This window comes from Bubalus bubalis, chromosome 20, assembly GCF_019923935.1.
Source record: "Bubalus bubalis isolate 160015118507 breed Murrah chromosome 20, NDDB_SH_1, whole genome shotgun sequence".
Taxonomy (NCBI): domain Eukaryota; kingdom Metazoa; phylum Chordata; class Mammalia; order Artiodactyla; family Bovidae; genus Bubalus; species Bubalus bubalis.
Genome location: NC_059176.1, coordinates 13,770,629 through 13,842,717, shown reverse-complemented (window position 1 = coordinate 13,842,717; position 72,089 = coordinate 13,770,629). Strand labels below are relative to the sequence as shown.

The window sequence follows — 72,089 nt, the reverse complement described above, 5'->3', positions numbered from 1 at the left end:
CCCCATGGACTGTAGCCTGCCAGGCTCCTCTGTCCATGGAAGTTTCAAGGCAAGAATACTGGAGTGGGTTGCCATTTCCTATTCCAGGGGATCTTCCCAGCCCAGCGATCGAACCCATGTCTATTATGTGGGTATCCTACATTGGCAGGTGGATTCTTTACCATTGCACCACCTGGGAAGCCCCACATATTGCTTTGATGACCAGGCAAAAGCTGTTACAGCTTAGCTGGAAGTTCTGATTAATCTGCTGTATTCTCCAGACAGTGCACCACTGGATTTCCATTTATTTCAGACTTTACAAAATTCTCTTAATGGAAAAAACTGCAATTCCCTGGAAGAATATAAAAGGCACCTGGAACAGTTCTTTGCTCAAAAAGATAAAAAGTTTGGGGAAGCCAGAATTATGACATTGCCTGAAAATGGCAGAAGGTAGTGGAACAAAACATACGTTGTTCAATAAAACTCTTGGTGAAAATGAAAAATGTCTTTTATTTTTACTTAAAATCAAAGGAACTTTCTGGTCAACCCAATGTTAATGAGGAACAAACACTTGAGAAATTCAAAAGGATAAATTACATTTTAATGTGTGACTTGCTTTAAGATGAAACTACATAGCCTAGGATTTGGCATTGTTTCTTGGGTATGACAACAAAGGCACAGGCAACAAAAGTAAAAATAGGCAAAATGGACCTCGTAAAAATTACTTAATTTTGTGCATCAAAAGACAATATCAACAGAGTGAAAAGACAGCCAACAGAGTGGGAGGATATATTTACAAATCATATATCCAATCCTGGTATTGATATCCGGAATATATGGAGAACTCCTAAAACTCAACAAAAACAAAAAAACCCAACTCAAACAAGGACAAAGGATTTGAATAGACATATCTTCAAAAGTATACGAATAGCCAATAAGGACATGAAAAGGTGCTCAACATTACTAATCATTACAAATCAAACCTGAGTTTCCTGCATTGCAGACAGACTCTTTCTTAACCATCTGAGCTACCAGGGAAGTTCTACTAATCATTAGGGAAATGCAAATGAACAATAGAATGAGAGACTATCTCACACTGATTAGGATGGCTATCATCAAAACAAACAAACAAAAAACAAACACACACACATGCAAAACAGAAAAAAAAAAACCCACAATAAAACAGAAAATAACAAGCGAGGATGTGGAGAAATTGGAACACTTGCTGTTTCACCCTGTAGATGGGATGTAAAGTGGTATAGCAGCTACTGGAAAACAGTATGGTAGTTACTCAAAAAATTTAAAACAGAATTACCATATGATACAGTGATTCCAATTCTGAGTATATACAAAAAAGAAAGCTGAGTTTCGAAGAGAATTTGCACACTTATGCTTGTAGCAACATTATCCAAAATAGCTAAAATATAGCTATAGCTATGGACACCCAAGTGTCCATTTTTGGATGAAAAACAAAATATCACATATACATTCAATGAACTATTATTCAGCCTTAATAAGGAAAGAAATTCTGACATATTCTACCACATGGATGAACCTTGAGGGTTAGAAGAAATGGTGTGTGCGTTCTCAGTCATGTCCAACTCTTTACAATCCCATAGACTATAGCCTGCCAGGCTCCTCTGTCCATGGGATTTTCCAGGCAAGAAAACTGGAGTGGGTTGCCATTTCGTCCTCCATAAGTGAAATAAGTCAGTCACAAAAAGACAAAAGTTCTATGATTCCACTTACATGAGAGACCCGAAGCAGTCAAAAATCATAGGAACATAAAGTACAATGGTGGTTTCCAGAGGCTGGGGGAGGAAGGAATGGGGAGTTATGATTTTAATCCATCTTGGATTTTCCAAGATGGAGTTATGGAGATGGATGGTGGTTATGGCTGCAGAACATTATGAATATACTCCTGAAGTATACACTTAAAAATGGTTAAGATGGTAAGTTTTATATCTATTTTACCACAATTATAAAAAATGAAAAAAATCCGCAAACTACATAGCTTAGGTATGTGTATGAATTTCACTAGGATCCACCTACTTCAATAATTCTATAACAGGTATAACAAAATCATCCAGAGTTCCCCAAACACACCTCAAGATTCACAACCTGGATGCAAATTATTGCTGCTATGACTCACTGTTAGTCATGAAGTGTGTCACACACCTCAGGTATTCTGGGGAAGAAAAAAAGTGAAAAACTATTATTTTGTTTCATGTGCCCAGGTAATAGCATTAGGAAAAAAATTTTAACTCTCTCAGCATTCAGAAAGGAACCAGGAATACAAACCCCTAGAGCATTTATTATTTATCATCCACTGCAGAGATAGAATGCTAGACCCAGGGAACTGTACACTCTAAGCCAAAAAAACAATGACATTATTCCAAACATTTTCCTGTTTTGTTGTTTCTGCAACTTACTTTCTTCTGGACTAGGAAAGAGGAAGACTTTTCCCCTTTATTATTTCTTAAGCTTAGTGTTTTTCTGGATTGGGAAAAGAAATAAACTTGATTGTGATCAAATCTGTCATAATGTTTCCATCATTCTTCCATCTCTGTTGGAATCATTTATTCCCCTTTCAAGAAAACAGATGTCATTTTTCTAATTCTGCAAGATAAAGGACATGTGTGTTGCATGCATGGACACATGCACATGCACATACACACGTGCGTGCGCGCGCGCGCACACACACACACACATTAAAACAAATCCTACCACTTATTGTGACTTTCTTGACACTTGATACCACCATTTTCCTGAAAAACCCCACTAACTTAAGCCCACTCTTCCTTTTGCCTTGCCCATATGCTTCAAAAGAGTAAAAAGGCATAAGGATAAAGAAAATGTTTTTAGAAAAGACTCAACTACTTTTTCAATGTTCCAAAGAAACTGTGCTTAGTTAATAAATAATCTAGTTTTAACATTTTAAGAAAATATTTCTGATGCTTTTTTCCTTTCCTTCATCTTCCATTCTTAAAAGACAAAAAATAATCAACCTATGTGACTACATCAGGGAGAGTGTAAGTACATTCACATACACATACAGAAAGAGAAAGGAAATGCAGAAAACTGAAATACTTTCTCTTTGGCCTTCCTAGACACTATAATTTCTTACAGTACAAAGATGTCCGTTGTACTTTTTGGCTAAAGTCAAAGTAGTTCAAGGAAAATAATACTTTCAAAATATACCTCTTTTGAGAAAAACTCTTAGAATATCAATATATTATGAACATGAGTATTTGAAGTAACCTAAAACAGAAGGAAATTAAATAAGGACAATCAGTATTTGAAAGACTCATAAGAAAGGAAGATCAGGAACAGATTTTCTGATCTTGTATTTGCTCATTCATTCATTGAAATTCATCAATTTTACTCAGAAATATTCTGTGTGTTCTGATATATTCACTATAAATTTTATGAGAGCAGTTTTTATTTATTAGGTATATTCCCAGCATATAAAAATGAATGGCACAAGGCAGTTACCCAACAGTGGGCATTTACTCTAGAGGACCCTTCAGGTCTTATCTAGACACAACAGTCAATGATTTTATTATCACTGACCAAACCAGTTTTCATATTTTCTATGAAGAAAGCAAAAACTGAGCATGAGTTTTGGTAAACAATACAGATGCAGAAGAGAAGAAAGGAAGAAGGAAAGATGAAGGAAAGGAGAAGAGGGAGGGATAGTATAAGAATTTTACATACATTTTTCTGAAGGAAGTCTAAATTATGACAAGGTGTTTTATGTAAAAAGTGTATAGTATTAGGAAGAATACAGTATTAGGCACTTTGCTAAGAGATCACTGTGCAACTACATCATAGTAAGAAAATCTTAGTCACCTTTCTTGTCCCCAGAATGAATATCTGTGAGGATAAGTCCTTTGTTTTGAGATGTATATAGGGTTAGGGTTACTTCTCTTACAGCCTCTTCTCTGAATTCCTTTCTTAAATTCTATCAGAAAATGTCTCCAAACTTCTCGTTCTGTCCTTCCAGTATTAGAACTGTTACCAAAACAATCCTCTACTCATCTTCTTTTCTACTAAAGTTTTATGAATCCTGTTTAGGCTGGCAAATAAATAGGTTATTTACATCTAACAGGAAAATTTCAAAGCTGGACACAATCTAAGTATCCTTCCTATTTTATTCTGGAACCAAACTTAACCACTTCCCTGCAAAGAAAAAAGGTTTTAAATAAACTAGTACAATATTTGTGCTTCATAATGACACACAGTAAGCTGTTAACATGCAACAATAAAGTAAAATCTGATGACTACTCAGCAACCCATGAAATTTAGCATCATTTATGGCATGCTGCAGTCCATGGGGTTGCAAAGAAACAGACATGACTTAGCAATAGAACGATGTTATAAATACTGCTCAGAATTTCAGAAAAACTTTTTCCAGACCTATTTTTCCTAAGCTGTAACTCAGTGTGAAGGTATGTTTCTTTTTTCAATAATTAAGAAATACATCAACAAATTTTAAAGGTAAATGTACTAATAATGTACGATCCAACATTATTTCCTTCAGGAAGAAGATACTGGCCTTCAGCTATCATTTATGAGCAATATAATATGACTCAGTGTGTTCATTCATCTTTTTCTGTTTATTCACTGCTATATCCCTGGAACCCAAAATGCTATCAGCTAAATGAATGAATAAACAATATTTACTATATATATCCATTATGTGCCAGGTACTGCACTAGCCTCAGGAAAGAAACAATAAACAGGACCCTGCTTTCATGGAAATTGCAATGTAGAAGAGATCTTAAACAAAAATTTCACAATTTTTAACCATAACTATGATAAAAGCTATAAAGGAAAATTATATAAGAAAATAGGATCTAACATTGCCTAAGATATAATAAAAGACTTTTCTGAGGAATAGACAATTAAGCTAGCACCTGAAAAACAATAGAATTTGGCAAAGGGAAGAGTAAAGAGTAAAACTATGCCACAGGGATGAGACAACATGTGTAAAGATACTGAGGAAGCTAGGCATGTACTGTCTTCCAGGAACAGAAACGGATCCACGCAAATAATTTAAGATCAGGCTGGAATACAAAGCAGAGCTTGGACTATGCATGACCTTGTAGGATTTGGGGCTTCACATCAAGAGCAATAGGAACTAAGGAGTGACAACCATATTTACATGTTAAAAAATAACACTCTGCCTTCTTAGGGCTTCCCTGGTGGCTTAGTGGTAAAGAATCTGCCTGCCAGTGCAAGAGACAAGGGTTCCATCCCTGGTCCGGGAGGAGTCCATATGCCCCAGAGCAACTACGCCCATATGACACAAATATTGAACATGTGCTCTTGAGCCCGGGAGCCGCAACTACTGAGCCCACGTGCCACAACTACTGAAGCCCGCATGCCCTAGAGCCTGTGCTCCGCAACAACAGAAGCCACCACAATGAGAAGCACGCTCACGGCAACTAGAGAGTAGTTCCTGCTCACCGCAGCTAGAAAAAGCCCAAGCAGCAGTGAAGACCCAGCACAGCCAAAAACAAATAAATAAAATTATATGTATAATATTGAATGTATAATATATAAATAATTTCTTAAAAGAAGGAAATAGGCCACTTCAGACAAGCCTGAAGTGTAGGTGGTCTAACATTCTATGTTGAGAAACGAATGCTTGTACTCATTAACTGCACTTAAGTTCTTAACAATTGCTCAGGAATTTGTTGGGATTGTTTTCCACCAGATACAACACTTGTTAAGCAAGCAGAAATGAAGGTTATGGTTGGAAATGAATAGCCAAGTGAGAGAAGGAAAGTGAAGAAAAATAAAAACTCCTGTGATAATGAAAACTGAGCTTCTGGGAATCGTTATGGGTCCCAAGTAGATTCATTCACAGTAGTATGCCCTGAGGCGAACAAAGGGACCTGGGAAGACAGATCTACACCAGGAGTATGTTGCACTGTCCTTGCCTTATATAATGTCTCCATTGGTTCCTTCATCAGAACAGTAACTTGACTTCCATTGTCAAGCATGCACCAAGGAGCCTGAATGATGATAGGAGTTATCCACTAGAGAGGCTCAAGGAATAGAAGAGTAAAATAGGCATAGTAAAAGAAATGAGATCCCTGAAAAGCAGAGGGTTGGATTCAGAATTCATAAGAAAGAATTGACTTCCTAATATAATGGAGAATAGATATGACTAAAAATAAGTTTGTGGATGTGACAATGGGATAGTGAAGGAATGCCTGACACTTTTGTGAAGTATGAAACAAGATCTTCTACTACTAAGAGTAAAGAAAGGAGTAGGTGAGTTGAAGATTAGAAGAGGGTGGAAGCAAGTATAAACTGTTTTTCTTTTTTTTTTCTCTTTGCAGCTGAAGCTCTCCCTCTTTTTTTTTTTTTTAAATTTTTAAACTTTACATAATTGTATTAGTTTTGCCAAATATCAAAATGAATCCGCCACAGGTATACATGTGTTCCCCACCCTGAACCCTCCTCCCTCCTCCCTCCCCATACCATCCCTCTGGGTCGTCCCAGTGCACCAGCCCCAAGCATCCAGTATCGTGCATCGAACCTGGACTGGCAACTCGTTTCATACATGATATTACACATGTTTCAATGCCATTCTCCCAAATCTTCCCACCCTCTCCCTCTTCCACAGAGTCCATAAGACTCTTCTATACATCAGTGTCTCTTTTGCTGTCTCGTACACAGGGTTATTGTTACCATCTTTCTAAATTCCATATATATGCGTTAGTATACTGTATTTATAAACTGTTTTTCAAAGTGAGTCAGCTGATCAAAAAAATGAACTAAGATTGCTAGTCTGGCAGAGTCAGTGATCATGAATTCACATTGCTGCCAATCTGCCTGGTTTTGTGTGTTTCAGATCAAAGATTTACCAGGCCTTTCCTCATTTCTTCAGCTGTATTTAATTAATTCTTTTTTTAAACTTTAAATATTTTTCTTTTTTTAGGAAAACTGCTTTACAATGTTGTGTTGTTCTGCTGTACAACAATACCAATCAGTCATAACTACATGTATATTCCCTCCCTGTTGAGCCCCCCTCCCACCCCCACTCCATCCCAGTCATTACAGAACGCCAGGCGGGGCTCCCTGTGTTATATAGCAGCTTCCCACTAGGTATCTATTTTACACATGGTATTGTATATATGTCAATGCTACTTTCTCAATTCTTTATTTAAGCCTCTAAACATTTTGTCCATATTTAAATCCTGCTTCTTATTACAATTCTGCGTTATACTGTTTTATTTCCCTAATTAAATATTAAACCCCAGAGTAAAGAGTGATGGACTATTCATTTTTTTTATCCCTGAAAGGACTTAGAACAGTTCTTCGCATGAAATGCCATATAGACATTTTTTGTACTGAATTATGAAATATATAAAATGGCTCATTTTAAAATTTAGTTTTTAATTTTAGTCCATGCATTGTATAATCAAGAAAGATTAACAATCTAGAAATTAAACTAAAAGACAACTTAAAACCACAGTCAACCAAATTTATCTGTTAAAATCAATCTAGTTCTATGATTAAGGACTGCTGCTGCTAAGTCGCTTCAGTCGTGTCCGACTCTGCGTGAACCCATAGATGGCAGTCCACCAGGCTCCCCGATCCCTGGGATTCTCCAGGCAAGAACACTGGAGTGGGTTGCCATTTCCTTCTCCAATGCATGAAAGTGAAAAAATTAAGTGAAGTCGCTCAGTCGTGTCCGACTCCCAGCGACCCCATGGACTGCAGCCCACCAGGCCCCTCCGTCCATGGGATTTTCTAGGCATGAGTACTGGAGTGGGGTGCCATTGCCAAGTTTATTTTATCCTCCTACCTCAGAAACTAAAGAATGGTGACCCAGAAAAAAAATTCCACAGCATGAGAAAATGAAAATCATCATATTCTAAAAGATATATCTCAGTCATAGATTTATCCCAGCATGGAATCAGATATCTTTTTTAACTGTTTGAGAGGACATACAGACTTTTCTTTCCAGACATCTACTGCTATTACCACTTCCCTGATGGCTCAGACGGTAAAGTGTCTGCCTGCAATGTGGGAGACCTGGGTTCAATCCCTGGTTTGGGAAGATCCCCTGGAGAAGGAAATGGAAACCCACTAAAGTACTCTTGCCTGGAAAATTCATGGACTGAGGAGCCTGGTAGGCTACAGTCTATGGGGTTGCAGAGAGTTGGACATGACTGAGGGACTTCACTTTTACTTTCTTTCACTGCTATTATCAAAGTCCTATGTTTTAATATAGTTATATAATTGAAGTTAGTTACCAGTTTTAATAAAATGTCATTATTTTAGATATCAGACTTTTATACATGAAAGTTAAGAAATCTATAAATCCTAAATTAAAATTTTTTACACTAGAAAATCACTGATAATGTAGGCAGCATTCATCTTCAGACAATCTATCACCCGTAAAATATAATCTAATTTTATACAGGACTTAGCAGCTAAAGCTGAAACTCCAGTACTTTGGCCACCTCACGCGAAGAGCTGACTCCTTGGAAAAGACTCTGATGCTGGGAGGGATTGGGGGCAGGAGGAGAAGGGGACGACAGAGGATGAGATGGCTGGATGGCATCACTGACTCGATGGACATGAGTCTCAGTGAACTCCGGGAGTTGGTGATGGACAGGGAGGCCTGGCGTGCTGCAATTCATGGGGTCGCAAAGAGTCGGACACGACTGAGTGACTGATCTGATCTGATCTGATCTAGCAGCTAAACAATAACAAAATTTCACAGGGCTACATTTTGTGTGTGTGTGTATATGTGTGTGCTCAGTTGTGTCTGACTCTGTGATCCCCTGGACTGTAGCCCACCAGGCTGCTCTGTCCATGGGATTTCCCAGGCAAGAATACTGGAGTGGGTTGCTATTTCCTTCTCCAAGGGATCTTCCCAACTCAGGGATCAAACCCATGTCTCTTGCGTGTATCTCCTGCATTGGCAGGCAGATTCTTTACCACTGCATCACCTGGAAAACCCAAGGCTACATTCAGTTCAGTTCAGTTGCTCAGTTGTGTCCGACTCTTTGCAACCCCATGAATTGCAGCACGCCAGGCCTCCCTGTCTATCACTAACTCCTGGAGTTTACTCAAACTCATGTCCATCGAGTCGGTGATGCCATCGAGCCATCTCATCCTCTGACGTCCCCTTCTCCTCCTGCCCCCAATCCCTCCCAGCATCAGGGTCTTTCCCAATGAGTCAACTCTTCACATGAGGTGGCCAAAGTATTGGATTAACTACTACAGGCTATATTAACTCTTGTAAATAAACAAACAGAAACCTCAATAAGATTGATTTGGGAGACCAGAAGGGGGAGCTCCCATGCCCTGCAATGTGACCAAAGCCCAACAGTAAGCAGAGACTCCTCTTCTTTCCTGGCAAGAACTCAACCAATGAAAAGCCATGGACTCTGTTTACTGCAGCCCTCTCAACTTCCTTTTCCTCTCTATAACATAAAGTGTTTTCCTTCACTGGCAGGTGGGACTTAGACTTGAGTCTCCATGGTAGCTGGCCACAAATTGCAATCTTCTGCTGTTCCCAAATAAATCCATCTTTTCTAGAGAAATATTTGACAGTTTTGAATAAAAAATGCTGCCTGTCATATGGGTAAACAAAGGATGTTGCCATCAAGCTGCTCCTGACAGTGAACCCTGAGGGAACTCAGGATGGAGACAAATGGGGCTGCCCCTGCTGGCAAGCCCTCAGTGGCTGCAACCACCCACAACGGTGCACCCTGAGGGAACTCAGGATGGGAAACCAAGGACACTGGCTCTTGATAGCTAAGGTGCACATCAAAGAAATGATTTTCAATGAGCCCTTGTTCTTGCATCTTCCCATATATAGAAAAGTGCTAAATTCCTTAAGATATCCAGTTTTCTTTAATTCATCTTTTGATGTTCCCACTACCTTTGTTGTAAGAACCCCTATATATCCTGGCTCCTCCCTTACATTTTCAGGGCAGAGTGATCTGAGAGGCTATCTTCTAGGCTTGAAGTCCTTGGAAAACAGCTGAATAAAACAGAATTCTCAACTTTCAGGCTGTGTGGGTTTTTTTTGTTTGTTTGTTTTCTTTTCAGTCAGCATAGTGTATTTATTTCAGGTCAACACTCTAACACCTTTTAAAATCTTAAATCTGTATTTAAAAATGGACAGGTACTTCATATATATCCTTTTCATAATTATTTTCTTGATGTTTCAGATAAAATGTCAAACATTTGATATTTATTTTTGAACAAGAATTACAACTAATGCACTAAAAGAACACTAGTAGGTACCTGCCATAGTTAATTTTATGTGTCAGCTTGACTGGCCAGGGTGCCTAGATTAAATATCATTTCTGGGTGTGTCTGTGAGGGTATTTCTGGATGAAATTAGTACTTGTATCACTGTGGGTGGGCATCTTCTAATCTGTTGAGCGCCTGAAAAGAACAAAAGGCAGAGGAAAGATGAATTTGCCTTTTTTTTTCGCCTCACTGAGCTGTTCCTATCTCATCTTCTCTTGACTTCAGACTGAGATTTATATTATTGGTGCCTCTGGTTCTCAAGCTTTTGGACTCAGACCGAATTAGACCATTGGTTTTCCTGGGTCTCCAGCTTGGGGCAGATTGTGGGATTTCTCAGTTTCCATAAACATACGTGAATTCCTCATAATTAAAAGAAAATTTGTATCTCCCTCCTTTCTCATCTATCTCCTACTGATTCCATTTCTCTGGAACCCTAATACAGCTGACTCTTGAACAACACAGGTTTGAACTGCACAAGTCCACTTATATGCAGATTTTTTTCAGTAAGTACATGAGGCAGATAAGCTCTGCCCCAGGCTAGTGGGTGGGCTCAGAGCTTACCAGGTCCACTGAGTCTGGGCTTGAGTAATCCGAGCATGGACCTTGCTGAGATGCACAACCTCTCATCAGAGTATTTTGTACCTTTCCTGGACACAGTGCTAAGGCAGGCAGAGATGTGGCCAGGTTCCAAATGAAGACAGCATCTCTTAACTCCCTATATCCACTGTCCATATCCAAAATGATACTCCACCAAATTTTTAAAAAGATAAACATTGTTCAGTTTCTTTAGACTAAATCTGAAATGAAGAATTCTCTCCCCCTGGACTTGACACTGCTGGGGTTTTCCTGAACCTAAGTCCCAGTTTTGATATTTACTAACCAGATAACTGGGCTTCTCAGGTGGTGCTAGTGGTAAAGAATCTACCTGCTAATGCAGGAGATAAAAGAGACCAGGTTCGATCCCTGGGTCAGGAAGATCCCCTGGAGAAGGGCATGGCAACCCACTTCAGTATTCTTGCCTGGAGAATCCCAAGGACACAGAAGCCTGGCAGACTACAGTCCTTAGGGTCACAAAGAGTCGGACACAACTGAAATGACTCGACACACATGCACAGTACAACATAATGCAAGGTTAGTTGAACCTGTGAATTCAGAACCACAGAGGGACAAATGTAAAGTTATATGCAGATTTTCAACTGCATTGGGATACCCTTAATCCCTGTGTTGTTCAAGGGTCAACTGTAAACATTCTCACAACTAATGTAAATACAGACTTTTATCTGGAACTTTCCTCAATACAACCTACCAAATACCAAAAGTAAATATATATTTTTGAAATATCCATTACTGCCATAATATAAAAAGTTGATATTTATTGTAAATTTCTGAAATCCTTCATAAACAAACCATTATTTGATTAAACAAACAGTGGAAATTTTTGTTGGGAAATATAGTTTTTGTACATTAGTATCAGAGAAATTCACATTACTGTATTCAAACAAAAGATCAGTTTAGGTTACTTTCAGACCATGACTACATAACTTACATTTAAAATCCCACTGGTTCCCTCTGAACTGATATACTTCAGTGGTAAGTTCTCTAGTTAAGCTAAAAAATAATCATAGAAAACCAAACAAAAGCCAAAAAATGAAGTTATATTTCAATATGGACTGCAGCTATTTAATTGTATTAATCTGAAAACTTATAAATAAATACACTGTTAGAGATTAGCACTGTGCAAGCTGTTAGCTATCAATGTGAACCCTCCCTGCTTTTCTCGGTTGCCCAGCATCATTTTAGTTCCCTCTCATTTATAAGTGGGTAAAGGTAAAAAATGCCAAGTAAGTACAAAGAGAAGTGATTTTTTGCATAGTATTTAATTTTTTATTACAAGTTTCTAATGTTTTTTCTCATGAGTAGCTATTAATACAACAGTGTATTTCTTTTTCTATTTCCAGGTAAAGCTTCAAGGAAACAGTAAGAATATCTCCTATTCAGTACTACTTTATTTGAAAAAGGCTTAAGTAAACACTAATTAAAATATTTGGGATCTTAGTTGTGTCAAACACTTTTCTAACTGAAGTCCTTAAAATAAAAAGATTTTCTTTTAATTTTTTTATTTACCTAGGATTGTAAGACACACAAGAAACCAAGAAGTTATATCTTTCCTTCAAATTATACACTACACACATACTTAAAATACTGATAATTAAATAAAATTATCAGAAGTTTCATTAAATACATGACTACTTGTAATACATTTAGGAATTGAAAGCATTACTAGAACACAAAAAAATTGCTAAAATAAAATTCTAGATTTTTTTAAAACAATAAAGTCTGTTACTTATCTAAAAGACAATGATATATTTACTTCTTTCTTAACTATTCAAATGGTTGTATTTGCAGAGAATTTTTAGGGCAGTGACACTACTCTGCGTGAAATTAGAGTGGTGGATACATGTCATTTGTGTATTTGTCAAACTCATAGAATGTACAACATAAAGAGTGAACCCTAATATAAACTATGGACTTTGGGTGATGATACGTCAATGAAGGTTCAGTGATTTTAACAAATATACCACTATAGTGCAAGGTGTTGATAGCAAGGAAAGCTGTGTAAATGTGGGGGTAGAGAGTATATGAGAACTCTCTGTACCTTCCTCTCAATTTTGCTGTGAATCTAAAACTGCTCTAAAAAATAAAGTCTAGTTTTTAAAATTGTTTTAAATGACTGCCATCTGTCTCAAAGACTTAAAACACCTCCACTCAAGGTGATTTCTCTTGAAAGTCCACGAGTACTCACCAATATGCCATTCTTCACAAATCTAAAAAAAAATTATTTCAAAATGCAGAATGTCAGAGTACCTGTCAACACCTCCAGTATACTGTAACTCTAGAAGCAGAAGCAAAGGGCATGTCAACTATGCATGTTTTGTAGCTTGAGGATGTGGTACTCAGGAAAAGGGGAATTAGGGTTTATTTGGGAAATTTTAACTGATGCTGGGAAAGATTGAAGGTGGAAGGAGAAGGGGACGACAGAGGATGAGATGGTTGGATGGTATCACCTATTTAATGGACATGAGTGGTTCGTGTCCCACCCGGGGTAAAAAAAAAAAAAAAGAGTTGTATAATGGACATGAGTTTGGGTAAACTCAATGGACATGAGTTTGGGAGTTGGTGATGGACAGGGAGGCCTGGCGTGTTGCAGTCCAGGGGGTCACAAAGAGTCGAACACAACTGAGCAACTGAACTGAACTGAACTGAATGAGATACACAGAACAAGAATTAGGAAAAAAAAAAAAAGGGCATGCTTAAGTTACAGCAAAGTATACTTCTGACCTAAAATATCACTATTTATCTGTTGGCACATGTGGGACAAGGTAAGAGAGAAAAAAATAGAAGATGAATCACTTAGACTACCCATTAGCAAAAATAAAGTCATATTTTCCAAGATCAGGAATGCTGTCACTGATTTCTCCAAATGTGTTTTTTTGATCACAGCTTGTCTGACCAACTAAACTGAAATTATTCCTACATATTGAGTTGTAGTGAGTACTGGAGAAAAACTGTAAGAGAAAATATGTATTCGCTACATAATGTTATCATGTATGGTCAGTTTTAAAACATAGGAAAATATTCTAATATTGTGGATTATAGAACAAGTAATTTATATTTAAAAAACTTAAAAAAATAAGTATTATCATAAAATATTGAATTTGTTATTTAAGTTCAATTAATTCTGCTAATTAGGATGGGCTATATGGATGATAACCTTACAGAAAAATGTATGTACACTGAATTTCCAATTAAACTTCAACCTTCTGGTGTTTTCATTTATTCTATTCTTGCCAAAATGTAGTTTTCTATGTCTGAGATTTCTTAGAGATAAATAGCTTATAAAGTGGCAATGTGACAACTTATGGGTAAATAATGATAAACATAGGCCACAAACTTTCCCCAAATAAGAAGAGTTGAAGTGGTTCAATTCATTTTTGCTTTCTGAGGGAAAATATGTAGCAAGGAGTTAAAACAGTAGAGTTAAGATATAATCAATAATGACTAGGACTGAAACAGTGGCAGTCTTCTATATGTCCACTTGTACTAACAGAGACTTGATATATTGGATTTTTAATATCTATGTAAAGCTTTAAAAATACTCATAACCATTATACAGCAGTAACTATCTATGACTGATATTCCTACTGACTTTATAATTTATTTAGTTGCCCTACTGTCTTTAAACATTTCCTTTACTTTGGGTATCTGATATAATTCATCCCATTTTTTACCAAGTTTAATTTTCTATTAGATCCATTATATTACTGTAATATGGCCTCCATAAATAAATGTACTGATTTCTTTAAATTGGTAGCAAATTAAAATCATAAGTCCTCGAAAAGAATGTCAAGTTCGTCACCAAATTAATGTGCAGCGTCTTCAAGATGGATTTAATTTGTGCCACTTAATAACAACCTTTTCTGGATGTGTGACTGTCTCTTTCCACTGGCTCACTGCTTCAGTGTTATTACTGTCTTCACTTATCCAAATCTGTAAAGGAATAGTACAGTTATTTAACTTAACACAATAATGGTAACTGAGTTCATACAACTGATTACTCTCACTAACGAAAGACAATTGGAAGTTTGGGTTACCTATTTTCAACTAAACATATTTCCATTTTTCCAAAAGTTTGTCTCTTTGAAACTTAAATTTTAAAACACTTAATTTAGTCACTGTAGACTATTTTATATCATTCAATTCAATTTAAAAATTCAATGTGAGATATTACAGAATCATTTCCTCCAAAACAGTTTTTAGTATCCTTTCTTAGGCAATTAACCTACAAGCTCAACTTAAGACTGATCCCAACCACTTAAAAACATTTTTGTAAATACTAATTGAGACTAATTATAATTTAAATTGATTGGTGTGTGCTAAGTCGCTTCAGTCATATCCAACTCTTTGCGACCCTATGGATTGTAGCCCACCAGGCTCTTCTGTCCATGGGATTCTCCAGGCAAGAACACTGGAGTGGGTTGCCAGGCCCTTCTCCAGGGGATCTTCCTGACCCAGAGATTGAACCTGCATCTCTGACATCTCCTGCACTGGCAGGCAGTTTCTTCACCACTATCGCCACCTGGGAAGCTGCAATTGATTGGTAAGGAATATGTATTTTAAGTACCTTTATATTAAATAAAACTGTAATTTTAATTGAAATCTAATAAATCTAATATAAATGAAATTACTCTTGATCCATAACTTTCAATAAACCTATCACTTATGTAACTTTAGATAACATATGTGAGTGAACTTGGGAAAACTGTAAAGCATTATGCAAATATAAATTATCACATTATATGTTATGTATCATGGAGGCAAGGTGAACAAGGAAACAAACTTGAATTCTCAACTCAGCTATAGCACTAACAAATGATGTTACTTTGGAGTTAACTTATTTGGAACTCAGTTTCTAATTCTTCTAAATAAATAAATTGGAGCAGGTCACTTCAAAAGGTTTGTTTTTCAAACTTTTCTCTTTTAATTTCTTGGTCTGAAGAACTTTCCTTCAGATAAAATTATATAAAGAATCCCAATATATTAAACATAACAGGAAAGTGCTTTGGCTAATAGACGAGTGGGAGATCTTGTTTCCACATGTGGCTACCTGACCAGGGTGGCTCCCTGAGGCTCTCAGAGGAGCCAGAGGGAACAGATAACCAACAGGAACCTTTCCAGAGTTATTCTTAACTACAATCTCAACTGAGACAGCGGAATCACCAAAAAACATTATTCTGAAAATTATTTGTCAGGTAAATCTCCTATTCCTTTCATACATGGTAGTTGAGACTTAATGATACAGGAAAACTTTACAGGCCCCATGACTTTGAAAAGTATGCTAGTTATACTAATTCTTGAGTTCAAACTCTTTTCCAAATAAGAATAAATGGAGAACAACAAAAATGTAATATTTTTCACAAACATTTTAGGTAGAATATATGAAGTCAGTTAATATCAATCTTTGAAAATTCACATATAATTTGAAGATTCATGTAAAGTGCTAATAACATCTTGCTGTCAAACAGAAGCTTTTAAAACTAATAATACAGATTTTGGAATTTAAATGTGAGTCAAACAATTGTAATTAAGATAAAAAATAATATACATCTAATACAATGTACCCAATAAGAGAAAAAAAGAACTACAAAAGGAAACAAGTTCCATAGGATTGGCAAGTAAGTAAGTGTTATGCAGACTTATAAAAATTGCCAAGAATTTTAAAATAGGTTAATCCAGATAACAATATTGACTAAATAATATCACAACCACTGTTAAGATCAATGTTTTCTAGGAATTCAGATTTACCACAATGGAGCTAATAGCATGCAACCATTAAAATGAACATGACACAATAAAGCAAGCGTTAAGAAATCTGATTCAAATACTTAAGAGTTTCCTCTTTCACAAGGAGAGTATTGAAAAACTCAGGGAAAAAAACTCATTTTAAAAATCCTGGTTGCTCAGAAATTAAAACTATTTTTGTATTAAAGCCAAAAGTCTGACAATATTTGATTTTTGCAGTAAATTTTTTTCCTGCAAACTTTTTTTACAGTAAATGTTTTTTTGAGTTTTGCATTGAATTTAACTTTTGATTTCACTCTATTCAGCCTCAGTTTTAACCTGTTTTTTTGTTAACCAACTGTTTAAATGTTACTGTTTAAGTGCAAGGAAAGAATATGAGATAAAACTGCCTACTAACCTGTCCCACAAAGTGTCTTCTTCCTACAGAGCTTCGACTATAAAGCTTAATGAGAAAAATAATTTCTTTTTCACTCTGTATAAGTGGAAAAATCATAGTCTCTCCCCACTTTACTCTTCCATTGGAGGCCTTCAGTAAGCGTGTCTTCTTCTTATAAATCAACTCTCCCGAGCTAAACATTGCCACTTTCACAAAAAAACCTAAAGAATAAGAAATTTTGATAAATAAAATTTTAAATGTCATATAGAGATATAATCCATATATTTGTCATAAAATAACAATAAGTACTTTTAAAGATCTGATGAGTTACTGCTGTTAAGAGAAAACTTCTCTAGTAAACTTTACAATTACTATTGTAATTTACAAATAACTACTGTCACCTAAATGAATCTAATCTTCCTCTACTGCCATTAAAGACTGGAATTGTAGGCATAAATAACAATCAGCAGTAAAGGAGTACACACTGAAAAGGATTATACAAAAGAGAAGTGCCAACTCCTTGGAGAGCTAAAGGAATTATTTCACAATTTATATAAGTAAAATTATTTGCTGAGACTCCAGAAGTTAAACACCTGCCCACTACAGAAAATCTATGCTTTAAGTAAATTTGAGATGTAGAGCTTCCAGTAATGGTAGATAGCTTATACAAACTAACTTCTCATAGATGATGATTATCAACTGGGGAAATATTAAAAACAATTGTTCAAGACACTAAACACAGACCAGAAACAGAAAGAAACTATAGGGGTGTCACCTCTTAAAAGATGGGAAGCACACTAAGTAAAATTCGGGTTTATACAGCATTCACCTAAGCCTGCCCCCCAATCTGACATACAGTGCTTACAGCTCAAGCAGAAAGTGCAGTCTGACTAATTCGAGAAGTGATGGTATAGAGATGGGGCTGCCAGACAACAAGAAAGTGAAGAGTTTAGGAGGGAGCCACAAAGTGAGAACTGAGGCTGACCAATATTTATAAAATGGAGATCACTGATAATCCTGATTACCATTAGCTGTTTTGATTAAAGGAAGATACATGTTAATGTATTAAACTGCACTGTTTTTTCCTTGTTTCCTAGACTTAACCTTATATGGTCCTGGTAATTTAACTTATTCTTTTAATGCCAAGTTGGACTTTACTTATTTTTTATTTTATGATTTTTCCATTTACCTACATAAATAATGGTAGTCTATAGCTATTTTTTGTGTATGCTATCCTTTCTGTTTTGATGTCAAGAATATGCTAACCTCATAAACCATCTTTTTCCATCTTTTTTTTGTGCTGTGGAACAGCTCATATAGAAAAGGAATTACATGTTCCTTGAAAGTTTAGTAGAATCTGCCAGTAAAATCATCTTGGCCTCTGCTTTTGTTAGAGGCAGTTCTTTAACTGCTTTTACATGGTCACAGTATTGTTCTATTCAGATTCTTCCCTCTTCTGCAGTGAATTCCAACATTTTTTTTCTTAGAAAAATCATTTATTTTATATAGCTATTCAAATGAACTGGTATCATTATAAATGGTGTTATCTTATTTTTGAATCTCTTATGAATTTAAAATTATATCCTCTTCCTTGTTCATGTTTTCTTTTATTTTTTGCTTGATCCAGCCTTCTATAGGTTTGTCTATTTTAATATTCTTTCCAAAAGAACAATCTTTTGGTTTTATTAATTTTGTGAGGTTTTTGTTTTCTCCATATTTATCAACTCCAACTTTAGCTTTAATTTCTATTTCTACCTTCCTTTGTGTTTGCTGTTGTTTTCCTAGTTTCTTGAATTGGGCTCAACTGTATTAATTTTCAATCTTTGTAGTTACAGTGGACATCATTGCTTCTGCCTACCTCCAGATATTTTCTTTTCTTCTAGTAGGAATAAGGAACACTTTTACCCCCACTCTTAGCCCTTTAGGTAGGACTGACCTCAAACCTCCCACTCTAGGAGTAGCCATGTGAACCAGGGTAGACAACCAAAATATCAGAAACTCTGAATATACTCAAAGGCACAAAGTGAGAAAGTGTTTTAAGGTTTGTGTTTTTTCAAGATTTTCAAGGTGGGAGTTAGTTTTTTAAAATTAAGTTTCGAGTTAGCAGAGTATCCAAAAAAGGGCATAGACCTAGAGAGAGAATACACCATCTAGGCTGGTGAAACATACCTGACAGTCCTCTGGACACTCAACCTATATTAACTAATGAGATAAATAAAGAATAGCATCAAATGCAAGAAGGTCACAATTGGATAAGAATCAAGAGAGGAGTGGGTTAACACAACGGCTAAAATTTGAAATCCAATAAAGTAATTTTAAGTTGAAAGGTAAGTATATAAGTTAAATAATAAAAATAACTAAGATTATAATCTTCACTGTAAGAAATGTAGGAAAAATCTATCTGTTATAAATATTTTCTGAAGATTTCACTTTAAACCACTTTGACATACTTACTCAAAGTTAGGGGTGTTGATGAACTTGGAAGGTACTGTGCCTCAAGAATTTGTAACTGAATTCTGCTATTCACTGCTTGAAAACAAGTCCCTAGTTCAAGTTCTGCGTGGCAAACCTGCATATTAAAAAAGTGTTATTTGGTAATTAAGAATAAAGTTTGGGGCTATTTCAAAATTCAAAAACAAGGAGCTAAGGCTAGACATTCCCAGGTGGCGCTAGTGGTAAAGAACCTGCCTGCCAACCTAGACACACGAGTTCAATCCCTGGGTTGGAAGATCCCCTGGAGGAAGGGATGGCAACCCACTCCAGTATTCTTGCCTGGAGAATCCCTTGGATAGAGGAGCCTGGCAGGCTATAGTCCATAAGGTCACAAAGAGTTAGATACGACTGAAATGACTCTGCATGCACACATGCTCTTTACTGTCATACAAAGCTAAGTGTTAAAAGAGAATGCTAAATGTAATGAAGTCTGTCAATATAAAGTACTTACTGACTTTCATAAATTCTGATAATGTAAATTTCACATATATACTGAACCTTCAAAAATAGGGAGATTTTGAAGGTTTTAAATTTTAAAATTTAAAAGATTTTAAATGCAAATTAAAAAAAAATTAAATTCCTAAGCAGTTTAAGTAGAAAAAATGTCAGAGAAATAAACACCACATGAGCACATTTTCAAAAGACTTAAACGTAGTCATGGAATAATCTTTTCAAGTGACTGAAATATGATAATATGATATATGAATATATGAAATATGATAAAAATGTTATATATGAAACACATCATTAGTATTTCCAGTTGTAGAAATCAGAGGTAGTGCTACCAAAATCAGAAGACAAAGGATTACTACAATGAACAGATTTGTTGATTAAAAGTTGAATTACTATGCTAAATGGAAGTAAGCTGATGACGAAAATTAGCAAGAAGGAAGCGAGTGAAAGTGATGAGCCAGTAAATAAAAAGGAAAAGGTCAAATAAAGTCTGAGACAAACAATAAAATGAAGGAAATTTAGAAAGGGGGAGAAGCTAAAATGTGCTCTTCAGTATTGCTGAACACTAAGAGCAGAAGAAAGTGAGTAATCTGCCTTACACAAGCGAACTTATTTACATGGATTCCAGGGTTCTTGGAGTAAAAAATAGAACAAACATAAAGTCAGCCAACACAAAAACATTACTGTTCACATGTTGAAAAGAGTAAATATAAGATTAAAGAAAGAACATAATGTTAACAGATGTCACTAGGGTCAGCATAGATAAACACAAAAGTCTTGGCTAGTGTTGATTTCAACAAAGTTACAGAACAGCTGACTGATACTTCATCAAGCAATTTATATTTGATAATTACCCCAGTAACTGACACATGGATCAGAAAAAAAAAGAACCTTTTTATGTACATGCTATTGACTGAATCTTGGATAGTTTCTAAACATGATATTCTGTAATGGTCAAAATGGCCAAAATTGCTCATGCCTTAAGAAATCAAAAGATACAAAGTGAATCACTTAAAAGTTTAAAGTCAACTGTTGAGGTCACTTCTTCTTGAAAAATCTAAAATGATGATAAAAGTTGTCTATTTGGCAATAATTGCTGAATTCTAATAAATAAAAGCAAATTGCTTTTGCTTTTAATAAGAATGGATTAATCTTTTTAGGTGGACTAATTCAGTAGCCATAAATAAAATACCTTTGCTGATTAAAAGAACAAATGCTGCCATCCATTTAAAAGTTACTTATTGTTTACAAAACACAAAGGAAACCAGGATAACATTTTTTCATTCATTTTTTCATTATGGTTTTGTACCCTTAATATAAGAATAATGCAATAAATGAAATTAAAAACACTCTGGAGGCAACAAATAGTAGAATAACAGAGGCAGAAGATAGGATTAGTGAATTAGAAGATAGAATGGTAGAAATAAATGAATCAGAGAGGATAAAAGAAAAACGAATTAAAAGAAATGAGGACAATCTCAGAGACCTCCAGGACAATATTAAACGCTACAACATTCGAATCATAGGGGTCCCAGAAGAAGAAGACAAAAAGAAAGACCATGAGAAAATACTTGAGGAGATAATAGTTGAAAACTTCCCTAAAATGGGGAAGGAAATAATCACCCAAGTCCAAGAAACCCAGAGAGTCCCAAACAGGATAAACCCAAGGCGAAACACCCCAAGACACATAGTAATCAAATTAACAAAGATCAAACACAAAGAACAAATATTAAAAGCAGCAAGGGAAAAACAACAAATAACACACAAGGGAATTTCCATAAGGATAACAGCTGATCTTTCAACAGAAACTCTTCAAGCCAGGAGGGAATGGCAAGACATACTTAAAATGATGAAAAAAATGACCTATAGCCCAGATTATTGTACCCAGCAAGGATCTCATTCAAGTATGAAGGAGAAATCAAAAGCTTTTCAGACAAGCAAAAGCTGAGAGAATTCTGCACCACCAAACCAGCTCTCCAACAAATACTAAAGGCTATTCTCTAGACAGGAAACACAAAAACGGTGTATAAATTCAAACCCAAAACAATAAAGTAAATGGCAACGGGATCATACTTATCAGTAATTACGTTAAACGTAAATGGGTTGAATGCCCCAACCAAAAGACAAAGACTGGCTGAATGGATACAAAAACAAGACCCCTACATATGTTGTCTACAAGAGACCCACCTCAAAACAGGAGACACATACAGACTGAAAGTGAAGGGCTGGAAAAAGATTTTCCATGCAAATAGGGACCAAAAGAAAGCAGGAGTAGCAATACTCATATCAGATAAAATAGACTTTAAAACAAAGACTGTGAAAAGAGACAAAGAAGGTCACTACATAATGATCAAAGGATCAATCCAAGAAGAAGATATAACAATTATAAATATATATGCACCCAACACAGGAGCACCACAATATGTAAGACAAATGCTAACAAGTATGAAAGGAGAAATTAACAATAACACAATAATAGTGGGAGACTTTAATACCCCACTCACACCTATGGATAGATCCACTAAACAGAAAATTAACAAGGAAACACAAACTTTAAACGATACAATAGACCAGTTAGACCTAATTGATATCTATAGGACATTTCATCCCAAAACAATGAATTTCACCTTTTTCTCAAGCGCACATGGAACCTTCTCCAGGATAGATCACATCCTGGGCCATAAAGCTAGCCTTGGTAAATTCAAAAAAATAGAAATCATTCCAAGCATCTTTTCTGACCACAATGCAGTAAGATTAGATCTCAATTACAAGAGAAAAAATATTAAAAATTCCAACATATGGAGGCTGAACAACACGCTGCTGAATAACCAACAAATCACAGAAGAAATCAAAAAAGAAATAAAAATTTGCATAGAAACGAATGAAAATGAAAACACAACAACCCAAAACCTGTGGGACACTGTAAAAACAGTCCTAAGGGGAAAGTTCATAGCAATACAGGCACACCTCAAGAAACAAGAAAAAAGTCAAATAAATAACCTAACTCTACACCTAAAGCAACTAGAAAAGGAAGAAATGAAGAACCCCAGGGTTAGTAGAAGGAAAGAAATCTTAAAACTTAGAGCAGAAATAAATGCAAAAGAAACAAAAGAGACCATAGCAAAAATCAACAAAGCCAAAACCTGGTTCTTTGAAAGGATAAATAAAATTGACAAACCATTAGCCAGACTCATCAAGAAACAAAGGGAGAAAAATCAAATTAATAAAATCAGAAATGAAAATGGAGAGATCACAACAGACAACACAGAAATACAAAGGATCATAAGAGACTACTATCAACAATTATATGCCAATAAGATGGACAACGTGGAAGAAATGGACAAATTCTTAGAAAAGTACAACTTTCCAAAACTGGACCAGGAAGAAATAGAAAATCTTAACAGACCCATCACAAGCACGGAAATTGAAACTGTAATCAAAAATCTTCCAGCAAACAAAAGCCCAGGTCCAGACGGCTTCACAGCTGAATTCTACCAAAAATTTAGAGAGGAGCTAACACCTATCCTGCTCAAACGCTTCCAGAAAATTGCAGAGGAAGGTAAACTTCCAAACTCATTCTATGAGGCCACCATCACCCTAATACCAAAACCTGGCAAAGATGCCACAAAAAAAGAAAACTACAGGCCAATATCACTGATGAACATAGATGCAAAAATCCTTAACAAAATTCTAGCAATCAGAATCCAACAACACATTAAAAAGATCATACACCATGACCAAGTGGGCTTTTTCCTAGGGATGCAAGGATTCTTCAATATCCACAAATCAATCAATGTAATACACCACATTAACAAATTGAAAAATAAAAACCATATGATTATCTCAATAGATGCAGAGAAAGCCTTTGACAAAATTCAACATCCATTTATGATCAAAACTCTCCAGAAAGCAGGAATAGAAGGAACATACCTCAACATAATAAAAGCTACATATGACAAACCCACAGCAAACATTATCCTCAATGGTGAAAAATTGAAAGCATTTCCTCTAAAGTCAGGAACAAGACAAGGGTGCCCACTTTCACCATTACTATTCAACATAGTTTTGGCCACAGCAATCAGAGCAGAAAAAGAAATAAAAGGAATCCAGATTGGAAAACAAGAAGTAAAACTCTCACTGTTTGCAGATGACATGATCCTCTACATAGAAAACCCTAAAGACTCCACCAGAAAATTACTAGAACTAATCAATGACTATAGTAAAGTTGCAGGATATAAAATCAACACACAGAAATCCCTTGCATTCCTATACACTAATAATGGGAAAACAGAAAGAGAAATTAAGAAAACAATTCCATTCACCATTGCAACGGAAAGAATAAAATACTTAGGAATATATCTACCTAAAGAAACTAAAGACCTATATATGGAAAACTATAAAACACTGGTGAAAGAAATCAAAGAGGACACTAATAGGTGGAGAAATATACCATGTTCATGGAATGGAAGAATCAATATAGTGAAAATGAGTATACTACCCAAAGCAATTTATAGATTCAATGCAATCCCTATGAAGCTACCAACAGCATTCTTCACAGAGCTAGAACAAATAATTTCACAATTTGTATGGAAACACAAAAAACCTCGAATAGCCAAAGCGATCTTGAGAAAGAAGAATGGAACTGGAGGAATCAACCTACCTGACTTCAGGCTCTACTACAAAGCCACAGTCATCAAGACAGTATGGTACTGGCACAAAGTCAGAAATATAGATCAATGGAACAAAATAGAAAGCCCAGAGATAAATCCACGCACATATGGACACCTTATCTTTGACAAAGGAGGCAAGAACATACAATGGAGAAAAGACAATCTCTTTAACAAGTGGTGCTGGAAAAACTGGTCAACCACTTGTAAAAGAATGAAACTAGAACACTTTCTAACACCATACACAAAAAGAAACTCAAAATGGATTAAAGATCTAAACCTAAGACCAGAAACTATAAAACTCCTAGAGGAGAACATAGGCAAAACACTCTCCGATGTACATCACAGCAGGATCCTCTATGACCCACCTCCCAGAATATTGGAAATAAAAGCAAAAATAAACAAATGGGACCTAATTAACCTTAAAAGCTTCTGCACATCAAAGGAAACTATTAGCAAGGTGAAAAGGCAGCCTTCAGAATGGGAAAAAATGATAGCAAATGAAGCAACTGACAAACAACTAATCTCAAAAATATACAAGCAACTCCTACAGCTCAACTCCAGAAAAATAAATGACCCAATCAAAAAATGGGCCAAAGAACTAAATAGACATTTCTCCAAAGAAGACATACAGATGGCTAAAAAACACATGAAAAGATGCTCAACATCACTCATTATCAGAGAAATACAAATCAAAAGCACTATGAGGTACCATTTCACACCAGTCAGAATGGCTGCGATCCAAAAGTCTACAAGCAATAAATGCTGGAGAGGGTGCGGACAAAAAGGAACCCTCTTACACTGTTGGTGGGAATGCAAACTAGTACAGCCACTATGGAGAACAGTGTGGAGAGGCCTTAAAAAACTGAAAATAGAACTATGATCCAGCAATCCCACTGCTGGGCATACACACTGAGGAAACCAGAAGGGAAAGAGACACGTGTACCCCAATGTTCATCGCAGCACTGTTTATAATAGCCAGGACATGGAAGCAACCTAGATGTCCATCAGCAGATGAATGGATAAGAAAGCTGTGGTACATATACACAATGGAGTACTACTCAGCCATTAAAAAGAACACATTTGAATCAGTTCTAATGAGGTGGATGAAACTGGAGCCTATTATACAGAGTGAAGTAAGCCCGAAAGAAAAACACCAATACAGTATACTAACGCATATATATGGAATTTAGAAAGATGGTAACAATAACCCTGTGTAGGAGACAGCAAAAGAGACACTGATGTATAGAACAGTCTTATGGACTCTGTGGGAGAGGGAGAGGGTGGGAAGATTTGGGAGAATGGCATTGAAACATGTGTAATATCATGTATGAAACGAGTTGCCAATCCAGGTTCAATGCACGATACTGGATGCTTGGGGCTGGTGCACTGGGACGACCCAGAGGGATGGTGTGGGGAGGGAGGAGGGAGAAGGGTTCAGGATGGGGAGCACATGTATACCTGTGGCGGATTTGTTTTGATGTTTGGCAAAACTAATACAGTGTTTCAGGTTTAAAAATAAAATTAAATTAAAAAAAATAAAAAAAAAAGAAAATATTAAAAAATATATATATATAACAGATGAAAATACTGAAAGATGGCAAAACTTCTCTTAGAGTTACACACTGGTAGAGTTCTTACAAAACAGAGCAGCATTCAGCAGTGGGTTTACCATTTCTTACCAAGGTTATTTCACAAATTCAATTTATACTCCAATATATTAATTCAGATCATGAAAAACTATTCAAAGTGGTTTTTAACATCACAATAACCAATAACTTAAAATTCTAATCAATTAGTAATTATATATTAAAAGCATTTTTAATGATCTCCATTCCTGAATAATGTATCATTTTTTTAAAGAAAAGAAAATCTTTTTTGTCCTTCCTGGAATGACTATTGAAAGTGAAAAGTTCAGCATAATTAGAGAAATCCCTTATCTGGTGATTTTTGAGAATATCTTCTTAGGGGACAATACAGTGTTGATGAAAGATATTTTCACATATCGAGGTATATAGAATGACTAGAAGTCATTCTAGTTTATATATGAATTAACTTGACTTTTATACTGATTAAAATAGCCCATTTTTGGCCTATCAAGTATACATTGTATATCTGCTTTAATTATTAAAGCAAAGTGTGCACTGATCACAAGTAAAGAATAGCCATGTTAAAAATAAAGATTAAATGCCTCCTTTCCTGGGAAGCCATTGCTGGTCCTCCTTCAATGATAAGACTCCCCTCCCAGGAGCCAAGGCCATACTGACTTACTGTGCACATGCTCTTTTTTTTTTTTTCCCAAACCCTGAAGGAATGTATCCCTGACTTGTTTGACGTTCTACATTCTGATAAGATGTTAAAACAGTGCTGAAAACCATGCTTCTCCTGAGCAATTCCTCAGTTATCTGAGAGGCTGTCTTCCAGGCTATAGTCCTCAGTTTGGCTCAAATAACAATCGTTTCTACCACAGATTGTTTATTGATTTTTTCCTCATCAATGTGGTAAAATTAAGACAGCTGGCTCTGGAATCAGAATGCCTCCGTTCAAATCCTTATTCCCCAACAAAAGGCTATATAAACTCAGGCAAATGCTTCAGGGTTTTGGTCTCCACAACAGGGGTAACAAGAGCAGCAAGCTCATTAAGTTCGTTGTGAGCATTAAATCACTTAGGACCAAGTTAGTTGTATGCGAAGTTTCTTCAAACATCAGATATTAAATAATTCTTCAGGGAAACCTTGTCTCTTGCACACTATTCAACACAGAAATTTGAGTTGTCAACTATTTGTTAAGGTCAAAAGCTCCATGGTGAAGAAATTAATAGCCCTACATGGAAGTTCTGCTGTTCATGATGTCACTGTGAAGGATGGATATGTAAGTGTGTCTCTTTCAATGTCACAATTAGAATATCAATTTTCCTCTTCAACACAGGAAACAAAGTATATTATTCTTGCTTTTAGTCAAGAATATGAACAGTAATATAAATACACTGATCCAAGATAGCCCAAAAGCCCTTCCTTCAAGCCATCTATCTTTGCATCCCTAGCACATGGCATACAAAATGTTTATAAAAGATCACTGATATGCAAAATGTAATTGTAGAAACTGTGCTATAATCATTCATTCTGATTCTCCAAGGCAGATTCAGATTATAATGTCTCAATTCCCCAGAAAATACATTTGCTGAGTTATCTTCTGATATACTCTACCAGCCTTTAAAGGTTTAATCTATTGATTATCCATTTAAATAGTAATATGTGCCTTCTGTAAAATATGGTTGCAAATTATTGTCTACTAATCTAGTTAAGTGATAAACTCCTGTCACAGTTTCAAAACAAATTTGCTATTTAACAGAAAATAGTAATCTAATTTAGCATGCTTTCATTCATCATTTATTCTTTCCTATCAACCTACATACAAATGTTCAATGCCAAGAATATGACAGGCCCTTACTAAGGGTATAGTAAAATATGAAGAAAAAAGATGGAAGCTCAGGTCTTATTTTCTTTTTAATATAGTGACTTAAATAATTCTGAAAGTGAAGTGAAAGTTGCTCAGTTGTGTCCAACTCTTTGCAACCCCATGGACTATACAGTCCACGGAATTCTCCAGGCCAGAGTACTGGAGTGGGTAGCCTATCCCTTCTCCAGGGGAACTTCCCAACCCAGGAATCAAACCAGGGTGTCCTGCATTGCAGGTGGATTCTTTACTGAGCTATCAGGGAAGCCTAAGTTATAGTAAATGCTATAAAGAAAACAGATTTGGTATGAAAACAGAAAATAAAAGATCAGAAATAACAAGATTTTTCAACTCTTCTTGATTATAGTAATAGTTCGTTCTTTACGTTTAATCCCTAATTTCACTTCAATTCAGTGGTTCTTAAGCAAAGCTACACATGAAAATCACCTGAGTAACTTGAAAATTACAAATGCCTCTGGCTCACTCCTCCCCAAATTCTGATTTAACGGTTTAAGTGTAGGCATGTTTAACAGCTTCGCATTATGATTCTAATGTGTAACCAGCTTAAGACCCACTTCAAGTCACCTTAAATATTTTTGAAAACATGTAAAATATAACTCCTAAGTAAACTTAAAATCACATGAAAGTTTGACCTTAAAAAGGGTTATGACTGATTTATATATATGTTATCCTAACACAGAAACTACATAATTAAATCATTAGGAATTTCTAGACAACTTAAACAGTGTTCAGCTGGTTAACTGAAAGAAGCAACTATTGGGCCTCAAAAATCAATCAACACTATAGACAATCATGTCCTTCACAAAAAAAAATACAGCTGGAAGATCCTCCATTCTACTCAATTTATGGATAGATACAGTAACTACTCATGACTAAAACTTTCCTAACTTATTTCAAGGCAATCTCCCATTGAGTCTGGAGTTAATAATTCTTTCTTGCTTTCCCTATGTTATCAGCTACTTAAAAAAAAATAATAATAATAATAATTTTTAAAAAGTATTCACTTTTAGGGTTATTATGTTGAAGTGCCCTGCTGTGCTTGGTCACTTCAGTCGTGTCCAACTATGCAACCCCATGGACCTCAGCCTGCCAGGCTCCTCTGTCCACAGGATTCTCCATACAAGAATACTGGTGGGTTGCCATGCCCTCCTCCAGAGGAGCTTCCTGACCCAGGGATCAAACAAACCTGTGTCTCCTGCATTGCACGTGGATTCTTTACCACTGAGCCACTGGGAAAGCCCATTATTTTGAAGTATGAAACATTAATAAAACAGGTATTAGGAGAAGGTAAGCCTATTGTTACTTTTCAATGGAAAAAGAAAAGCAGCTCTGTTAACATTTTATCAATTTCAAAAAAGTTAAATAATGACATAATTATTACTTTTTTTACATTACATTTATGTTGTTATTGCTTGAGAGCCTTCCTAATCCTCCAGTATATTCTCATGCTCAAATTATACTCCAAAAAAAAAAAAATTCATCCAGTAAATAATTCTAAAAACGTGAAATACTTTGACATTACATATTATATCACTTACAGAAATTTTTGAAGGTGGTGATATGTCCAGAGAGTAATCCATCTCCTGTGTGCTAAGAGTTCTGAGTGACAATGAGCATTCTCCAATGGTCTTCTTTCTGGGAGTTTGGGTTTGAATCTTAAATACAAGTCTCACAGTTTGTAGACTTTGGAGTTTAATAGAAAATACAAAAGTTTCCATAAATTCAATATTCTAAAATAAAAATAAATAAAAATATAAAACATGTAAACAGCATATTTTAAAAAGGGTCATATGCCAACACAATATAAGTAAAAATAACATTTTATAATCTAGGAAAGGCAAATTTAATATTTTTATAATAACAAAAAAATATTTTAAAATGAAAATGAGAATGGCCATGACTTGTTTTTCCAAAATTTATTCTAGATACTATTTGTCTTAGTTTCACAAATCCTTCTAATTACTTAGGAATTTCAGTATTAACACCAGAATACAGCTTTTTCCCTTTTCAGAAATGAGGTTGTTCTCCATCTTTGGTTCTGGAGCATCATTCCTACTGTTCACCACAGTTCTTCAACAGTTAACGAGAGTACTTCAAGACTCTCATGCAAGCTCTCTCTGTATGCAAAATCTAACTTGTTCACATTTAGAGACTTGAATTACTTCTTTAAAGGACCTAGTCTGTCTAATGCTTTTCCCATCTAATGTGGGGGTTAATTTATCTTTACTCTTTCCAAAATGAAAACTGATCTCCTTGACAAAGAAGACAAAGCAAAATATGAGTTTCAAGTTCTACCTTCTCTGATAATCTTCCACTTCAGGCAGCAAGTGTTTTCCATGCAAAGACTATTATCAGATATTCTTTTTATTTTTTAAATCCTTGGCTTACTGTGAACTAACATCTTCTTGACATTAGACTGTTTTTTTATTGTAAACGTCCTTCTTTCCATCTTTAGTGCATCTTTTTGAAGGGGAATTTTTTTTGCATTTAGATATCTGGGCAACTAATATCCATGTTTTAGATACTGTGCCCAAGTGTTCACTTTTATTACAATCACTTATATCTGTGTACAGAATTGTGTTTCTGAGAGTCTCCCAACCACCTGAGCTGTCTTTTTCTTTCAGTCTCAAACCATAGATCACATCAATAACACAGTATACATAAAATGTTTAATTTTTAAATTCATATGCAATGAGCTTATAGATGAAGTAAGTGAGCTGGTTTACATTGTCATAATAGAGGACTCCTAAACAACTTGATAAATAATAAATTTTAAAATATTCCATGCAAGTTTTAATATGAAAAACTTTCCCCCTAACTTTTCCCAAGTTGGCTTAGTTTTATCTGAAAATCAAAAAGTTTAATTTGGGAAATATTCATCTGTGAGTGTCAGGATTAAAATTAGAGTTAAGATTTATTTCCATCTAGACTTTCTACAATGCATATTTTCATAAAGTAAGATCCTAACATAACACATAAATTTTGGTTACTGCCTTTTCACTTATTAAGAACATTTTCCCATGTCCTTAAAAACTCTTCCTAAGCATTATTTTTTCATGGCTGCCTAATATTCTATCACATGGTGTTATGGTTTGAATTGTGTCCCCCTGCTAAAAGTTATATTGAAGTCCTAACCTTCAGTAACTCAGAATGTGGCCTTATTTGGAAATAGGGTCATTGAAAATGCAACTTGTGAAGTTAAGGTTACACTGGATAGGTGGACCTCTAATCCAATATAACAGGCATCCTTGTAAGAAGATAGCCATGTGACATACAGAGACACATGGAGATGAAAGTCACGTAGCTAGGTGAAAATGAAAGCCAATGATTAGAGTGAAGCCCAGGAATGACAGGGATTGCTGGTCATCACCACAAGCTAGGAGAGAGGCATGTTAGAGATGGATCAGATTCTCCTTCAGAGAAGCAACCAACATTGCTGGCACTTTGACTTCAGACTTCCTCCAAAACTGTGAGAGAGAAATATTTGTTGTTCTAAGCTACCTAGTTTGTAATACACCAATCATAAGAAACTAATATACATGGTATACCATGAGTTTTCTCAATCATTCTCCTATGGCAAACATTTAGATAGTTTCCAGCTTTCAGCCTATGAACAAAACTGCCAGAAATACTTTATATATATTTTGTTTGCATCTTAGATTATTTCCATGAAGTGATCCAAGTAGAAACACTGTTAAAACCTATAAACATTTGAAAGTTTTTTTCTGTTAAAAAAATTGTTTATTGAGGTACAGTTGATTTACAATGTTGTGTTAGTTTCTGATGTACAGCAAAGTGATTCAGTTATATATATATATTCTTTTTCATATTCTTTTCCATTATGGTTTATTATAGGATATTGAATATAGTTCCCTATGCTATACAACAAGACCTTCTTGTTTATCTATTGTATATATATAGTGTTTTATCTCTTGTTGTTGTTTAGTTGCTAAGTTGTGTCCAACTCTTTCGCAACCTCATGGACTGTAGCCTGCCAGACTCCTCTGTCCATGGAATTTTCCAGGCAGGAATACTGGAGTGGGTTGCCATTTCCTCCTCCTGGGCATCTTCCCGACCCAGGGATCAAACCTGCCTCTCTTGTGTCTCCTGCACTGGCAGGCAGATTCTTTACCACTGAGCCTGCTAACCCCAAACTCCTAATTTATCCCTCCCCAACCCGCTTTCCCTTTGGTAATCATAAATTTGTTTTCTGTCTGTGAGTCTGTTTCTGCTTTGTAAGTAAGTACACTTGTAACATATTTTAGATTCCACATATGAGTGATATCATATGATATATATCTCTCTGACTTATTTCACTTATTTCACTGTATAATCTTATTTTAAGGTTTTAATGTATATTGTCAAAATAATTGCCAAAATAACTTTATAGGCTACAGTGCTCATAAAACTTTCCTAATTTTAATAAGCAAAAAAAGTAAAGAGAAAGAAAGCAATATGTAATTTAAATTTGTGTATCTATGAATACTAGTGAGTGTAAATTTCTTCATACTTATTAGTCATCTGAATTACTTTATTTTTAAATGATATGTTCTTATAGAAGATAAGTTTCATTTGTATGGAAAAACAGTAACCTTTCAATCCATATCAGAAGACAGAAATACAGATATATTTAAATTGAAATCTAGAATCTATAAAACAAATTCAGGATCATAAGTCTTCCAGTTATGATCATGGAAAATATTTAAAAGAAATTAACTACAATCATGTAATTATTTATCAAAGTCAATTGGGATAGGGGGAGAGAGGATGAAACTAAGACACTTACTTTCCTTACATATAAGAAAAGTAAATATTCTCATCAGATATTACTCCTAAATATTTTAGTGATTAAGATTTTCTTTTTAAATGCATCTTATATTGGACAATGAAATATCAAGTATTTCTGAGGCTCAAAATTCTTTTAAAAAGCAAGGCATACATAATTTGTAGTTTCCCCAAAATAAAACACTTTCGTATTCTAATTCTTTACATAGGTTAAAGTGACAAACATGAGGAAAACATAAAAAGATACTGAAACACACTTACATTAGAGCCTTCCTTGACTGAAGATTTGAAATGCACTGGTTTGGGCAATGTTAGTATTCCTTTTACAGAAATAGTAGGAGTATCTCCATACCTAGAGGGCCAACTTAAATCTCTGCACTAAAAAAAAATTATAGTTTGAGTTTTACAAAGGACTCTGACAATACAAATATTTGATACTTTTCTTGAGTTAATGACAAATAAAACTATAAAAGTAAACTCTAATCTACTGAGATCTTTTGTTTCATCTCCACTAAAATAATCTGACAATTAATGTTCTACACATCATATCAATTTCCCTCTTGAGGAAAACATGTTTTAATCATATCTAAAGATTTTCTTTAGATTCTTTATTAAATACTATTTTCTGCAAAATACTATAGAACCCTAAATTCCAAAGAAGATATTGACCCATTCTTCTGAAGATAGCAACAGTAGACGCTTATAATTTACACCCCTATTATTCAATTTTGTAAGAAAAGTTGGTATTAGCTATATTAACTTACCTGTAAAACTGTGATCCAGATCTGCTCTACTGAAGAATTATAAAACACTTTCACATTTAATCTCCCCCAGTCTCTTTCATCTCCTGATAGAGTAATTGTGTCTGAATTGTAAATGGACAAAGAGGTTTCAATTACTATGCAATCCTTCCAACCCAACTGAGTTTTTTACTGTGCTCAGTCGCCCAGTCCTGTCCAACTCTTTGGGACCCCCTGGACTGTAGCCCTCCAGGCTCTTCTGTCCATGAGATTTCCAGCCAAGATTACTAGAGTGGGTTGCCATTTCCTCCTCCAGGGGATCTTCCCGACCCAGGGATCAAACCTGCCTCTCCTGCATCTCCTGCTCTGGCAAGCAGATTCTTTACTACCACGCTACCTGGGAAGCCCAATTGAACTTTGATACAATCCAATTTTAAGAGCACAACTGAAAAATGCTATAATTATTTTTTAAAGTTATCAGTTTATTAAGATAAAAATCATACTTCAATGCCTTTACTGAAGTGCTGGTAGAAGACATACCATAAAAAAATAACTGGCTTAAAAACTAAACCAAATTATAACCCAAAGAATTTAAGTTAAAACTAAGAAAACCTTTCCCAAATAACACTGATACGGTTTTAATACTGTATGCTTCTAGAAATTCCCTCACTAATATACTTTAAAACAAACAAAAGATATTTAATTTTAAAAATGCCTTTATGCCTGAACATTAAAAAGTACATCATCTGATCTGAGTATTCATATGCAGATAACACTGCCAATATGGATAAAATCATCTAAACTTTTCTTTAAACCTTATCATAAATATATTCACATTACTATTGGGTAGAAATAATTCCCTTAAGAATATAAAGTAGAATGATTTATTCCTTACCCAGGCTTCTGTTACTCCCCTGAGAATTTTTCCTCGAAGAAGAACTACTAGGCACACTGGACAATGAATCATGTCTCTACAGATAAAATTCATTTTTAGTCAGATGTTACATATCAGATGTTAAGGATTCTGAAACGTATGCCTTAGCACCCACTCTAGTATCAAACTGAGTGCTAACCATTCTGACAGTGTTACTTACTGCTCAGAATTTTCCACTTCTAGACAGGAGAGAGGGAAAAAGTTTTCTTTATGTGTGTTAATCAGGAAAATCTTAAATCTCTTACTAGGTAATACATGGCAAAGGCTTTGCTGTTTTTGGTTTGGTTTTGTAATAAAGAGGAAGAGATTACTGTTTATATTTCATACTTGGAAGTACTAAGTCAGAATATATTAATATTTGTAAGTGCCCTATTACCAAAAAACCTATAAAGCAGTAGTTATCAATGCACAGTCCCCTGGGCCAGCAGTATCAGCATCACCTGGGAACCTGGTAGAAATGCAAACTCAGGCCCCAGTGCAGAGCTATTGAATAAAAAATTCTGGTGGTGAGGGCTGGCAATCTGTATTTTAACAAGTTCTTCTAACAATTCTGATGCACATTAAAAAAAACTGGTGCTATAAAGAACTAATTCTACAAAAAATTAACTCAATTAAGAATAGTAAGATTAAGAATATATTTCCATTTTAACATATGCACATACATTCACACGGAAAAAGACCCACAAGTATGTATTTTCAAAATTCTCAATTCTACTTCAAAAATAGAATACTGTGTTAATATTAATAAAGTTCTATATCTCAACAGAAGTACTAATATTTACTAACCAGGTAGTTATATTCAACAAGGAAAATTAAATCAATAAGCATTTTTAAGTACACCATTTTAAATTCCAACTGCCTTAAGACTGCCTCAGTGCATACCATAAGAGAAGTAAAATTCATTTTTTAAAAAAAAGAGAGAAAAACTACTGTCTTTTAGTATTCAGCTGAAAGCTTCCTGAAATAATACACATGAGAAATGCCAAGTGTTTATTCTTTAGATATTAGAATAGAAATGTCTACAAAAGATACATAACATGTTGTTCCTAATGAAACATATCTGAATTTTAGCATGAAAATAAATTATTGCTTATAATTAAATTCACATAAATTATTTACCTGAATGAACCGCTGAGATGAACTTGTAAGATCAAACATAGACTTGCTTAGCCCAGGGGAACTGGGAAGTCTATTGGTCCTTAAGTCACAAACTACAAAGGGACATGAGAAAATTACTTATTTTTATAGTAAAGAAGAAGAAATACTGGAAGTCTACTTGCTGCTGCTGCTGCTAAGTCGCTTCAGTTGTGTCCGACTCTGTGCGACCCCATAGACGGCAGCCCACCAGGCTCCCCCGTCCCTGGAATTCTCCAGGCAAGAACACTGGAGTGGGTTGCCATTTCCTTCTCCAATGCATGCAAGTGAAAAGTGAAAGTGAAGTCGCTCAGTCGTGTCCGACTCTTAGCGACCCCATGGACTAAAGCCCACCAGGCTCCTCCATCCATGGGATTTTCCAGGCGAGAGTACTGGAGTGGGTGCCATTGCCTTCCATGAACTAAATTCTATGGGAGAAATAGCATAAATATGTGATGGTTTAGTTGCTAGGTCATGTCTGACTCCTGCAACGCCATGGATCGTAGCCTGCCAGGCTCCTCTGTCCATGGGATTTCCCAGGCAAGAATACTGGAGTGGATTGCTACTTCCTTCTCCAAGGGGATCTTCCCAACCCAGGGATGGAACCGAACCCACATCTCTTGCATGCAGACAGATTCCTTAACGCTGAGCCACCAGGCATGCATAATATATGCAAATCTACTTAAGAGACAAAGCCTTCCAATGAAGTTTAACAAGTTGTTTTTCAATTATTTCACTTTTGTTTGAAACAGGAACCAACACAAATCAAACAACACATTTTCACAACCACATCAAATATCAACCATGAAAAATTCATTCTTTTTGCTTACATCATCTGATTCTTCATCCAGAAGAATAATCTAAGAGGATGTAAGTCATCTGTTCTACAGCAAATCAACTATTTAATGAGCACTTATTATATTAAAAATATCAATATTGAATTCCATGTACTGTTATATTTCTAGTGTCCTTTCTAAACTATAAGATCCTTGAAGAATGAAACTCTGAATAATAATTGTATAGCCTAGCACAGTGCTGAAATAAATACTTAAATAAGTACTTCTACTTTATTTTCAGTACCTCACCCTGAATTTAGTGGTTGAGAGAGCTATATATATTTTTAAAAAAAACAGTGAAAATTTTGTGGATCGGATATGTACAAGATAGTCCATAATTGATACAGTCTCAAATAGTAAACTAAAAAAGTTTGGTAATCACTTAGGCATTTTCTATTTTTTTTTTTGTTTTGTTTACATTTCTAATCTCATCATTAGTTTCTAAATTTCTCATTTTCACTGAGTAGAACAGAAAATAAATACAGTTAGTAAATTCTTGTTGTAGATATGAATGGATAGATGGTATATAAAATATGTATAAAATCTAAAAATTTCTTTAAAAATAGGACAAACAAAATGGAACTTAGAAATACCAATATATAGAACTCATTAATCTTTCAATTTTTACATGAGATATAAACTCTAGAGAAGTTACAATGTGATTTAATCAGATCAATTCTGAAGCCAGCTTTTCTCTTTATTTTTAAATTGTTTTTCATTTCATTCATTAAATTGTTTTTCATCATAAGATTAATCATTTCTTCCAGAATCTTAGATTTAATTTGATTTCTACATTTGTTAAAGAGAAAAGACAAAGAGGAAAAACAAAATTTTTTTTTGTACCTGATCCATATAGTCTTGTTGCTTCAGAACGAGGAGGAAAGCGCCGGCTCAAATCAGGCGACACGTGCTGGTACTTGTAGAATGGGTTATATACATCATAGCTGGGTCCATGCTGGGCTGAACTGGAAAGTTCTGCCTTTCTGTCTCCAAATGATGCTCTGACAGATCCTGAAAGCAAATATTTCTAAAATTTTACAACATCCTTTTCTTGGAATTATTAGCTAACAACTGGTGTACCCAAGGCAAAGGGAGAAAAAAACTTACTAACCTATAACAAAAGAATATATATACAATATGTAATTTCACTTATATAAAGGTCAGAAACAGAAAAAACTAAGCCACAATAGTTAGGGATATGTGCTTAGATGGTAAAAAAGTAAAATCAACAAGAAAGTATGATTGTAATAACTGGAGTGACTGAAAAGGGGGAAGATGGAAGCTTTTGCTTTGCTGGTAATACTCTCTTTCTTTACTTGAGTGGTGACCATACATCCATTTTACTTTTATATTTTACATATATCTATTTTACTTTATAATAAATCACAAATAATTTGTTTTGTTCCTTTTGTCTATGTATATTATATCTGACAATTTTTAAAAGGGTAAAACAATAGATCACATTCCTTTCAAAGTTAAGACTTACATTAGAATTAATAGACATAAAATTTTTAAATGTTTAAATCATCACCATCTTTTAATTATTTTTATCCTATCTAAAATGGAAACCACAGTATAAACAAATATTTTCTGAATTAAGCTGAACAATAAAACAGGTGGCTTCACACTGAGTTCAGAAACGAAAAATAACATATTTGGTTTTAAAGTGAGATCTTATCCTTGTACTCTGGTTCAAATAACTATATGCACAATCCAAGCCCTGTACATAGGCAGAGGGGTGCCAAGAGGGAGGTGTGATCTCAGAGAGCCTTATAATAAGCCTGTAAACCTTATAGGCCAACAGTTAAATCATTCGGCACATAAACACTACTACAAAAGTCTGTTTACGGTAACAAGAACAGCACTGTCAACAGGAGTAGCATAAAGATGACTCTCTACCTTTATATGCTATCCCTAAAAATGAATATTTTAATTTCATTTTTCCTTTATAAGTAAGTCAATAACGAATTCCAATTTTCCTCTTAAAAAGATATTATATTTAAAGTTCAAGATTAATAACTCAATTTACAGAACCACAGTGCTATAGAACTAAATGTAAAGTAACACAACTGCTTATACCTCTCAAAAGCCCAATTAAAAATTTCAGGATTTATTCAAATGCACTCTCTTAATGGATAGACATGTCATAAAGCAAATATAGTAAAATATTAATAATCAATCTCTGTTATCCAAGCAGTAAGCTGCAGTTAAAATCAGATCCAACAGCAAGTACGTAATGCAATGTAACAAATGTCAAATATCTGAAACATGATTTTAGTCATTATTGATAGTGGTCCATCCTATCTTCTCAAAATCTCTGTATCAGCCCAGCACTCACACAATCATACATACATATAAGAGATACATATTTGATTTCTATAACTAGGCACCAAAAATGCTTTATTGACTCATTAAATAATTTTCTTTCCAATATGCTAAAAATCAGATGGATTTATCACATCTTCATTGAGCCTATAATTTCAGTGTAAACCAATTTCTCACTCATCCAACTTGAAAGTAATTTTTTCTAGCAATACAATGAAAAAAAAAAAAGACAAAAAAAAAACTACCACATACTGTCAGGTAGGTATTTCTTACTTAGCTTCTGATAATGCAAATAATACATAAAATACCCTATATGTCTAAGAATAGAGAATTTATTAAATAAATTTTATAGTACTTTCATATGATTTATCCTTTACAATTGAGCCATTAAAAATTTCATGATATATGATATGAATAAAACAGATTACAAGGCCATTTATATGGTTTACTCCCAATGCTGTTAACAAGTACAAGAGAAAGATCAATTGATCAGGGTATATTGTAAATCAGAACTTTTAGATTGTTTTGGAGAGACAATGCTGATATGTGCAAAGCAGGGTATCAAAGCTGATATGTGCTAAGCCAGGCTCAGGGTTCATCTTTCCTTGCTTCTTTAAAAAAAATTATCACTTCTGCCAGACCCAACTCTCCTGTGCATGTGTAGTGTTAAGTCGCTTCAGTTCAGTTCAGTTCAGCCGCTCAGTCGTGTCCGACTCTTTGCAACCCCATGAATTTCAGCACGCCAGGCCTCCTAGTCCATCACCAGCTCCTGCAGTTCACCCAAACTCATGTCCATCGAGTTGGTGATGCCATCCAACCATCTCATCCTCTGTCATCCCCTTCTCCTCCTGCCCCCAATCCTTCCCAGCATCAGAGTCTTTTCCAATGAGTCAACGCTTTGCATGAGGTGGCCAAAGTATTGGAGTTTCAGCTTTAGCATGAGTCCTTCCAATGAACACCCAGGACTGATCTCCTTTAGAATGGCCTGGATGGATCTCCTTGCAGTCCAAGGGACTCTCAAGAGTCTTCTCCAACACCACAGTTCAAAACCATCATTTCTTCGGCGCTCAGCTTTCTTCACAGTCCAATTTTCACATCCATACGTGACCACTGAAAAAACCATAGCCTTGACTAGACAAACTTTTGTTGGCAAAGTAATGTCTTTGCTTTTGAATATGCTATCTAGGTTGGTCATAACTTTCCTTCCAAGGAGTAAGTGTCTTTTAATTTCATGGCTGCAATCACCATCTGTAGTGATTTTGGAGCCCAAAAAAATAAAGTCTGACACTGTTTCCACTGTTTCCCCATCTATTTCCCATTAAGTGATGGGACCGGATGCCATGATCTTAGTTTTCTGAATGCTGAGCTTTAAGTCAACTTTTTCACTCTCCTCTTTCACTTTCATCAAGAGGCTTTTTAGTTCCTCTTCACTTTCTGCCATAAGGGTGGTGTCCTCTGTATATCTGAGGTTATTGATATTGATATTTCTCCCGGCAATCTTGATTCCAGCTTGTGCTTCTTCCAGCCCAGCATTTCTCATGATGTACTCTGCATAGAAGTTAAATAAGCAGGGTGACAATATACAGCCTTGATGTATTTCTTTTCCTGTTTGGAACCAGTCTGTTGTTCCATGTTCAGTTCTAACTGTTGCTTCCTGACCTGCATATAGGTTTCTCAAGAGGCAGGTCAGGTAGTCTGGTATTCCCATCTCTTTCAGAATTTTCCACAGTTTATTGTGATCCACACAGTCAAAGGTTTTGGCATAGGCAATAAAGCAGAAATAGATCTTTTTCTGGAACTCTCTTCCTTTTTCCATGATGCAGTGGATGTTGGCAATTTGATCTCTGGTTCCTCTGCCTTTTCTAAAACCAGCTTGAACATCTGGAAGTTCATGGTTCACGTATTGCTGAAGCCTGGCTTGGAGAATTTTCAGTATTATTTTACTAGAGTGTGAGATGAGTGCAATTGTGCAGTAGTTTGAGCATTCTTTGGCATTGCCTTTCTTTGGGATTGGAATGAAAACTGACCTTTTCCAGTCCTGTGGCCACTGCTGAGTTTTCCAAATTTGCTGGCATATTGAGTGCAGCACTTTCACAGCATCATCTTCCAGGATTTGAAATAGCTCAACTGGAATTCCATCACCTCCACTAGCTTGGTTCATAGTGATGCTTTCTAAGGCCCACTTGACTTCACATTCCAGGATGTCTGGCTCTAGGTGAATGATCACACCATCATGATTACCTGGGTCATCAAGATCTTTTTTGTACAGTTCTTCTTTGTATTCTTGCCACCTCTTCTTAATAGCTTCTGCTTCTGTTAGGTCCATACCATTTCTGTCCTTTATCGAGCCCATCTTTGCATAAAATGTTCCCTTGGTATCTCTAATTTTCTTGAAGAGATCTCTAGTCTTTCCCATTCTGTTGTTTTCCTCTATTTCTTTGCATTGATAACTGAGGAAGGCTTTCTTATCTCTCCTTGCTATTCTTTGGAACTCTGCATTCAGATGCTTATATCGTTCCTTTTCTCCTTTGCTTTTCACTTGTCTTCTTTTCAAAGCTATTTGTAAGGCCTTCCCAGACAGCCATTTTGCTTTTTTGCATTTCTTTTCCATGGGGATGGTCTTGATCCCTGTCTCCTATACAGTATCATGAACCTCCATCCATAGTTCATCAGGCACTCTATCTATCAGATCTAGGCCCTTAAATCTATTTCTCACTTCCACTGTATAATCATAAGGGATTTGATTTAGGTCATACCTGAATGGTCTAGTGGTTTTCCCTACTTTCTTCAATTTAAATCTGAATCTGGCACTAAGGAGTTCATGATCTGAGTCAGTCAGCTCCTGGTCTTGTTTTTTCTGACTGTATAGAGCTTCTCCATCTTTGGCTGCAAAGAATATAATTAATCTGATTTCGGTGTTGACCATCTGGTGATGTCCATGTGTACAGTCTTCTCTTGTGTTGTTGGAAGAGGGTGTTTGCTATGACCAGTGCGTTCTCTTGGCAAAACTCTATTAGCCTTTGCCCTGCTTCATTCCGTATTCCAAGGCCAAATTTGCCTGTTACCCCAGGTGTTTCTTGACTTCCTACTTTTGCATTCCAGTCCCCTATAATGAAAAGGACATCTTTTTTGGGTGTTAGTTCTAAAAGGTCTTGTAGGACTTCATAGAACCATCCAACTTCAGCTTCTTCAGCATTACTGGTTGGGGCATAGTGATATTGAATGGTTTGCCTTAGAAACGAACAGAGATCATTCTGTCGTTTTTGAGATTGCATCCAAGTACTGCATTTTGGACTCTTTAGTTGACCATGATGGCTACTCCATTTCTTCTAAGGGATTCCTGCCCACAGTAGTAGATATAATGGTCATCTGAGTTAAATTCACCCATTCCAGTCCATTTTAGCTCGCTGATTCCTAGAATGTAGACGTTCACTCTTGCCATCTCCTGTTTGACTACTTCCAATTTGCCTTGATTCATGGACCTAACATTCCAGGTTCCTATGCAATATTGCTCTTTACAGCATCAGACCTTAAGTCGCTTCAGTCATATCCAAATCTTTGTGACTGTATGGACTGTAGCCCTCCAGGTTCCTCTGTCCATGGGATTCTCTCCAGGCAAGAATACTGGAGTGGGTTGCTATGCCCTCCTCCAGGGGATTTTCTCAACCTAGGGATCAAACCTGCATCTCTTAGGTCACATGCATTAGGCTGGCAGGTTCTTGACCACTACCACCACCTGCGAAGTCCAACTCTCCTCTAGGTAACTATAATAACCAATTAAAACAAACAAACAAAATACCCTGAAGGCACTAGAGAGTGAAAAAAAGAGTAGTAAGGATTCTAAACAGCACTTTAGGACAACGGGGAATGGACACCTGTTTTTAATGACTTTTAGCCTTTGGGCAGGCCAAAATTGGCACTGTATGCAGAGGGGGGGCAGATAAAATTCCAGTAGAAAATCCAGTGTTTCTGGCCTGAAGAACATAGAGCAGAGTACAGAGCAGCCACAGCTGCTAGAAATAAGGTGGGAATCTTGGAAAGGAGAAAACCCCAAATTCTGTGACTAAAAGTCTGCTCAAATATCTGGCTGATCCCTGAACCACACATGTGTGATACAGGCTCCCAATAAGGATTAAAAAAAAAAAATACTAAGCTCGGATAGCAGCTGCCACCAAAGGCACAGAATCTGCCACACAGTACAACCGGGTTAATTAACTGCTAAAGTTAAGGAAGGAGGAAGGAAAGGACAAAAGGAGGAATGGAAGGAAGCGGGGGAAAAAAAACTGTCAAGAGTAATATAACAGATTCCAGAGTCTCCACAACATGACATCCAATATCCAGAATACAATCCAAAATCACTTCACATACAAAGAAATGGGACTCATTCTCAAAGAAGGACAATCCACAGAATCCAAATCTGGAAGACCCAGATGTTAGAATAGTACACAAAGATGTTAAAACTCAAAGAAATAAAAGAAAATAGGTTCATGATTACTGGGGATGGGGGCAGAAACCACAGAAAAATAGAAACTATGAAAAGAAGAATCGAATGTAAATATTACAACTGAAAAATTTATCTAAAATTAAAAACTCACTGGATGGGCTTAATGGCTGAATGGAAATAATGGAGGAGAGACAGTGAACTTGAAAATAGGTCAATATTACCAAACCTTAAGAATACAGAGGAGATGTGTGCATATGGCATCACCTGGAACTTGAACAGCTGCACAAGGCTATCAGAGACGATAGTCAAGAACAAACTAAGAGGGCAGAAGTCCAGGAACATTCCAAATAGCCAGCCAAAAAAGCTTTAAGGTTAAAAATAAAGCAAAACCAGCTACCACTAATCTTAACAAGATAAATACTGTGAATGATGAAAAAGCTAATAGAGTGAATAAACCTTCTGGAGATATACAAAAGGAACTTGCACACTTCTTAAAAGGCTTTTCACTTGAACCTCTGCAGAAATAGCTGATTGCTCAGCAGTGTCATGAAAGCAAACCAGCTAATGTTGATGAAACTATAAGATTAGTGGTTCAGTTGTAATACACTGATGATGCATCAAATTGCCCCAAAAGAACAACAAATTAAATGTTTTACATTAAAAAAAAAAAATAGAGAGGAGGAGGAAAAAAATTGGGGGAAAAAAGAAGCTTCATAGACAAATAAGACAATATCACATGGTCCAACATATGTGTAATTGGTATTCCGTAAGGAGAAGAAAGGATGGGGCAGAAAAAGTACTTAGAGAAATACTACAGATCTTGACAGGAGGTTGGATCACACTGGTATATACATTTGTCAAAACTCAACAAACATACACTTACAACTTGGGCAGTTCATTTTGTTTAAAGTTTATGTCAAAAGAAGGAAACTATAAATAACTGGACTCTAGTAAATGATATATATATACTTAAATACTTAAAGAGAAGTGTACTGATGTCTACAATTTACTCTGAAATGCATTCTCCCCCTACCCTCAAAAGTATTACTAATGGTTAAGGAAATGGATAGATAGATATGTGATAAAGTATATATAGTAAAAGTGTTAATGACAGAATCTATATGGTAGATATACAGGCATTCACCATTAAGTTCTTTCAATTATTCTGCATGTTTGAAAATTTCCATAATAAAATTTTTAGGGAAATAAACCATTGTGACTGTTTCAATGAACTAAAACAAACTATTTCTAAAATACAAGTTACATGTTGCTTCCTTTTATCTTCCTTAGTCCATTGGCCTCTAGAATATCAGCCAAAATTCAACCAATGAATCTACCTCATTCAAGTGGCTGTTTAGATTGGGAAGCGTGTTTAGAATGAGAAGTATAATAATGAAAAAGAAGGGAAGGGAGAAACACTACTTCATTGCTTCCTTATTTCTCTTTACACTAAAATTTAGAACATAATATTTCCTATATTATTGACCAAAACCAGAATAATTTCCCTATTTTTTCTTTCTAAATTTGTGAAGGATAAACTGACATATTACAATTATATTACTCCTTTAAATAAGAATACTAGAGTGGGTTGTCATACCCTCCTCCAGAGGATCTTCCTGATCCAAGGATCAAACCCCATCTCCTGCACTGTCAGGTGGGTTCTTTACCACTAGTGCCACCTGCAAAGCCCTAAAAAAGGCCAATTCTACACACAAATGTGTTGACTGGTGTCAGATATCATAATGGGACTTTTCAAAAACACTGGGCACTGAATTCCTCTACAGAAGAAGCAAGACATTTTAAAAAATGAAATGTCAAATTTGTACACAAAGATATTTTATATCTTTATATATATATATAAACGAGCAAATTAAATAACAGTAATAACAACATTTAAATGCTGCATGTTGATTTTTAAATCCTTCCATTTGATTGTTTACCTTCTAGTTCTTCCAACTGTGAAGGAGTTCCTTGCGTCCTGGGCTGAATATAAGATAACTTAAACCTGGGCACCACAAATGGTACTTCTTTGCCATCAAATGGTAACTTGGAAAGTAAATAATCCTCAGTACAGCCAACCTGAGGCTTTACAGAAACAGAAGTCAATGGGGGTATAGAGATAGTAGTATTTTGACTATGTGATACTGCTGCTTTAAAGTCTCTTTCCACAGATACTGCATAGAAAAGAAGAGAAAAGAAAAGAAAAAATTACAAATATGCATGGAGATTTATGCATATAATAATCTAAACCTAATATGCTTTGGTACTTATTTAACCATTTTAAAAGAAACTGTTGACACATAAACTACTTTTGGGTCTTATCAAGCACTCTGGAATCTACATTAATTCTGCCTAGCCAATATTTGAGAAGTTAATATACTACCAAAGTGTATTAACTTATCATAATGGTAAAAGCAGTTTCTAAAGAATCTCATTTCCACAAAAGAGTTCATAGATGGAAAACAGGTTAATTTTGTAGTTAATTTCACAGTGCTTTCAAATAAATATTAATCTAGTCATGTAAATAAAATACTGTCAACAAAACAATTCTTATTGTTAATACTAATGGTTAATTTCAGCCTTAAATACCAAAAGCTACTTTGAAAAGAAGCTAAAGGTCTCCATGTCTACAAAAAAAAATCTTTACTAAACCACAAAATAAAATTTACTTTGACCCTAGTATAATATCAACTCCTCTGTGCTAGCTTCTGTGACCTCTTTTATTACCTTGAAAGATTTGTGATTCCTAGGCTGTGTGACTTAGGATGAGGAAATAAGAAACATCTAGAGCTAATCTTTATGTATAATTAATACTGTCTATAGACAGAATGAAAGCACAACTACTACTCTGTTGGAATTTATGAAATATTTTATTGTGAAAAAGAAGCCTTCATATTCAAATATAGTAGGAAGCTATGCTTTAGACTAAGAAATATAAGAAAGAACCAAGAAAAATAAAGTTCCAGTCATAACCTTGAAGGGCTGAGAAAACCCATGCAATAGCAAGGGAAATCTCCAGGAGTCCTTGATAAAGTTACAGGTTTCTTCTTTATTGGTCACTCATTCATCCATGGAAGGCATGTTTTAAAGCATTGTTCATAAACTGGAAACTGTCTGTATTTAAGTTAAAACATTTGCCAGAGTATGTTATTCCCCAAATACTTCTTTTCCTACTTTTGCTCACACTATTTCATCCACCATAACACTCATGTCTAATCCTCACTTTCTCTTACTTCCTTCTTCCCACTTGGCTTGCTAAAATCCTCTTCAAACTTCCGTACCACAGGCCATCTTCTTGTGGTAATGTCCTAGAGTGTCTCCTATGTTGAACTCATCTTTCTCTCCCCTATGCTCCAAGGTACTTTCATACCTAGCTAGTGTGCCTCACATTTATGTTTCTGACCCCCTCATGAAGTTAAAAAATATGTCTCATTTACATTTATATCACAAAATGCCACAAATAAAGACATTAAATAAATGCTGAAATCAAAAAGAAGCAAAACTCACAGTTGTGTTTTTCTGTTCCACCATAGAAACATCCTCTGCAGCAACTCTTTATAAATTCTGTTGCCATTACATTAAATCTCCAATATCCAGCAAAAGATACAAACTTCCGATTTTAATATTAATCTGTTGGAAGAATAGAATACAAGTTAACATGATCATGCATAATGTCATTAGGTATCATTAAATAAATTATATTATCTGTCTTTCTAAAGCATTATGAGGGCTCCAAAGCAAAAAAAATTGTTTAGAGGAAGATAGATTTTTTTGTTCCTTTATGTAATTCTATATAACTTTGGTTCCTTCTAAGTTATTAAAATAACATGCTTAAAAATTACTAACTGAACAATCTCAATGTTAAATCTGGAAAAAAATTCCACTCTCAATTTTCTCTTTCAGCTGATATATCTAAATCAATGTCCAAATAAAATTTGCAAGAATATATGGCATTCATAAAAAGTGTGAGAAAATTTTCACTTCTTCCAAATCAATTCTGTTGGTAATCCAAAGGTCCAATGAGGGCCAATAAACAAACAACTTCATACTTTATGAGTTAGTTTAATGCAGAGAAGTACATTAACAGAAAAATCTGTCTTAAACATACACTAACACATATTCTCCCTCTCTCTCTCTCTCACACACACACACCCCCACACACATGTACACGCTAACTAAACCACAAATAAGATCTATTGGAAATAAAGGGAATCTGTTCTAAATTTACCAGAAACATAAAATGGTATACAAAGCCAATTGCCCACCTTGGCTTCAGTGACTTGTTCCAAATGCATTCTCATTTACACCTACTTAAACCAAAATTTTTCATGGGAAATTTCAAATGTATGCAAGAGGAGACAAAATTGTATAACAAACCCCCTACCACCTGGACTAAACAATGATCAGTTCAGTTCAGTTGCTCAGTCATGTCCGACTCTTTGTGACCCCATGAACCAGAGCACACCAGGCCTCCCTGTCCATCACCAACTCCCAGAGTTTACTCAAACCCATGTCCATTGAGTCGGTGATGCCATCCAACCATCTCATCCTCTGTCTTCCCCTTCTCCTCCTGCCCTCAATCTTTCCCAGCATCAGGGTCTTTTCAAATGAGTCAGCTCTTCGCATCAGGTGGCCAAAGTATTGGAGTTTCAGCTTCAGCATCAGCTTGTGGCAAATCTTAATTCATCTCACTGTTCATTCTCTTTCGTCCATTTTTCTTTTTTTTTTTTTTACTTGCTTTCATGCAAAGTTGAACATTACTTTTGACTGCAGATATTTTCATATAAAACTTTAGTGAAATCGATGCTCCTGTTGAAGTCATTCTACTATCTTACAAAAACATTCAAGTAACACCCTACATGTTTTCCTGTTACTCTCTTTATAAAATTTTTTCTAGCTTTACTGAGATATAATTGACAAACACCACTCTGTATGTTTAAGGTACACTGCATGTTGATTTGATACATTCATATGTTGCAAAATGATTATATCATATTAAACAGTACAGGCTACCACCTGTGTCCCATCACGTAATTATCACTCTTTTTTGTGTGAGAACATTTAAGGTCTACTCTGTTAGCAGCGTCAAATATTGGATTGGCCAAAAAGTTCCTTCAGGTTTTTAAATAAAAATAAAAGACACATTTTTCATTTCCATTGAGAATTTTATTGGACCATGCATTCACTGTTTTGCTCCATTACATCCTGCCATTGCTCAGGCAACTTCATACTTCCACCTTCCCAAAACTTTTTATCTTTTTGAGCAAAGAACTGCTCCAGGTGCCTCTTACTGTCTTCCAGGGCGTTGAAATTGTTTCCATTAAGAGAATGTCGTACAGACCGAAAGAAAAGGACATCTGAAGGCGCAGTGTCTGGTGAACGAGGCGGACGAACCAGAGCTTCGCAGCCAAGTTGCACAGTCGTCAGAGAAACCTGCAGCCTTGTGTCGTCCTGACAGGAGGTGATGCGTTTTCTGTCGGCTCCTTCAGGACGCTTTCGTTGAATGCTGCTTTCAGTCGTCTAATTGGGAGCAGTATTTTGGGGAATTAATCATTTGTTTTTCTGGAAGGAGCTCGTAATAGAGGACTCCCTTCCAATCCCACTACACACAACGTCACCTTCTTTGGATGAAGACCGGCCTCTGGTTAGTGGTGGTTCGTTTCATTTGCTCCATGATCTCTTCCATCCTACTTTCTTGCACAGTCATCGACCGTCACAATTTGTTTTAAAAATGGAAGGTTTCCCTCATGTTTAAGTAAAGAATTGCATGTGGAAATACAATCAAGGTTTTATTCACTTAACTTATGTGGAATCCAAACATCAAAGCGATTAACATACCAACTTGGTGGAAATGATTTTCGATACTTGATTTGGATATTTTGAGTATGTTGGCTATCTTCCAAATGGTGTAATGTTGATTGTTCTCAATTAATGTCTTGATTTGATCGCTATCAACTTCAACTTGTCTACCCAACCAGGGAGCATGGTCCAGGGAGAAATCTCCAGCAGGAAACTTTGCAAACTAGTTTCGATTTGTTCAATCAGTCACAGCACCTTCGCCATACACGGGAGAAATTGTTTCTTTTTTGGTGTTTCAGTTGCGTTTTTACTTTTCTTGAAATAATAGAGCATACTATACCCCAAATGTTGCTTTTACTCTTCCATCTTGAAAACTGAAGTGGCTACACAAAATTCACCAATTTTGATTTTTTTTTTAATGCATGCCGATATGACAGCTGTCATAAAACAATCTAACAAAGTTGTTTTGAATGAAGTTAAAGATGACTAGGCAATATGAGAGCCATCTTACAGAAAAACTGAACAAATGTTTTGGCCAATCCAATATATAACACAGTATTATTAACTATTTACTCTCTTGTTTAGTACCTGGGGATATACTTGGGCTGTATTTCTATTTTATCCTATCTTCTTTTTCTTACGTCTCTTTCAGTGTCTCTGGTTTAAACTCTGGAGGGTGGTCTTTGACGAATAGTACAAACATGGAAATACGATGTGGACAGAGTCCTCACTGCCATGTCACTGGTGGCTTGCTCTTCCTCTAACTTTCAGACCACTTGCACCTGTTCAGTTAAATCACTCCAAAGAACTGGAAGAAACAACTCACACAGCAAGGTCACTGAAATGTGGTGAGACGTAGCTCTTATTCTCTGCTGCTAGTAATAAAGGCTTGTCTGTGTCTCCTTATTCAGTTCCAGGGGCTAGGGAAGACTTTATCTGAGAGGTTTCAGGTAACGTGAAATAAAACATTGCTTCATATCTCATCTCACTTCTTAGGTGAAACAGTAACCAAGCCGTTTTCCTTCCGAGGGGTCTATTTTCTTTTGCCAACGTCTTCTCTGTGAATAGATTCGTCTTCCCAGGGTTTTCAATTAGCAGGGCAGGTGACTGGTGTGGAATGGGTAACTGATGTCAGCTAAGGGCCCCTCTCCTCTCGCTCCCGTCTCCGTGTCCTGCGTGGGTTCACAGACAGCCTGCTTGACTGTAGCTCATGGCGGGGGGCGTCTTTTCAAATGAGTCAGCTCTTCGCATCAGGTGGCCAAAGTATTGGAGTTTTAGCTTCAGCATCAGCTTGTGGCAAATCTTAATTCATCTCACTGTTCATTCTCTTTTGTCCATTTTTCTATATAATTACCAGTCCTTTTCTTCCTCAGTTTTAGAGGATAAATATTTGAAAGACTAATGCAACGTCCATAATGTAAGTGGTAAACATTCTTCCAGTTTGTCACTGTCTTTTCAATTTGATGATGGTGTTTTCTGCTATGCAAAAAACAGGAGTGGGAATGTGTATGTGTATATATAAACAGGCATATATACAAACATACATATATATATGGGTGTGTGAATACTGTACATCCCAGTAGTGTGTGAACAGGATCCAATCCTATCTTCTCTCAATTGACTATTCTAGTATCACAAACACCACTTATTAAAAATTCCATATTTTCTACACTGATTTTAGGATGCTGCTTTTATTACAGACTAAATTTCCACATGTCATTGGGCTTGGGTTTTATAGTTTGTATTCAATTGATTTGTATTCCTGAACCAATACATTTTAAAAATTATGTGACTCCCCTTGTGGTCCAGTGGTTAAGAATCTGCCTTTCAATGCAGGAACACAGGTTCAATCCCTGGTCAGGGAACTAAGATCCCACATGTTGTGAGGCAACTAAGCCCATGTGCCGCAACTACTGAGTCCATGTGCCCTAAAGCCCATGCTCTGCGACAAGAAAAGCCCTCAGCTGCAACTAGAGAAAGCCTGCTGCTGCTGCTGCTAAGTCACTTCAGTTGTGTCTGACTCTGTGCGACCCCAGAGACAGCAGCCCACCAGGCTCCCCTGTCCCTGGGATTCTCCAGGCAAGAACACCGGAGTGGGTTGCCATTTCCTTCTCCAATGCATGAAAGTGAAAAGTGAAAGTGAAGTCACTCAGTCGTATCTGACTCTTCACGACCCCATGGACTGCAGCCTACCAGGCTCCTCCATCCATGGGATTTTCCAGGCAAGAGTACTGGAGTAGGGTGCCATTGCCTTCTCCAAGAGAAAGCCTGCATGCCACAACAAAGACCCAGCGCAGCCAAAAAAAAAAAAAATTATAAGGCTTATGTTTCAATATCCAGTAAAGCTAGACTTCCAATCTTACTAGTCTTCAATTTCAAAATTTTCCTAGCTATGCTTGCTTGTCTGTTCTTACAAATAAACTTTATAATTAGTCCAGACCTAGGAATTAAAAGTTTTTATTGAGATCATGTTACATTTATATATTATTTTAGAAAAAAACTGACATCTTTAGGATGTAGAGTCTTCTGATTCAAAATACCTGTTTAAGTTTATGTTTGTATCTTTGGGAGTTTTTTTATAGTTTTCCTCATAAATTTTGAACTTCTATTAAGTGTATGCCCACAAAATTTATTTGGCTAAATGGCACCTTTTCTTCCATTATATCTTGTAATTTATTATTATTTTTTAATTTATACATTTTTTCAAAGGCCCTTCTCAGTCTCAGTTTAGAGGATGCATTCCCTGACATGCCATATCATACTAATTTTTCTCATCTTTAAACATCTAGTGAACTTTTTTTAAGTTTTACATTTTTCATGACATTTCATGACAACTGTTCTATCTCCCCTGCTAGAATAAAAACTTTCCAGAAACAATATTGCCCTCACTTTTCTACTTAACACTCAGAACCTTGTATGATGCTGGGAATACAACAGGAACTCAGCAAATATGTAGTTGATAGACAATGAAACAATGTATAATAACTAGGTTATATAAAAACTGGGTTGGGAAGATCCCTTTGAGGAGGAAATGGCAACCCACTCCAGTATTCTTGCCTGGAGAATACTATGGACAGAGAAGCCTGGCGGGTTATAGTCCACGGGGTGACAAAGAGTCGGACAAGACTGAGTGACTAACACTATATAAAAACTCCCAACATGCTCATCAAACTACATTTCTGGACTTGTCAACTTGCAAATACTTTACATTAATTATGAGGGAAATGTGAGGGGACTGGTTAAAAATGATTACTGCTTCTGGGGGAAGAGTTTTCAAAGTTTACATGGCCTTGAACCATCCAAAATGAACTGGAGATGAGAGAGGGATTCTTATATAAATAAGAATAATGGAGCTAGTTTGTTATGCAAGACTACTGGAGAGCAGAGATGGGTACACAGAAAGAAGCACAAACATCAGTGGAAGGTCCTACTTAAGTATTCAGTATGGTACTGATCCGGAGAAGGCAATGGCACCCAACTCCAGTACTCTTGCCTGGAAAATCCCATGGACGGAGGAGCCTGGTGGGCTGCAGTTCATGGGGTCGATAAGAGTCGGACAAGACTGAGCGACTTCACTTTCACTTTTCACTTTCATACATTAGAGAAGGAAATGGAAACCCACTCCAGTGTTCTTGCCTAGAGAATCCCAGGGATGGTGGAGCCTGATGGGCTGCCGTCTATGGGGTCGCACAGAGTCGGACACGACTGAAGCGACTTAGCAGCAGCAGCATAGTACTGATCAGAGCATGCATATAGAGAAACTACACAAGACTGAAGGAAGACCACCAGAAAATGTTACAAAGACCATAACAACCCTTACTAAGGTCAGTAATAATGCCTGTCCCCACCAACCAAACTGGAAAAACCTCACACAGAATACTGAATAGAGGACTCAGAGAGACTTGCCTTAGTGGTGGGGAATAAATAGCCCTACATTAAAGACTAGTCTGACCTAACAAATCTTAACAACAAGTCTCAAAAGGATCAAACTATTTCTAAGAAATTTAACTATGTCCCAAAGCAGAAAATAATTATAGAAATCTAAATATATATATCACAAAAGGTAAAATTTACAATCTCTGGTAGCAACCAATAAAAAATTACCAGACATACAAAGAAAGGGAAAAAAATAATGCAGAGAAAAATCCATCAATTGGAACCAATACAGATATGAACAGTTAAGGACCTCAAAACAGTTATAAGTGATTCTATATGTGCAAAAAGTTAAGTAGAAACTTGGAAGAATAAAAAAAAAGACACAAACCAACTTCTAAAGAGGAAAACTATAATGTTTGAGATGGAAAAAATACTGATGGCATTAATAAAGCAGATTAGATACTGCAAAAGAAACAATAAGCACAGCAATGAGACCCCAAATGAAATACAAAGAGGAAAAAAAAGAATAAAAACAAAATGAAAAACCTATCTCAGACCCATGAAACAATTTCAAGAAGCCTAATATACATGCTTTTGAACTGTGGTATTGGAGAAGACTCTTGAGAGTCCCTTGGACTGCAAGGAGATCCAACCAGTCCATTCTGAAGGAGATCAGCCCTGGGGTTTCTTTGGAAGGAATGATGCTAAAGTTGAAACTCCAATATTTTTGCCACTTCATGTGAAGAGTTGACTCTTTGGAAATGACTCTGATGCTGGGAGGGATTGGGGGCAGGAGGAGAAGGGGACAACAGAGGATGAGATGGCTGGATGGCATCACTGACTCGATGGACGTGAGTCTGAGTGAACTCCGGGAGTTGGTGATGGACAGGGAGGCCTGGCGTGCTGCCATTCATGGGGTCGCAAAGAGTAGGACACAACTGAGTGACTGAATTGAACTGAACTGAATATACATGTATTGAAATTCATGACAGTAATGGGGAGGCAGAAAAAAATTTTTAAGAAATGATACTAAAATTTTCCACATATGAGACATACAAAGCTCAGGTCTAAGAAACTCAACAAACACTAAGCTTAGAAACCATGAAGAAAATTATGCCAAGGCACATCATATTAAAATGGCTCATACATCCAATACAAAACATTTTTTAAAACCACTACAACTCAATAATAAAAATAAAAGTAATCCATTTTAAAAAGGATTTGGACAGACACATCTCCACAAAAAATATACGAATAGCCAAAAAAGTACATTAAAAACACATTCAACACCATAATTCATTAAGGAAATGCAAGTTAAACTACAATGAGATAATACTACACACTTGTTAGAATTAATGAAATTGCAAAGACTGACCGTTCCAAGCATGTGGAACAAATAGAACTCTCATTTTCAACTGGTGGGACTATAAAATGGTTTGGCAGTTTAAGTTAAACATACAGCTACCACATGATCCAGACATTTCTTTCCTAGGTATTTATTCAAGAAAAAAGAAATTTTATATCTATACAAAGACTGATACATTAGTGTTCACAGAAGCTCTATTTGAATAGCCAAAACATAGAAATTATCAAGTATCCATCAACAGATGCATAAACAATTGGGTACACTTTAACACCTAATCTGTGGATTGGTATCTTTCCACCTGTACTGGTAGACTTTCCAGTACTAAATTCTCATTCGTTATCTCTTTAAATACAGTTTTTGCCCATTCTCTATTTCTTTTCTTTCAGGAACGCCATTCACTAAACTTTCTTCACTTCTCGTTCTGATTATTCTAACTTTCATGTATCTTAATCTCTTTCATATCTTCCATTTCTGTATCTTTGAGCTGTATTCTGAATGATTTACTCTGATCTATATTCCAGGTCATTCATTCTCTCTTGGGATTTGCCTAATTGCCTAATCTGTGGTTAAACTTAACAAATGAGTTTTGAGTTTTTATTACTGCATTTTTCATTAATAGAAATTACATTCAGTTTGTTTTTCAACCAGTTTGGTACCTTTCAGATTCCTGCTCCCTGCATGTATTTTCAATTGTGACTTTTATTTACTTAAATAGAGCCCATCAGGGTTAGTTTAATAATCAATAATTAGTAATTACAATACATAAGCATTTGCAAGTTTTCCTCTAATTGTCCACTGTTTTTGCTGATTCTTGCTCAGGTTGTCTTATTTCCACTTGGTTATCTTTTACAGATTATCCATTGACCTCAAAACTTAACTGGTAGAAATTTCTTAAGCCAAAGACGAAAGTATACTCCTACAGAGAATTTGCAGTTGTATATCATATCATTTTAAATTCATGCCTTGACATATAACTTGATTTTAAAATTAGCAAAGGATGTGAACAGACATTTCTCAAAAAAAAAAAAAAAAAGAAAGAAAAACACAGCTAATAAACACACATAAAGGTGCTCAACATCATCAGTTATTAGGGAAATGCAAATCAAAACCTCAATGAGCTACCACTTCACACACACTAAGATAGCTATAATCAAAAAGACAGAGAAAAGTAAGCATTGGTGAGGATGTGGAAAAACTAGAACCCTCATACGTTGTTGGTAGGTGTAGCTGATTTGGAAAACAGTTTGGCAGTTCCTCAAAACAAATACAGAATTACCATATGACCCAGCAATTCATACTTGTAGGTAAGTGGAGAATGAAAATATATTTCCTATGAGAATGGAAAACACATTTCCATACAAAAACTTCTACGCAAATATTTGTAAGAGCCAAGAAGTAGCTATAACCATCACCAAGGAATGGGAAAACAAAGTGTGGTATTATCCATACAATGGAGTATCAGTCAGCCATTAAAAAGAATAAAGTACTGATTTACAGCAAACATGAATAATCCTTGAAACAATTATGCTAAGTGAAATAAGACACAAAAGGCATATTATATGATTTCATTCATATCAAATGCCCAGAGTAAGCAAATCACAGAGACAAAAGTAGATTAGAAGTTGCCAAGAGTTGGGGGAAAAGAAGAATATGGGGAATGACTATTAGTGGTATAAGGTTTTTTTCTGGAGGTAATAAAAGTGGTCTGGAATTAAGATACTAATGATAGTTGTACAACTTTGTGGATATAAGAAAACCCACAGAATTATACACTCTTAAGGGTGAATTTTACGGCATATATATATATACACATACAGAAAGAAAGAAAAAAAGATTTTTTAAATTTACATATTGAAATTTTTTTAGACCACCAAAGTGACGTGTACTTCCCCCGTGATCTGGTAGTTTTGACTGCCCAAGGACAGGTTTTTTTCCCCCTTCTGTTTCACTTGGCATTGAGACAACTTTCCTTGCAGATCCCTGAAGAAAGTTTCATCCTTTCCATGACATCACAGACCTTTGGGATCCCAGAATTATGGGCAGAAGTCTCTTGTTGGCTAACCGTGAATAAGCCCTGGACTGACTTCTAACTATGCCTCAAACCCTACAAATCTACCAAATTCTTATTCAAATCTAATCAAATTCCCCCAGTTTAGAAACTACCTTCAAAGCAAATAAAGCTCAAGGGCTCCTACAGTCTTAGATTTCCAGCTTTCTCTTAGATTTTGGCATATAAAATCCTAAGTACCTTAAAAAAATTTTTTTTAATACAGCTATTCTTAGCTATTTTCAGTGTGAAGGTTTTTCCAAATGCCTTAACTATATTCCAAAAGTAAAAATCCAATATTTACTTTTCAAGTTAAAGTTAACTCCAGTGAGTTAGGACAGGATTTGCAAAAACTAAAGACAGCCTAATATAATCCACAATAAAGTAGCTTCGGAAGTACTTGTGACCTTGGGTGACTACAGCAGATATTTAAGACTTAAATAACATATTTCTATATACTCTGATGAAAAGTTTACTTTAGAAAAACCATTAAACATTATTTGAGTCCTAAAAGAAGCATGGATAAGTGACTTGTCTTTTAGGTATGGAGGCTCTTTACATAACTAAGTAAAAGTAACATTGCAGCAAGGATACACAAAGAAACCAATAAAAGGATAGCCCAGAAACATGTGAACATATGTATGGAAAGTTGACATATGACACTTATAGATTATTGAAAAGAAAAACAGAATATTCAATAAACGATGCTGGGAAGAGTGGATTACCTGTATGGAAAAAAAATGAAACTGGATTCCTACTTCACACCACGCAAAAATTAATTTCACATGGGCTAAGGACACAACTATGAAAGGCAACATTTTAAAGCTTTTAGAAGAAAACATCAGACTGTATCTTTATGATCTCCGGGAAAGGAAAGAGTTGTTAAACAAGATGTCAAAAGAGCAAACCATAAGGAAAACTTGACATATTCAACCACGTTAAACTACAAAATGAATGTGTCTGTCAAAAACCACTATAAAGAAAGTAAAAGACAAGCTGCTGCTGCTGCTGCTAAGTCACATCAGTCGTGTCTGACTCTGTGCGACCCCATAGACGGCAGCCCACCAGGCTCCCCCGTCCCTGGGATTCTCCAGGCAAAAACACTGGAGTGGGTTGCCATTGCCTTCTCCAATGCAGGAAAGTGAAAAGTGAAAGGGAAGTCGCTCAGTGGTGTCCAACTCTTCCTGACCCCATGGACTGCAGCCCACCAGGCTCCTCCTTCCATGGGATTTTCCAGGCAAGAGTACTGGAGTGGGGTGCCATCACCTTCTCCGAAAAGACAAGCTACTTACTAGAAAAAAGATATTTGCCACAAGCATAACTGATAAGGGATTAGTATCCAGAAAATGTATATATATATATATGCCAGAAATCAACTTTTAAAAGACAAAAAATTAAAAACAGGCAAAAAACACAAATAGCCATCCCACACATCCATAATTAAGGAAATGTAAATTAAACCCCACCATTTCTCACCTACCAGATGGTTGAAAAGAAAAAATTCAGATTATTACAAATGTACAAATCTCTCAAATGTTGTTGAGAAAGGGAACAATGTGAATACTTAACACATTGCTTTTGAGAGTATGAACTGTTATAAAGCAATTCAGTATTATCTAGCAAATCTGAAGATCCACAACTCTACTCTGAGGCAAAAAAGCACAGGAAATTCTTACACATGGACACAGAGAAACATGAATAGGTACTGTAATAACAAAATAGCTTTTAATGGCAAAAAGCAAAATCAGATTTTAATATGAAGACTGAAAACACCCTAAATATCCATCAACAGGAGGATGGATAACAGTTGTAAATTCATATAGTGGAGTGCTATGAAGCAAAAAAAGGAAATGAACTATAACACAACATAGATGACTCTCATAAATACAATTATGTGTTCCCCCAAAACATGAAACTGAAAGTACATTACTTATGAATACTTACTTATGTAGTAAAACTATACAAAAATTCAAGGAGCATAGCAAAAGACATGATCAAGAAAAAAGATACAATTATGGTTAAAAAAATATGTATTAGTCTATAGCACGATATAGGTACAGGGCATCTATTTTATCTGTAGTCTCTAAACATGTAGATGTATCAAAAGTACTATTTTGTACACATTTTCATTTAAAAATTTTCATTAAAATTTTTCATTTAAAAATTAAGCAAACACATGGCTGTGGTATAAATTATGAAAATACAGAAAACTATATGAAGAAAATAAAAATTAACAATAACCCCATAATCCTGAGATAACTACAATACTTAAATAAACATACTTAAATGATGTGTTTTCTTCTACTCTCTGGTTTGTTTTGTTTGGCTTTGGCCTCTGCCCTGCAGCTTACAGGGTTGTAGTTCCCTGACCAGGGATCAAACCCATCCCTGCTAGAGTGGAAGCACGGAGTCCTACCAGTGGATCACCAGGGAATTCCCATTCTACTATTTTTACTCTTTTTTTTTTTTTTAACAGTTTTATTGAGGTACTGACTTAAGTGAATTGCACATATTTAAAATGTACAATTACATGAGTCAGACATATGTATACAGAAGCAGAAACATCTTTACAATCAAGAAAATGAACATACCCATTAATACATTCATGGGACAGGGAAGCCTGGCGTGCTGCAGTTCAAGGGTCACAAAGAGTCGAACATAACTTAGCAACTGAACTGAACTGACTGATGAATAAATTTGCCATGCCTGAAAGTTACCCCCTTTACATCCATCCCCTTTTCCTTCCCTTGCTGCCCCCTACCCTCAGGTAACCACTGATCTGTTTTCTATTACCTTAGTTTGTTGTTTCTAGAGTTTTGTCAGGTATAGTTTGGGCGTAACTTATTCATATGCTTCACTTTAGTAGATACTGCCATCAATTTACACTTCTACCAGCAGAGTACAAGAGTTCCGGTTGTTCCACATTCTTATCAACACTTGTTTGCCTTTTCCATTTTTAGCCATTTGTTTCATATCCTAAGAAAAATACACATAAAATTACTGCCTGAACAAAAAAGTTAAACTCTCAGTGAAGACTGAAGTTAAACTCAGAAATTTTCATCTAAGAGCATTTTCCCTTAAATGCATGATAATAACCGAAGCAAAGGCCCTAACTGGTGTATATGCCTCATGAATTCTGATTCAGCCAAATTGTCTGATACCTATATAAGATTTTTAGAAGAGTCATTGAGATACACACTAGAAAAATCACATGACTTAAAAGTTATTGTTCACTCAGTCGTGTCTGACTTTTTGTGACCCCATGGACTGCAGCACGCCAGGCTTCCCTGTCCTTCACCATATCCCAGAGCTTGCTCAAACTCTTGTCCATTGAGTTGGTGATGCCATTCAACCATCTCATTCTCTGTTGTCCCCTTCTCCTGCCTTCAATCTTTCCCAGCATCTGGGTCTTTTCTAACAAGTCAGCTCTTCACATCAGGTGGCCAAAGTATTTGAGGCTCAGCTTCAGAATCAGTCCTTCCAATGAATAGTCAGGGTTGATTTTCTTTATACTACTCGGGGTTCTCAAGGCAAGAATGTTAAAGTGGTTCCAAGGAACAAGGGACTCTCAAGAGTCTTTAACACCACAGTTCAAAAGCATCAATTCTTTGGCGCTCAGCCTTCTTCATGGTCCAACTCTCACATCCATACATGACTAATGGAAAAACCAGAGCTTTGACTATATGAATCTTTGTTGGCAAAGTAATGTCTCTGCTTTTTTTAAGATGCTAAGTTGGGAGCATCTAAATACTGGAAGTCAGGTGAAATACAATTCAACAGTTTGTTAAAGTGTGACTTTAACACTGACAACATCTGAACTCAACAGATCAAAATACCACTAAAATAGTGTTCATAATTTGAATTGGGGGGGATTAAATATTTTCTATTCAATATGCTCAGATACTTGCTCTCAGCTACTACTTAACCAGCAGACAGGAACCATGCTGGGAGATGCTCTTTAATATAAATGTATCCTATTAACCTTATATTCTTTCCAATCTGACCATAAACTCCCCTATACTCTACTACCCTATCACTTCTTCAAATCTTTGTGTCTCAAAATAAGGATTCTACACTCACTATCTTTATTTCTTAATCTTCTATTTACTCCTCAAAGTCATTCAAATTTAGCTTCCATCCTTATCTTTTTATTGGGTTGGCCAAAAAGGTTCTTCAGGTTTTTCTGTAAGATATGGAAAATCTCAAAATTTTTGGCCAACCCAATATTTAAACTATGCTTGTTGAGTTCAACGACAGCCTTCTAACTACCAAAGCCAACAGGCACTTTATCAGTTCCTGTCTTCCTGATTCCTCTATTTCATTTGACTTTAAAATAGATTTCTATCCTTTATTAAAACTCTTCCCTTTCCTGGCTTCTATGACACCACTGTCTGTTAATTTGCTTCCTTCTTTCCTGAACTGCCTCCTTGGTCTCCTTGGCTGTCTCTATCCATCACTTAAGTACTGGTATTTTCCATCCTTGGTCTTCCTCTTTTTTTTTTTAATTCTACTTACTTGAATCATTTCTTCCACTCTCACAAGATTAAGTATCACAAGTCCATGGGTAGTTTCCAACATTCACAACTCTGATCCTGACTTTAGAAAATCCCAGTACCAATATACCTAACTATCAACTAGACAGCTCTGCCGAAGGTCCCACAAGAATCACAATCTCATTTTCTCTCAACCTGAATTAGTCCCTCAGTTTGTTAGTTTTATTTGTGAATACACAATTGTAATTCAAGTGGAGCCAATAAAATACAAGAGGAACTTAAAATTTTTGTTTCTTGAGGAGTTTTTAAAAAAAGAGCAAATTTTTATGAAAGCTTTTTCCACCACACTCAAAGTCATTAGCAAAAGCTACAAAATACATGATAAAATATCTCAAATCCCAGTTCTCAAAGGCAATCAATATTAATATTTTCTTCCAGAAAGAGCAATTTTTAACCTTGAAAAAGTCACATATCAAAATATTGAACTGGTAAGTACAGAGTGTTGTTACTGTTAACTCTTAATATTTCCAGGCTACTTATAGCAGTAAACAGAGTTGGACACGACTGAAGTGACTTAGCAGCAGCAGCGGCAGCAATTAGGGAAAACACCTCTATCAAACAGCCTACTTGGAGGAAGAATCAGTATATTTTTTTGTCTCCATTTATTTATTTATTTTATTTTTTAACTTTACAATATTGTATTGATTTTGCCATATATCAGTATATTTTAAAAATGAAAGCAATTCTTTTACATGCTGTATTTTAAAGCAGGGGTCCCGAACTTTTTGGTACTTTTTGGCCCCAGTGACCAGTTTGGTGGAAGAGAATTTTTCCATGGAGGTGGTGTGTGTGGGGGGAGGCCGGCCGGGGGAGCCAGGGGGGTGCCCCAGGTGGTTTTGAAATGATTTAAGCATATTACATTTATTGTGCACTTTATTTCTATTATTATTACATCAGCTAGACCTCAGATCATCAAGCATTAATCTCAGAGGTGGGGGGACCCCTGTTCTAAAGGAATCAATCAGCGTTTTTTGTCTTGGCATTTATCTTACCTATACCTACCATGTGTGTGCCATATAGCCTCGATTCATGGGTAGTATTTTCTTGATTTAAAGAAAATCATAGTAAAGACACAAGAAAAAAAAAAAAAAACTGGAGGAGACAGAAGCCAAATCTAAAATCTGCTGCTGTTGTTGCTGCTGCTAAGTCGCTTCAATCGTGTCCGACTAGCTAGGTAGATAATTCATATTTTCCAAAATTCAAAGCAAAGTGATATTTAGCACCCCTCCGCGGATTCAAAAAGTTTCAGAAACATCGCAGATAGAAACAATTCTCTAACCAGTTCTCATCAGTTTCTCCAGGTAAAAGAAAAGCCTCCTCTTCCCTCTTAACCCACAGGCCACCCCAGCCCCCCGCAGCCCCTGCTCTCAGAGCCGGTGGTCGGAAGCGCGCGGCTGGCTCCACCAGGGCTGGGGTCTCCCCTCCGTCCGGCCCGGGGATCCCAACAAGGAGACCCGTGAACCCAGCGGACCCAGTGCTCCACAGGGCGGGTCCCTGCCCTCCAGGCCTCAGAGATCCCGGTTGTCGAGGAAACTTCCCTCAGGCCCGAGAAGAGCAGGCGTCGCTGAGGAGAATCTTGTACCGAAATAGTGCGACTTTTTTTTTTTTTTTTTTAAGTTAAAGGAGACCAAACCCTACAAAACAATTGCTCCACACACAGCCTCCAGAGGCTGCGGGTGAGGGGGCTATTCAGCCGCCGGCGAGTCCCACCCGGTGGGCCCAGCAACGGCCGCTCGAAGCCACACAGCTTACCCGAGGAAGCGCCCGGGACCCCACACCTGAGCCCCCTGGCTCTCTCCCCCGCCGCGTCCCCGCGGTCTCCACGCTTCGCTCTCGGGGAGTCCCTGCTTCACACGCCGCTGAGGCAGTGCCGCGCGGCCGCGGCCGGTTACCTGCTCGAGGTAGTGGGCGCTGTGGCGTCGCCGCCCGCGGGAACCGTGATTCAGGTCACCTCGCGCTGCCGCGCCCTGAGGCCCCGCCCCCGTCCCCTGAAGACCGCCCCGCCCTCTCTCCAGGTCCGCTCCGCCCCGCCCCCTCAGGTCCGCCCCACCCGACAAGAGGTGCGCGCGGACTGTGAGGCATGGGGCGTGGCTGTCCGTCCCTGCACCTGAGCGCCAGGTGCCTGCACCCTCGGCTCCTTCCCTCCTCGCCTCTCCCAGCAGTTCTCAGATGCACCCTCTGGAAGGGTCTAAGATGAAGCCACGGAGAAGCCAATGGCACCCTACTCCAGTACTCTTGCCTGGAAAATCCCATGGACGGAGGAGCCTGGTAGGCTGCAGTCCATGGGGTCGCTGAGGGTCGGACACGACTGAGAGACTTCACTTTCACTTTTCACTTTCCTGCATTGGAGAAGGCAATGGCAACCCACTCCAGTGTTTTTGCCTGGAGAATCCCAGGGATGGGGGAGCCTGGTGGGCTGCCGTCTATGGGGTCGCACAGAGTCGGACACGACTGAAGTGACTTAGCAGCAAGATGAAGCCAGGCAGGGTTTGGAGTGTGTTGAAGGATCAGAAGGGAAGTAAAAGACAGGGGTGTTTAGTGGGAATGCCACTCGCCTGATGAACCTCCCTGAATAGGGAAGGAAGGAGCAAATTCTCTTGCCAGAAGATACTTCTGCAAGTAGAGAAACTTCTTGGAAGCCAAGAATCTTTTGTTTGTGTCACTGGTCTTTAGTGTTTATATCCTATTTAAAGCAATGAGAATCAGCTCACAACTCTTCACTTTTATGACTTTACGTTTCCTACTGCTTTACCTGGTGGCTCAGAGGTAAATAATCCGCTTGCAATACAGAAGACAGGGGTTCCATCCCTGGGTTGAAAAGATCCCCTGGAGAAGGAAATGGCAACCCACTCCTGTATTCTTGCCTCGGAAATCTCATGGACAGAGAAGCCTAGCAGGCTACAGTCCATGGGGTTGCAAAGAGTCAGACATGACTGAGCATGCATACACTACTTTACCAGCAGCAGGTACCTTGGAAGGAATCCCAGAGGTATCCACTACTTGTCCTGCCCCATTCTATGCTGGAATCCCATCTGGCACACTTTGGCACAGTTGGCTGGCCCTTTTCTTTTTTGCCTTCCTTTCTGGGAATCTCTGTTCTTGGAAAGTTGTTGAATGAATTCCTAGATTATCTGTTGATGAATGGCTAAGTTTTGAGAGGCTGATGGATTATAAATTGAAGTTCAGTTCAGTTCAGCCACTCAGTTTTGTCTGACTCTTTGTGACCCTGTGGACTGTAGCACATCAGGCTTTCCTGTCCATCACCAATTCCCAGAGCTTGCTCAAACTCATGTCCATTGAATCGGTAATGCCATCCATACATCCCATCTTCTGTCATCCCCTTCTCCTCCTGCCTGCCATCTTTCCCAGCAGCAGGGCCTTTTCCAATGAGTCAGTTCTTCACATCAGGTGGCCAAAGTATTGGAGTTTCAACTTCAGCTCAGTCCTACCAATGAATATTCAGGACTGAGTTCCTTTAGGATTGACTGGTTGGATCTCCTTGCAGTCCAAGTGACTTTCAAGAGTCTTCTCCAACACCACAGTTCAAAAGCGTCGAATTAAGGTAATCATTTTCTTTCTGGAGAGTAGTCTTTCTGAAAATGGGTTCTGTTCATTTCTAGGATCTAGCTGCTAGAGTGGGAGTTAGGGTGGGGAGGAGGATGCCTTGATCCTGAGAACAAATTAATCTGGGGAAAGAGAGACTATAGCTTCTCTCCTTGAGTTGACAGGGCTTTCAAGGCCTAAGAACTGTGCTTTACTTTGTATCATCCTGTATTTCTCAAGTTATTTGATTTGAGGAGTGGCAGAATATGCCACCCCAAAATATTGGGATACTTTGTTATTTTGAGGCACCTGAGAATCAGCAGTTGGAAGAAGGGTACTCTGAACTTCCTTTTTCTTTCTGAAAGCAGGAAATAGAACTCCCAAGTGAACAATGTCCTCCCTATATCATGAGGAAAGAAAAAGGCTTATCACCAGAGATGAGAGTCAAGGAAGGGGGAAGTCTACACAAAGAAGCCTTTTCAAAGTAACCTTTATCTTTATATTCAGTTCTCCACTATTAATTGCCCTGGCTCAAGTCCCTTTGTTGCCCCCTATTTTTGCTCCTTACTACTCTGTGTCCAATTTAATGTATAACTAAGTGTTTGGCTCTAACTGCTTCTTTGGGTCTTCATTTTCCTGTGGGTATGCCCATAAACATGTAAAAAAAAATCAGTGTGCTTTGCTCCTGTTTATCTGTGTCAATTTAATTCTCATTTCCAGGTAGAAACCTTAAGAGTGTAAAGTTTTTGCCTTCCCTCCAGACCACACCAACTCTCTTCTTGAGAAATGCTGGTTAGCATCCTGGGGCCTCAATGTCTCAGCAAACACACTTTGATAAACACTGCTTAAAAGTCCTGGATTATTCACTTCAGTAATTTTTCATTCTATTACAAATGTTTGCAGAGTTCTGTACTCTTTACACAAAGCTTTCACGTGAGTCATCTCATTTAAGCCTCACAATTATGATGTAACTGTTTTTATCCTAGTTTTACAGCTGAAAATATTGATGGTCAAACAAGCAGTAGTTACTCAAGTATAGAGTCTAGATTAACTCTGGACTTCAGACTCTAAAGCTTTAAAAATATGTATTATATAAAGTGTGTAGGTAATGTGCTCTATTTAAGGATCAAATGATCCTTAAACACACACACACACACATATACTTTCTCTCTCATTTGACCCTTAAGTAGAGCACTTCCTTGATTGGAAATCTCTGGATTCATGTGTTACTTTTCCAGGGCAAGGACCTTTACCTATCTTTTACTCCCTGCAGCACCTGACATCATAGTGTAGGGCACAGATGTGTCACCTAAATGTGCTGGATGAACAAAGAGTGACTGGTGGGGACTTCCCTGATGGTCCAGTTCATTTCAGTTCATTTGCTCAGTCGTGCCCGACTCTGTGAGCCCATGGACTGCAGCATGTCAGGTTTCCCTGTCCATCACCAACTCCTGAAGCTTGGTCCAACTCATGCCCATTGAGTCAGTGATGCCGTCCAACTATCTCCTCCTCTGTCGTCCCCTTCTCCTCCTGCCTTCCATCTTTCCCAGCATCAGGGTCTTTTCCAATGTGTCAGTTCTTTGCATCAGGTGGCCAAAGTATTGGAGCTTCAACTTCAGCATCAATCCTTCCAGTGACTATTCAGGACTGATTTCCTTCAGTATTGACAGTTAAGAATTCGCTCTGTAATGCAGGTGATGCTCCCACACGCCACAGAGCAAGTGAGCCTGTGCACTGCAACTACTGAGCCCGTGTACCACGACTAGAGAGTCTGCGCACTGCAGGAAAAGATCCTGCGTGATGCAATGAAAAGCCTGTGTGCCTCAAGTAAGACTGGATGCAGCCAAATAAAGAAGCAATCAATATAATACTTAAAAAAAAAAAAAGAGTGAATGTTGAATGAATGCGCAACAGTCCTTCCTGAACTGGATGGGGTGCTTGGTTCCCTGATGGACAACCTTAGTGACCTCCTTCACTGATGCAGAAGTCCCCAAACAAGAGCTCCCCAAATTGCTCCTAATTTTCTTCCATCTAAAAAGGCTTATTAGAAGAACTTATTTGGCTGACAGATATAGTTTATTGAAAACAACAAAACCAGTTCCTTTGTTTTCTTTGAAATGTTCCCCCTTCCTGTTCCACTTTCAGAGGCAATGCTGCATTGATAATGTACTAATGGAGAATATGGTACATCTTTCTCTGTGACCTTGTGTTGCCTCTTCCCATAGAATGATGGAGTTTGCAACATTCTAAGTGGGTTTATTTTTTTGTTTAGTGTTTGTTTTTTTAATGTTAAACATTAATGATTTTAACATTTAATGTCCTTGTGTTTGAGGCAGATATAAGGAGAAACAGATTTAGGTTGACGTGGATAACACATCAGCCTAGACTTTGCTATGCAGATTATTTCATTTGATAGAGACAAATCACTTAATCCCTGTCCTAATCCTCTTCATTCTTCCTTAATTTACTGCAGTTTATAAATGCTTTATGACTCAGTCCAGTCCTACATTGCCAGTCTCCCCTAAAACTAACCCCACCACACATTTTTGACCTTCTGAATTAATTGAAATTCCCTAAATTGCCAAATTTGCACTACTGTTCTCTTTACTTCCATTTTATGTGTATCCCTGGTAAGATCATGTTCATTCAGTATCACTTCTTCTGGAAGATGAAAGTCCACAAAACCCATCTGAGAGTGCATTAGGGGCCCTTCCTCAACATTTCCTTCATAATCCATTCATATCTGTATCCTGGCACCTACTCAATAACTGTGATTATTGGCTTTCCCCCTTTTTTCCTATCAAACTCATTCTATGTGAGTTACCAATAAACAGGAATTATAACCCACCTCCTTCTTGAGCATACTCATAGTTCCTCACATAGCAGCACTCAAATATTCATTGAATGAATGCAAAACAAATCTTTAAAAGAATGTGAATTCCTAGAGTACTTGTAAAATAATTTCACAAATATAAATGGTCATAGGAACACGGTGGGGGTGGCATACAGATTTCTGCTTCCCTCCAAATTATTTCCTTCTCATGTTCTGCCTTAGAAAAACACAAGAGCAGAAACCTATACATATTCATTCTTTCATTTATTCACTTGTTCAACAAACTTTCTTGAGTGCTTGAAGTATATCAAGTACAACCCTAAGCATTTGCTTCAGGGAGAAAGTGGCATTTCAACAGAGTCACAGATGGTCATCAAACCTTAATTCCTTCTTGTGGCCTCAGAGGTAAATTTCATTGTCTATTCCCCTTGCATCTAGGTAAAGTCATATGACCTGTCCTCATCAATGGAATTTGGAGTTTCACTTCTGGATCTACACAATTAAAAACCAGAGTCTCTTTCCTTTCCATCCCTTGACCACCTTGGACCCCTGTTAAACCATTACTAACCATGGCATCACTGATTCAATGGACATGAGTTTGAGCAAACTCCAGGAGTTAGTGAAGGACAGGGAAGCCTGGTGTGCTGCAGTCCATGTCCACAAAGAGTCAGACATGACTGAGCAACTGAATAGCAACAACCATCACTAAAGCTAATAATGCAACCAGATGGAAGAGGTCCTGGTTTCTGATTGACTCCATGGAACAAAGCTCCACCCACCTCCCACTGATCTTGATTGGATTGTGATATGAATGAAAAACAAACTTTTTTGTGTAAACTACTAATATTAAGGCATTTTTTTCTCCAGCTAGCTTTACCTACCCTGATTAATACTGCCATACATGACAATATGTAGATTACATAAAACACTGCTGCTGCTGCTAAGTCGCTTCAGTCGTGTCTGACTCTGTGCGACCCCACAGATGGCAGCCCACCAGGCTCCGCCGTCCCTGGGATTCTCCAGGCAAGAACACTGGAGTAGGTTGCCATTTCCTTTTCCAATGCATGAAAGTGAAAGTGAAGTCGCTCAGTAAGTGTCCGACTCTTCATGACCCCATGGACTACAGCCTACCAGGCTCCTCTGTCCATGGGATTTTCCAGGCAAGAGTACTGGAGTGGGTTGCCATTGCCTTCTCTGACATAAAACACTAGAAAACGTCTAATCCTACTCTAGGCCTTGATTGAAAGTGAAAGTGTTAGTCACTCAGTCGTGTCCGACTCTTTGCAGCTCCATGGACTGTATTCTGCCAGGCTCCTCTGTTCATGGGATTCTCCAGGCAAGAATACTGGAGTGGGTAGCCATTCCCTTCTCCAGAGGATCTTCCCAACCCAGGGATTGAACCCAGGTTTCCTTCTTTGCAGGCAGATTCTTTACTGTCTGACCCACCAAATGGCCTTGTGTAGGAAACATGAAAATTGATCAAAGAAAGCATTGTCCCAAATGGATAATGAAAAATTCTTATGGATACACAGATCTTTTTTTCTCTCTCTCCGATGGTCACCTGATCCAAATGCTGACATCTTGACCTGAAAAGAAGCGTGGCACCACCATTGCATCATATTCATCATCTCTATCAGCCCTTGTCAGTCTCTTTCATGCACTTTGAAGGGTTTCCTAGTGAGGCTCAGGAAGTTCAGTGCTACTCAAAGCAGAGTATGTACTAAAGAGTGATGGATGATAGGAATACAAAGATAGGCTCTGAAGGCTCTTGAATATCTTACCAAGGAGATTGTGTATTAATCTGTAGGATATATAGTTGAATAAACTATGGCCTGTTTGTGGTGGGATGAGTTTTGTTTTTTTTTTTTTCTCTCCTTTGCCCATCGTCTTTTTTCCTGTGTAACTGGTACCCACTTAAAGCTAAGGTAACGGTGGGAAAATCATAGATGTGCCACCAAGAGATATATTCATGATGAGGGCCTCTTTTCTCAGTGCCCTCGCCCACAGCCTTTCTCTCCTCCAAACCCATTAGTTAATGAAACTTCATAGCACCAAAAGGCTGATAGTTTCATGGAGGCCAAAATGAAAAATATTCAGCTCCTAAGATGGGAGGCAATTGCACTGGTAGAATCAGAGGATGATTATAAAGGAGGAAAGAAAAAAAGAGAGGACCCAGGAAAAATAAAAAGAGGGCTTCCTACCAACCACAAGACCAACTTGCCCGGCCAAGCTGAGATGCTGGTCCAAAGAGGATGAGAGACACCTGGAGCACGTCATATGACATTGCCCCAGGATTCCAGAACAAAGGCCCCCAGACTCACTGAATAAAACAAACATTTAAATCCCTACTTCCTATGAATTCTGTATGAAATGGAAGAAATGATTCACACCCCAAGTTAATGACTGCCTTCTTCCAGACTCTTTGTGCAATGGTTTAAACTGTGTCAGTTTGTTTAAGCCAAAGCTACTTTTCCCAAAATCTCTTTCCCTCTATTGTTCTCGGCTAGATTGACCAAAAAGAAGAAGTAGGGTAGAGTTTGCAAACTCGAAGCGAAACAGTTCTTACTCTCTGAAGATCCTTGTGATAATAGGGGCAGACAAACAGAGATGCTGGCAGGTTCTAGCTTGTCCTTGTTAGGTCTAAGGTCTAAGCTTGTCCAGGTCTAAGCTTCTCCCCCTAAACACCGGCCCTACTGACCACCAGAGTCCCAGGCCCTCCTCCAGGCCTTGGCTGAAGACCAGCAGAGCTCACAGAAGTCCACAGACTTTCTCATGGCACTCCTTCTGGATACTACTCCTGCAGTTACATGCGCCTGGCTTCCTGGATTCATTGCAAGTTCTGGCCCTTCAGGTCCACCTGCACTGGGGGTTCATGGGGGCTGATTAGTGACTTTTCACTGATCCTTCAATCCCACACTACAGACCTTTACTTCCCCTGCTTCTCCCACAAATCTGTGAGCTCTTATTCATATATCACTAATATCTAGTAGTTCTCTGCCTTGATTGAAGCCCTCTGGTTCACCATGCATGAGCTTGGCTGCCCAACAGGAAGATTATGTGAATTGCACTTTCTTCCCTTCCATTATTAAAGGCAGTGTGCTGGGGTTTATATATAGGAACTACAGAAATCTGGGTAAAAAAATTATACCATGGTAGAGGTCTCCCCAAGGGTTAGTTGCCCACTGGTTTCCCAGTGTGAATTTATCATAGTATGTAAACAGTATGTAAAAAAAGACTTTCAGCTTTTCTAGTTCAGAAACTTGTTTCTCTTCCCCTGTAGCTTACTAAGTTAAACTCTGTTAAATTAGAAGACTTGGTCGGGCTCACTAGAGGTTGAACTAGACAGTAGGGCCTGTTAATATTAATAGGGCCACCTACTAAAATAAAATCAGATCAGATCAGTTGCTCAGTCGTGTCTGACTCTTTGCAACCCCATGAATCGCAGCACGCCAAGCCTCCCTGTCCATCACCAACTCCTGGAGTTCACCCAGACTCACATCCATCGAGTCGGTGATGCCATCCAGCCATCTCATCCTCTCTCGTCCCCTTCTCCTCCTGCCCCCAATCCCTCCCAACATCAGTCTTTTCCAATGAGTCAACTCTTCACATGAGGTGGCCAAAGTACTGGAGTTTCAGCTTTAGCATCATTCCTTCCAAAGGACACCCGGGGCTGATCTCCTTCAGAATGGACTGGTTGGATCTCCTTGCAGTCCAAGGGACTCTCAAGAGTCTTCTCCAACACCACAGTTCAAAAGCATCAATTCTTCAGCACTCAGCCTTCTTCACAGTCCAACTCTCACATCCATACATGACCACAGGAAAAATCTTAGCCTTGACTAGACGAACCTTTGTTGGCAAAGTAATGTCTCTGCTTTTGTTTTTGTTTTTTTAATTTTATTTTATTTTTAAACTTTACAAAATTGTATTAGTTATGTCAAATATCATAATGAATCCGCCACTGGTATACATGTGTTCCCCATCCTGAACCCTCCTCCCTCCTCCCTCCCCATACCATTCCTCTGGGTCGTCCCAGTGCACTAGCCCCAAGCATCCAGTATCCTGCATCGAACCTGGACTGGCAACTCATTTCATACATGATATTTTACATGTTTCAATGCCATTGTCCCAAATCTTCCTACCCTCTCCCTCTCCAACAGAGTCCATAAGACTGTTCTATACATCAGTGTCTCTTTTGCTGTCTCGTACACAGGGTTATTGTTACCATCTTTCTAAATTCCATATATATGCGTTAGTATACTGTATTGGTGTTTTTCTTTCTGGCTTACTTCACTCTGTATATTAGGCTTCAGTTTCATCCACCTCATTAGAACTGATTCAAATGTGTTCTTTTTAATGGCTGAGTAATACTCCATTGTGTATATGTACCACCGCTTTCTTATCCATTCATCTGCTGATGGACATCTAGGTTGCTTCCATGTCCTGGCTATTATAAACAGTGCTGCGATGAACATTGGGGCACACGTGTCTCTTCTGGTTACCTCAGTGTGTATGCCCAGCAGTGGGATTGCTGGATCATAAGGCAGTTCTATTTTCAGTTTTTTAAGGAAGCTCCACACTGTTCTCCATAGTGGCTGTACTAGTTTGCATTCCCACCAACAGTGCAAGAGGGTTCCCTTTTCTCCACACCCTCTCCAGCATTTATTGCTTGTAGACTTTTGGATCACAGCCATTCTGACTGGTGTGAAATGGTACCTCATAGTGCTTTTGATTTGCATTTCTCTGATAGTGAGTGATGTTGAACATCTTTTCATGTGT

General features: G+C 37.1%; 1 protein-coding gene and 1 pseudogene across 9 annotated transcripts; one reads left to right on the top strand and one right to left on the bottom strand.

Moving 5' to 3' along the window:
- Positions 1 to 13,926: 13,926 nt before the first annotated feature.
- Positions 13,927 to 62,944, bottom strand: TC2N (tandem C2 domains, nuclear). 9 transcript variants are annotated; one of them, XM_025270911.3, is made up of 13 exons: positions 62,830 to 62,944; positions 59,178 to 59,360; positions 46,804 to 46,926; positions 45,237 to 45,470; positions 37,371 to 37,538; positions 35,677 to 35,768; positions 34,519 to 34,594; positions 33,648 to 33,748; positions 33,145 to 33,261; positions 29,637 to 29,828; positions 19,463 to 19,577; positions 17,030 to 17,229; positions 13,927 to 14,820 (listed from the first exon to the last, which is right to left on the bottom strand). In XM_025270911.3, exons 3-13 carry the CDS (start codon positions 46,868 to 46,870, stop codon positions 14,710 to 14,712), a joined length of 1,473 nt encoding a protein of 490 aa, XP_025126696.2. In that variant the 5' UTR covers positions 46,871 to 46,926; positions 59,178 to 59,360; positions 62,830 to 62,944; the 3' UTR covers positions 13,927 to 14,709. The 9 variants fall into 9 exon arrangements, with proteins under 9 accessions (XP_025126696.2, XP_025126701.2, XP_025126695.2 ...); XM_025270916.3 differs by having other exon boundaries at positions 45,237 to 45,381; positions 62,690 to 62,905; XM_025270910.3 differs by having other exon boundaries at positions 62,690 to 62,904.
- On the top strand, positions 43,541 to 44,136 carry LOC123330884 (annotated as a pseudogene).
- Positions 62,945 to 72,089: the final 9,145 nt, after the last annotated feature.

What these genes read in the sequence shown, in the direction of transcription:
- TC2N (XM_025270911.3), bottom strand. Translation starts at nt 46,870, where the DNA reads ATGGCAACAGAATTTATAAAGAGTTGCTGCAGAGGATGTTTCTATGGT. An exon ending in ACAGTTGGAAGAACTAGAAG is followed by an intron (nt 37,539 to 45,236) that starts GTAAACAATCAA and finishes ATTTGCTTTCAG; the next exon opens with GATCTGTCAGAGCATCATTT. An exon ending in CACCACCTTCAAAAATTTCT is followed by an intron (nt 19,578 to 29,636) that starts GTAAGTGATATA and finishes TTTAATATGCAG; the next exon opens with GTTTGCCACGCAGAACTTGA.